The 72,089-nt window shown below is 39.9% G+C and overlaps 4 long non-coding RNA genes across 8 annotated transcripts; 1 reads left to right on the forward strand and 3 right to left on the reverse strand.

Annotated features, from left to right (window-relative positions):
• Positions 1-34,100: 34,100 nt before the first annotated feature.
• On the reverse strand, positions 34,101-41,515 carry LOC126927195 (uncharacterized). The gene is made up of 2 exons (XR_007715276.1): positions 40,739-41,515; positions 34,101-34,727 (listed from the first exon to the last, which is right to left on the reverse strand). It is a non-coding gene; the product is annotated as an uncharacterized LOC126927195 (long non-coding RNA).
• A 9,039-nt stretch (positions 41,516-50,554) lies between these two features.
• On the forward strand, positions 50,555-52,067 carry LOC126927182 (uncharacterized). Its single transcript, XR_007715264.1, has 2 exons — positions 50,555-51,797; positions 51,908-52,067. It is a non-coding gene; the product is annotated as an uncharacterized LOC126927182 (long non-coding RNA).
• On the reverse strand, positions 51,794-52,441 carry LOC126927172 (uncharacterized). Its single transcript, XR_007715250.1, has 2 exons — positions 52,243-52,441; positions 51,794-52,126 (listed from the first exon to the last, which is right to left on the reverse strand). It is a non-coding gene; the product is annotated as an uncharacterized LOC126927172 (long non-coding RNA).
• Positions 52,442-52,501: 60 nt separating this feature from the next.
• LOC126927170 (uncharacterized) lies at positions 52,502-58,558 on the reverse strand. 5 transcript variants are annotated; one of them, XR_007715244.1, is made up of 6 exons: positions 58,337-58,558; positions 57,860-58,181; positions 57,284-57,643; positions 54,637-54,817; positions 53,443-54,534; positions 52,502-52,863 (listed from the first exon to the last, which is right to left on the reverse strand). It is a non-coding gene; the product is annotated as an uncharacterized LOC126927170 (long non-coding RNA). The 5 variants fall into 5 exon arrangements; XR_007715243.1 differs by having other exon boundaries at positions 53,443-54,817; XR_007715245.1 differs by lacking the exon at positions 53,443-54,534 and having other exon boundaries at positions 58,337-58,556.
• Positions 58,559-72,089: the final 13,531 nt, after the last annotated feature.

Here is a 72,089-nt window from a genome sequence, read left to right on the forward strand (position 1 = left end):
GCCACCGTTCGCGCCTATGATCACGTATGTCTATTCTTGCGTGGAAAACGTAACGGACAAAATTCGACGTTTCGAGAACTCGCTGCTTGGCGACAGCTATGCGCTCGTCGATACATTGTATATGATCCGGCGGTCAGATAAAACGATCTGACTGCGACATTGTAGGGCCGTGAGCGACGGTTAGAAAATACAGCCTGTGGTAAGCCTCGTGGCGTAACAGATAGTGAGGAGGAAATAAAATAGCAATGCAGATACCAACTATAAACATAGCAACAAAGGGAGAAACATATTATATAAAAAACAAACAAATTAACATGGAGACAGAAGAAACAAAAGAGCAGCGGAGACAGGAAGAGAGCAATTCAGATTATGAAAGATACTATCAGGACGTGTTGAAGTGGTCACCACTTCTAGGAAAACTCCACATCTGGTCTTTTTAACTTTCTCAAGCGCTGAAGCTATCGACAGCACATAGACAAAAGAATAGCAGGGAGGCAGACCATAAACTCTAGACAGGCGACGTTGGCTTCGGGGTTTTCAGTCATAAAGTAACACTGCTAGCGTGCGGATCTGAACCAGCTCAAATTGTATTCCTGTATTTCATCATTAAGTCAAATATATACTTTGTATCTTACACTTTATCCATGCGTTTTTCTCTCTTTATATACCGAATAACCTCAACAGGGCGAAAGCTGGAAGCTAGCGAAGGCTAGCAAAAAACGCAAAACAACTCCAGACATAAGTGCCATAGAAAACCCAGCTACAGAAAAGCAGCGATGGCTGCAAGAATTACCATTAAGCAACTCCTTCAGCTCACTAACAGAAGAAACAGGCGCTGACCCCATAAATAAAACCACAATCCAAACAAATCATATTACAAAACCACCACCAATTTTTGTTGAGGCCCAAATAATAGACCCGCACATCGATCTACTAAATAATCTAGACGAGAAAAACAACTACACAATAAAGCAAACAAAACTGGAACAAGTAAAAATTCAAACAAACACCCCAGAAACATTTAGGAAAGTTATAAAAGCATTAAAAGAAAAAAAATGCTATTTACCACACGTATCAGCTAAAAACTGAAAGGAGCTATAAAATTCTCATAAGAGGATTGCATCCTAAAACGAACATATATAAACTAAGCGATGAGTTAGCAAAAATTGGTCATCAAACAAGAACAATAAACAATATAACAAGATTCGACACAAAGCAACCATTACCACTATTCTTAATAGAACTGGAACCCGGAAACAACAACAAGGAAATATATGATATCAAACAAATACTAAACACAATAGTAACAGTGGAACCACCACGACACAAAAAAGATATACCTCAATGCATGCGGTGTCAACAATACGGACACACTAAAAATTATTGCAACAGAAGCCCAGCTTGCGTCAAGTGCGCAAAAAACCACTTAACTATACACTGCCCATCTTCTGGAAAAATAGAAGAAGTTAAATGCTATAACTGTAACGGAAACCACCCAGCCAGCTATAAAGGATGTGAAGTAAGAAAACAATTACAACGTAAACTGTTCCCGCCCCTACGAAGCAGGACAATCACTAACACACAAGCCCAAGAGGACAGCACAAATCCTGAAATAATACCAAATACAGTGCAAGCAACAAACACCAAACCCATCAGCACCAACACCATTAGTGGTCTAAGCTACGCTCAAGTAACCAGCCAATCGACACATACACACAACCAATACCACAGCAATAGTAACAATGACACTGCAGAAATCAAAGAACTGCTCAAACAATCTATAAAGAACACCGAAATGCTAACCAGAAAGATAAGCGAGCAAAACGCAGTACTCAGACAGCAAACCCAACAAATCACAGTCATGCTACAACTAATTACAAACGTGCTAAGCAAAAAATAAGAAACGGACACTCTAAAAATAGCAGCCTGGAACTCAAACGGCCTACAACAACGGGTCCTCGAAATTAAAACATTCATATACAGTAACAATATAGACATACTACTTGTCTCAGAAACACAATTCACTACAAAAAGCTACATGAAAATACCATACTACACCATATATGATACCAAACACCCCTCAGGAAAAGCTCACGGAGGGACAGCAGTGACAGTCAGAAACGATATCAAACATTATCTACACAGCCAAGTTAACAAAGAATATTTACAAGCAACCACTGTTACAGTTCAAACTAGCAACAACTACTTCCAGTTGTCAGCAGTATATGTGCCTCCGCGACACAGAATAACATCACAAATGTGGGAAGAATACTTCCAGGACCTAGGGGACAAGTACATCGCAGCGGGAGAATACAACTCAAAGCACACGCTATGGGGGTCAAGAAACATTATACCTCGAGGCACAACACTGGAAAAATACATTAGAAATAATAACCTCAATATATTATCCACAGGAACACCGACACATTGGCCGACTGACCTGAACAAAAAACCAGATCTTCTGGACTTTGCAGTTACAAGGGGACTAAACACAAATAAACTAAAAATAACACCCAACCTCGAGCTCAGCTCCGATCATACACCCATAATGATTGAATACAGAAACAAACCAATACACTATAGCAAACCAGAAACACTATGCAATAAAACCACCAAATGGCAAACTTTCACAGAAATAATAGAACGCAAAATAAACTGCAACATCCCGTTGAAAACTCCGGAACACATAGAACAGGCAGTAGCAACATTGACAGCAACTGTTCAAGAAGCAGCAAGGACAACGACTACACCCGAATCAACCAGCAAACAAACAATAGCAATCCCGCAAGAAATACTCGACAAAATCAGAGAAAAAAGAAAAGCAAAAGCAAAATGGCAAAAATACAGAACTCGAGAAAACAAAAAACACTTAAACAAACTTGCAAAGGAAATAAAAAACAAAATAAAGGAGCACAACGATAACGAATTCGCAAAGTTCATAGGGACACTCTCCACACACGAGAACACCAACTATTCACTATGGAAAGCCACGAAATAAATAAGGAAGCAAATAATACCCGTCCCAGCAATCAGAAAAGCAGATAACACATTGGTAAGAAGCAACGAAGAACAAGCTGCAGAATTCTCCAATCACCTCTGCAACACATTCGCACCACACATTATCAACAACAGCAACCTCAAGAGTCATACGGAGGAGGATCCACAAACCACTATTACCACAACCGACAAGGAATACACCATACCTGAAACATCAGCACAAGAAATTAGAAACATAATTGTTGGGAATATGATACATTTACACTGTACATGTGAATGTGTGTGTAAGCGTCAGAGGACGTCCGGGTCTTGGTTGAGACAAAAGACAAGAGCCAGTCGTTAGAAGTATCTAGAAGAGTCGGTTGACAACAAGCGTGCGTGCGAGTAGGATTTTGAGGTCGTAAGAGTATAAGATATATGTGTCGGGTTGGCGTTACGATTAGAGTTAGGGTTAAGGGCGTGAAACGAATCCCTATTGACACTAGACGTGATCATTATGCAATAGAGGAGATATTTACCAGTGCAAACATGACCATGATGGAATTGGACAGGTAATCGCGATAATTTGATACTCGAGAGGCTAATGGCAATGATCCTAGGCTCAATAACGAATCCACGGTCAACGGGATGACGAACTCTACTCTTCTTTAGCGCCTAAGTTGTACTCAATGTTAATGCATGGGGCAATCACTACGTATCCGAGAGTTACTCGAATCGTCATCGAGATCGTACCGGAGAGTAACTCTCCGTCTCGACGATGCCGTCGAGGAAAACTATAATGGGTGGGTCTAAGGACATGAGATCCTCGGATTCGTCAAAGAAAGCTTTCGTTCCAAAGGTGAGGGAAATTAGCGCTGTTGCTAATTGGTCGATCTCCATATCGGCGTTTTGAAAGAGATGCTGGCCGCCCTTGTGGGGAGGTTGTTGACGGGGGGCATCGTTCGTGAAAGATAGGTTTCTCCTATCTTCCCGTAGTTGCAACAAAGACTACTTGTCTATATGAAGGACTTTGCTTGACTAAATCTTAAGATTTATTGCGGGTCCTCACGTTAGCTAAACATATACTGCGGAGGTATGTTGACATCTGGAGATCATCTTACCCGGAGTATAGAATCTGCGTGTGGCGAGCCACGGGACAGAAACCATTGAAATATTTACTGCCGCGTGTCGCTACGACTATTTCTTTTAAGGAGAGGTATAGAATTACTCTGTGCTTTTGTTAGATAAAACGTTCATCCCTTGACCGTGGCTACGTTCGGCGACTGGTTGTCGCCTCGAGCCCAAGCTCACTATCATAAATTTCGAACAATCGGGGTGACATTTGTTTAATCTAAATTACGACATTACGGTTTTCCCGAGAATCCAAGGAGAGGTTCCGGTGTTTTTCCATCTCCGACATATGTATAACAGTTGTGTGCTAAATAAAGGGAATTATTTGTATTTCCGAATCCATTCTATATCTTTTCATGGTAGCAGAGCGTGGTTCATAATTTTGCAAGTTATTTTAGTGCCTGTTTTTCAATATTGCGAGTTAGTTCGAGTGAGTTCTCAGTAAGGAAAGAAACGTTCAAAGGTTACAAAGAGAAAAAATACACTTCGAGCACGTAGGAACGCTTGAGTAAGAGATAAGGAATCATTTAAAATGGAGAGATCGGAAATCATGATACCTATTTTCGATGGTGAGGATTACGGTATGTGGAAGCAAAGAATAACGATGTTTCTCAGATATAAAGAATGCGAGATTGTCACAACTAGGTTGAAGACAGAAACAGACAATGAAGACTGGGACAAAAAGGATTTGAAGGCAATAAATATAATTTATAGTACCGTCACAAATAGACAATTGGAATATATTAGAGAAGAAAAAACGGCGTATGAGATAGTAAAAAAGTTTGATGAAATGTACTCGAAAGAGTCGACGGCACTACAGATCGTATGCAGAAGGAGATTGGAAAAGATAAGACTTGAGAACTACACTGATTCAGCATCGTTTTTTTAGCGATTTCGAAAAATTAATAAACGAATTAAAAGGTGCGGGTGCACAAGTGAGTGAGAGAGAAAAACTAAATTACATGCTGAATACGTTACCCGAAGAATACACCTACATAGCGGATATAGTAGATGTATTGAAAGCAGAAAATCAAACGGTAGCGTATGTAAAAAATAAAACTGAAATAGCGGAGAAGAAAAATAAGTCCAATCGAGGAGAAATGCAAACCAACGCCTTTTCTGCAAAAAAGGAAGGATGCTTCAGATGTGGAAGAGTAGGACATTTTGCGAGAGAGTGTCAAAATGGCGTCGAAGCGGGAAGCAGTAACAGTTTTTGGCGTGGGTCAACACGTGGTCGCAGCAGAGGAAGAGGAAACAAAGGAAATACGAGCAGGGGACGTGGAAATTTCCATCGTCAATCAACAACCGGCACGAGCGAGCATGGTAACTCAAGATCAGGCACATGGATAGTGTCACGACCGGCATACTTCAAATCCGATGGACCGATGATGGAGATAGAGATGTGGCGGCCTTAGCGACAATGTATATCGCCGAAGTGCCTAATGAGTCATCTGTATCCTAACGGTCCTTCCACCGAATGTCCTAGAAGCGTGACATGTCACGTACGCCTACAGGGTAGTGGGGATATTGAGGGATGACAAACAAAGAAGAAACAGATGTTACCGAAAGTCAAATTGTAAGAGCTTCAGTCTTGGAAAGTCACGGCTGGAGCTCAGAACAAAATCGCAGTCAGTGTAAATTCAGAAATAAATTCTCTTGTTTTTTTGTTATCTTAATTTTTTCTTTTCGTTCGAGCCTCCTGCTTTTTTATTTTACGTGACATTTTTGGCGATCCTGCCAGGATAGTGAAAAGTGTTTGTTCGGAAACCAAAAGACATTCATCATCTACGGAAGATAGAATTATTTGGGACTACGGTCATCCGCAACGACGAAGTAACTATCACGAACCGAGTGAAGTGACAAAGGAAGGTAAACTGGATTCCTTCGTACGTTACCGTGAAAGAAAATCTAGCTTCAGTAGCCAAGACTCATCTTCGCCCGAAAGCAGGAAGATATCTAAGACAAACGAATCTCAAACTTCTACCTCAACGGATCCAACGTTGCGAACAATATTGGATAGCATTCAAAAACAGCAAGAGAGTATTGCCCGTTTACAAGAGGATATATTACGTTTGTCTATGCAAAGTGACGAAACAAATAGATGCTGGGTAGCAGAAATCGGAAATATTAGGAGAACCGCCGCAGAGCTACGGACTGGGTTCGGATCCCTTGCGACCGATGATTCTGGTTCCATCATTACTGAAGGCAACGAAAGTGAATCGACGGCGATTAATCGCACCGGGAGTACGGTTAGGGCACGCGAACCGACCGGGTTAACGATTCCAGGCATCCCACCTGCGCACATCGACACCGAACAACCCGAGGTTGAAGAAAGAGGCTATTTTCCACCCGCTCTTTCCACTCTGCGAGTTAAGGATGCAATACGTTGTATTCCAATGCTCAACGGAGACGATGATGTAGGTGTGGAAGAATTTATCAAAGAAGTGAGCAGTATGAAAGACCGTTGCATGGAACAAGATTTATTGCTAAAAGCAATAAAGGTAGAAAAATAGTAGGAAAAGCAGCTCAAAGTATCCGCAACATCCCCATTGAGTGCTACAGTGATCTGTACAACGCACTGAGGAACAATGTGGCAGCTCAAGTGACTTCGGAAGAATATCGGGAACAATTAAAAGAGTTGAGACAGGGACGAGAAGAATCAGTGCAGAGTTTTAATATTCGGTTCAGAAGAACACTCAACCGTTTACTGTACGCAGTAACCAACGAGTACCCACAACCACTTCTACGCAAGCTAATGATCGAAGAAACTACAAAGAAGATTGTCCGTGTGTACCTAAAGGGACTCAGGCGCGACATAGGCCGAACATTATTAATCATTGAACCCGTGAATCTTGAAGAAGCTGAAAAGAAAGCAGCCGACTTAGAACGCTATTCACGAGAAGAACGGCAAGCCAATTAGTCAAGTAGTCGCTTGCCTTCCGCTAGTAATCGTCTCAACAATCAATCAATGCAGGTAAGACGATCTGACACACTATCTAGATCGCCTAACGCACTAGTAGCTCAGAAACCTACCACATTTGACCGAGTAGAGAATAGGCCACCCGCTGAACGCGCGCAAATGAAGTGTTTCAAATGCGGAAAGCTGGGACACATGGCCAACAAATGCCAAAATTTTCTACAACCGAGCCAGTACGACCGACCACCCGCAAGAATTCAAGCAGTCCAAGAAAGGGACGAAACACGAGAAGTAACATCGAACCAGAGTATAGACGAACCGCGCGAAACATACGAGTCAACATCACCACAGGAAGATTACTCACAATACCTTTGTCAACCCGAACCACAGAGCGAGTATTTCTGGTCGACACAGGAGCAGGGATAAACCTAGTGAAACGTAACAAAACTGTCAACGCGATACAAATAGGGCCTAGACAAAAATTTTCTATGGGACGAGACAAATACGAAACGAACGAATACGTAACGAAACGAATTTTTGGACAAGACCACATCTTTCACATAGTACCGGACAACTTCCCAATCATCGAAGACGGAATCATTGGGCTACCATGTTTAGAGAAGTATAACTATTCAATATCCAATGACAGAATCCGACTAAATGACAAAACCATTTTATTTCAGAAACCAATACAATTAACTCCTGGAGAAAACAGAGTTCAAACAATCTATCTGGAAGGCAAACCAACTAAAGTATGTTTTATCAACACTGGTGAGCAAAACATTGAAATTTCTAATAATATTCAAAATTCCCATGATGTTTCCAACGTATCAAAACTAAAAAGCCTAGTGAGAACAGATCACATTGAAAAGCCAATCCGCGAATCCATAGAAAAGATTATTCTCCACTACGTTGACATCTTTAATTTAGAAACCGACCTTTTGCCCTGTACTAATTTAACCCAGCACACAATTTCATTAACCAAAGATAAAATCATTAACACACGATCGTATAGACCACCGGAATGTCATCGAGACGAAATTTCGCGACAAATAGGAGACATGTTAAAGAAAAATATTATAGAAGAATCAGATTCCCCTTATAACTCTCCGGTATGGGTAGTTCCGAAAAAATTAGACGCCTCAGGAAAACAGAAATGGAGGATAGTCATTGATTTTAGGAAACTAAATGAACTCACGGAACAAGACGCTTATCCTTTACCTGACATAGACGACATTTTGACACAACTAGGAAACGCGAAGTTCTTTTCGGCGCTTGATTTATCCTCAGGATTTCATCAAATTCCAATGAACGAGAAATCCAAAAAATATACCGCTTTTTCGACACCGCAAGGCCACTTTCAGTTCAATCGAATGCCATTCGGTCTTAAAAACGCACTCGCTACTTTTCAAAGATTAATGGACAGAGCCTTAACTGGACTTGTAGGAAAATATTGCCTTGTTTATTTGGACGACATAGTGATATTCGGAAAAACGATTCAAGAACATAATGAAAACCTCGCGATAGTATTTCAGAGACTCAGAGAATTAGGACTTAAATTGCAACCGGATAAGTGCGAATTCGTAAAACCGGAACTAGAATACTTAGGCCACGTAGTTTCAGCCGAAGGAGTTAAACCAAACTCCAAGAAATTAGACGCTGTAAAAAACTTTCGATTACCCCGCAATGCCACGGATTAGGTTTAGCAGGTTATTACCGCAAATTTATTCGGAATTTTTCTAAAATCGCGAAAAGCCTTACAAACTTAACAAAAAAGGACACACCATTCCATTGGACTGACAAACACCAGACTAGCTTTGATACTTTAAAGGACAAACTCTGTAATTCCCCAATACTAGCTTATCCGGACTTTAACAAAACCTTTACCCTAACCACCGACGCAAGTAACGAAGGACTAGGAGCAATACTGTCACAAGACGGTCATCCTTGCTGTTACATTTCAAGGACACTAAACCCACCCGAACGAAACTATACCACGACAGAAAAGGAACTCTTGGCCATCGTATGGGCCGTGAAAAGACTTAGGCAATACTTGTTAGGACGACGCTTCATTATTCGAACCGACCACCAAGCCCTTAAGTGGCTACACAATTGCAAAGACCCCTCTAGTTGACTGATTCGTTGGAGACTTAGACTCGAAGAATATAACTATGAAATCGAATACACAAAGGGTAAAGATAATACAGCTGCAGACGCCTTATCTAGGGTTCACGCGGTAACTCGCAACGAAATAGTTAATCTCGACCTATTAATTGACCACACTAATTCATTCAACGAATGGAAAAACAACAACGAAAACCCGAAACTCTTAGAAATTAAACCGAATGATCAAACATTTTACCAATTAACTCGAAACGATTTAGGAGAATACGACGAGACACTTTGGATCAGAAAACTTTACAAAATTCTTAAAAATACAACAAAAATCGGCATAGGAAATAACGATTTCACTGAATTAGAGAAAACACAGATTAAACTCATGCTAATATATTTTAACGACACATACAAGGAAATTACTTATGCGCCCAACCCCATCTTAAAATTAGACGAAAGCGAAATACTATAAGCAATAAAGGAAAACCATAACGACACCGTAGGACATTTAGGGATACAGAAAACGTATCAACGGATTAAGGATAAGTTCAAAATCCCCGGCCTTTTTGAAAGAGTAGAAAACTTCGTGAAGACATGCGACACATGTCAAAAGGAGAAACTAACACGTATCAGACCCAAAGAGTCCCCACAGATCTCAGACACACCACTTCACCCTAACGACAAAATCGCTATGGACATCATAGGACCGATGACGAAAACCAAACGCGGAAATCAATATATACTTTCAATTCACGACGAACTTACGAAATATCTGATCCTTGTTCCCCTTAAAACGCAACGAACTGAATCTATAATTAACGCGCTCATTGAGCACTATATTTACATATTTTCGGCACCAAAGACGATTCTGACAGATCAAGGACAAAATTTTGTTAGCGATTTAATGACGAAATTTGAAGAGGCCTTTAAAATTAAACACGTCAAAACAACTTCATTTCACCCACAGAGTAACGGATCCCTCGAAAGAACACATGCCTCGGTTAAAGATTTAATTCGTACTGCATTACACGACAATGACAAAGAATGGGACGAAGTACATAATTTCATTTGTTTAGGATACAACACTGCAAAACATGAAGGAACAGGATTCTCCCCCTTCGAATTGACTTTTGGGCAAAAAGCGAACTTACCTTCCGCAATATCCAAATTCCCCACATTTACCTATGACGATATGTACTCACTTTGGCAAAAACAGTTAAATAAATATTGGGATACAGCTCACAAAACACTTATTCAAAATAAGCAACGCTACAAGCGAGACCAAGAAAGAAAGATTGTTAAAACTCAGACCGTGTTTAGGAAAGGAGACTTTGTTTTAATTCACAATGACCATAAAAGAGATAAGTTGGACATTGAATGGTTAGGACCCTATAGAATCAACGATGTGAAAACTCCTTACTACATTATATCTATCGACAATATTAAAAAAAAGATACATGGTAACCGATTGAAAACGTACTTTTTCCAGGATAATGCTGACCCTAGCACTAGTAACAATACCCTTGGTTAGTTGTCTTAAATTCACAGGATAGGAATTACGATTTATAAACAAATCCAACCAATTCTACTACGATCTTAGAGGACCAAGATCAATCTAAACTGGGGGGTATGTCACGACCGGCATACTTCAAATCCGATGGACCGATGATGGAGATAGAGATGTGGCGGCCTTGGCGACAATGTATATCGCCGAAGTGCCTAATGAGTCATCTGTATCCTAACGGTCCTTCCACCGAATGTCCTAGAAGCGTGACAGCGGTCACGTACGCCTACAGGGTAGTGGGGATATTGAGGGATGACAAACAAAGATTCGTAAGATTGTAAGAGTTTCAGTCTTGGAAAGTCACGGCTGGAGCTCAGAACAAAATCGCAGTCAGTGTAAATTCAGAAATAAATTCTCTTGTTTTTTTGTTATCTTAATTTTTTCTTTTCGTTCGAGCCTCCTGCTTTTTTATTTTACGTGACAATAGCAACGGCGCACGCAGCACACAGCGGCGAGGCGAACGAGATAAGTAATAATGAAGTAATGTGGCTATTAGATAGCGGTTGCACAGATCACATAATTAACAACGTAAATTATTTCGATAAATCTATTGACCTTAAAGAACCGGTAAATATATATTTAGGCGATAATAGATCGATAAAGGCAACAAAAGTAGGGAATGTTATAAGTTATTTTGAAGCATTTGGAAAGTAAAATGAAATAAATATGAATAATGTTTTTTACGCGAAAGAAATGTCCGCAAACTTGATTAGTTTAGGCAAATTAACAGATAATAAGAACACGGTTATTTCAAAAGGAAATATTGCAAAAGTAATAAATGAGGACAATAAGCTTACAGCGGTAGCGGTTAAAGAAAAGGGAACATATAGAATGAAAAGTATATTGAAAGGGAAGGAGCACTTAGCAAACAGCGCCGAACGTAGTGGTATGAGTAAAAAGGAAGGATGACATATGATGTTAGGACACGTAAATTTTAAATATTTAAATATTTTGGGTAAAGAGCAGCTAGTTACTGGTATACCGAATGAATTTGAGAAGGAATTTTTGAAATGTAGGGTGTGTATAGAAAGTAAAATGCACAATTTACCATTCAAAAATAATCGAACCAAGGCTAGGGAGATAATGGAAATTATTCATACGGACGTGTGCGGTCCCTTTAAGACTACCGGATTCAATGAAGAGAAATATTTCATCTCATTTATCGATGATTATAGCAAAATAGCTAGAATTTATTGTATAAAATCAAAGGGTGAGGTCTTTGATTGTTTCGTACAGTTTGTAAATGAAGCCGAGAATTTAACGGGCAAGAAGTTAAAAATATTGAGATGTGATAATGGAAAAGAGTATTTGAATAATCGAATTTATAAATTTGCTAGGGATAAAGGTATCAGAATAAATAATTGCCCAACCTACGTACATGAATTAAACGGGACAGCGGAAAGGTATAATAGAACAGTTATGGACATGGCGCGTTGCTTGTTAGCGGAAGCGAAAGTACATAAAAGGTACTGGCCGGAAATAGTTTGTACAGCGGTATACTTGAAAAATCGAATACTGGCAAATACTATAGAGAGGAAGACACCTTCTGAAATATTCTTCGGGAGAAAACCAAGTGTTGAAAATCTACATCTATATGGAAGTAAAGTTTTTGTAAGAAGACCAGAACAAAAAAGAGTTTCTAAATGGGATAAGAAGGCAGATATGGGAATTTTGTTAGGATATAGTGAAGTAGGTTACAGAATCTTATTAAGTGGGAAAATAACAATAGCGAGACATGTAGAGGTCATAGGAACAAACACAAAATGTATCGGCTTTGTTGAAAATTCATTCGATAAAGATAACGATGACATTGAGGATAATGATTTATTGGTAAACATGAATAAGGAAGAGTTAGAAAGTAGGGAAGATGAAAATGATAACAGTCTTGAAAGCTTAAACATCCCTAGAAGATCTACACGTAATAAGAGAACTCCAGTAAGATATCCAGAAAAAGAAAACATTAGTGAAATCCATGCAAATTATTGTAGAGTAGATATCCCTTGTACATTTGAGGAGGCGATTTGTTGCGAAGATAGTGAAGATTGGAAACAAGCTATGGATAAGGAAATAGAATGTCTTTGTAAGAATAAAACTTGGAAATTGGTAGAAAGGGTAAAAGGCAAAGACGTATTAGATGTAAAATGGGTTTACACGAGAAAATCAGATGACAGGTATAAGGCTAGATTAGTGGTAAGAGGATTCCAACAAAGAAACGTAGCTGATGACATATACTCCCCAGTAGCGAGTAATCAGACCTTTAAGATATTGCTATCATATTGTTGTCAAAATGGATTAATTATTGAGCAAATGGATGTAGAAACTGCCTTTTTAAATGGTGAAGTAACCTCGGAGGTATATGTAAATCAACCAAAGGGATATGCGGACGGAACGAATAGAGTTTGTAAACTATCGAAAGCGCTGTATGGGTTAAAAGAAAGTCCAAGGGACTGGTATGAGTGTTTTGATAAGTATGTGACGAGATTAGGTTTTAAAAAGAATAACATAGAGTTGTGCCTATATACACATGGAGAGGGAGAAAATGTTGCTTATTTGTTAATATATGTAGACGATTTGCTAATTTGTAGTAAAAACAAAAGGAAGATACAAAATGTAAAGAAGCTATTAACTAATAGATTTGAAATGAAAGATTTAGGTGAAGTCAAAGAATATCTTGGAATAAATATAGAGTATGATTATTTCAAAAATGAAATGAGATTAAGCCAAAAGAAATACATTGAATCATTAGCAAACAAATATAAGTTACAAAATAGCAAATTGTACTGGACACCTATGGAGACCAACTTAAAAATTGAAAAAGCTGAGATAAATAGAGAGGATATTGGATACAAAAATTTAATTGGCGCATTGTTGTATATTAGTGTAAATACCAGACCCGATATAAGTTATAGTGTGAATTATTTGAGTAGATTTCAAGATTGTTGTAATGAGACACATTTTAAATATGCTTTGCGAATATTGAAATATCTGTACCGGACTAGAGATTTAAGATTAGATTATAAAAGGAATGAAAAATGTGAAACGATAGATTGTTATGTGGACGCTGATTGGGCAGGAGATCATTTAGATAGGAAATCGATTTCTGGATATGTAATTAGATTGTATGGAAATGTAATTGGTTGGAAGTCTAAAAAACAAAGGTGTGTGACAAAAGCCTCGACGTATGCAGAGTATGTAGCTTTATCGGAAGCCGTGAGTGAATTAATGTCTATTAGGGAAATTATGAAAATCTTCAATGTAGATCTAGACGATAACCCTGTAAAAATTTATGAGGATAACTCTGGAGTGATAAGTATAGCAAAGCACGGAAATTTTACAAAAAATTCTAAACACATTGAAGTTCATTACCACTACGTTCACGAGTGCTTAAAGGAGAACAAGATAAACATACTTAAAGTAAGTACAGACGAAAATACTGCGGATATTTTTACGAAGGCACTGTGTAGAGAGAAATTCGAAAGGTTTAGGTCATGGATGAATGTAAACTAAGAGAAATGTAAATAAATAAGTGTTAAAGTTTCTGTTACGTAATTCGTCAAAGCATGTAAATACGATTAAGTGTACAGTATAAATGTAAGGAGGCGTGTTGGGAATATGATACATTTACACTGTACATGTGAATGTGTGTGTAAGCGTCAGAGGACGTCCGGGTCTTGGTTGAGACAAAAGACAAGAGCCAGTCGTTAGAAGTATCTGGAAGAGTCGGTTGACAACAAGCGTGCGTGCGAGTAGGATTTTGAGGTCTTAAGAGTATAAGATATATGTATAACAGTTGTGTGCTAAATAAAGGGAATTATTTGTATTTCCGCATCCATTCTATATATTTTCAATAATTGATAAAACAAAAAACAACAAAGCACCAGGAATCGACCTGATCAATGGTAAAATCTTGAAAAACCTTCCGCCAAAAGCAATAAGACTAATGACAATAATATTCAATGAAATTCTAAGAATTCAATACTTCCCCAAACCATGGAAATTAGCACAGATCAAAATGTTACATAAACCAGGCAAAGACCCACACCAAACTGCATCTTACAGACCAATATCACTGCTTCCAGTATTTTCCAAAATACTGGAAGAAATAATATATGGCCGGATAAAAACAATAATAGAGACAAAAAATCTAATACCGGATCACCAATTTGGTTTCAGAAACAAACACTCCACGATAGAGCAAATGCACAGGCTTATAAACGAAATAATAGTTTTTTTTTTATTTTTTTATTTATTTATTGAAATTCACAATTTGTCCAATTTTGACATTTGGTGGAAATTTTTAACAGTTAAATTAGCATGTTGGTGGATATGACAATGACATGGATTATAATAGTTTTTTATTGTTGGTTCTAGTAGAAACTAAGGATTTAATCTAGAGGGTATTTTCTTTTTAGTCTGCGGATCTGGTCCGTCGTGTCCAGTAGTTGGATGACTAGTGGGTTGTGGTGGTTGTTGACTCTTGCGTTATATCGGCTTCTGGACTTGTGTATTTCATCTTTGACTGTAGGTATCTTGAGGTCACGGTGGATTGTTTCGTTGGTAACATACCAGGGTGCATTTAATAGGGATCTTAGCGTTTTCGATTGGAAGCGTTGGAGTATTTCAATGTTGGAATTACTTGCTGTTCCCCATAGTTGGATTCCGTAGGTCCAGACAGGTTTTATTACGGCCTTGTAGAGGGTTATTTTGTTCTGTATGTTTAGCTTGGAGCGTCGGCCCGTGAGCCAATAGAATTTTCTTAGTTTTTCCTTTAGTTGCTTTGTTTTTTCTGAGATATGTTTTTTCCAAGCTAGCCTCCTGTCCAGGGTCATGGCCAGGTATCTTACGGAGTCCTTGCTTGGGATTATTGTGTTGTTAATGGTGACCTGGGGGCAGGTTTGTTTTCGGAGCGTGAAGGTTACATGAGAGGATTTTTTTTCGTTTATTTTGAATCCCCATTTTTGGAACCACTTTTCCATGGAGTCGAGACTTCGCTGGAGAGTGGATGAGGCAATTGCCGGGTCTGCGTGGGTAGCTAATAGTGCTGCGTCGTCGGCAAATGTTGCTATTGTTACCTCGTTTGATATAGATAAGTCGGCAGTGTAGATGGAGAACAGTAGGAGTCCGAGGACACTACCTTGGGGTATGCCGGATTCTATTGGGAATGTTGCGGAAGTGGCGCCTAGACATTTAACTATGAATTGTCTGTTGGTTAGGTAGGATTTTAAGATGGAGTAGTATGGATGGGGTAGGATCTTTTTGAGCTTGTAGAGTAGCCCTTTATGCCATACTTTGTGTGTTATGCCTGTTGGATGTCTAGGAATACCGCTGAGCAGTATTTTTTCTTTTCAAGGGTTTGGCTGATCATGTGGGTTATGCGGTGGATTTGCTCTACTGTTGAGTGTTGTTTTCGGAAGCCGAATTGGTGGTCTGGGAGCGTTTTCAATTCTTCTAGGAGTGGAAGGAGACGATTCGTGAGCATCCTCTCGAATAGTTTAGACAGGGTAGGTAAAAGACTGATTGGGCGATAGGAGCTGGTTTCATATATTGGTTTACCGGGTTTAGGGATGAGGGTGATCAGTGAGATTTTCCAAGCCTTGGGAAAGTGTTGAAGGCGGAGGATAGCGTTAAAGATTGATGCGATGAGTGCAATCCCTTTTATCGGAAGTTCCTTGATTGCTTTATTTCCTATTAGGTCGTGACCTGCTGCTTTCTTGGGGTTTAGGCGACTGATTGCTTCTATGATCTCTAAAGAAGTGAAGGGTTCAATAGGAGGGGACATTTGGAAGGGAGTGTGCAGATATTCGGTAACGTCCGCTGCAGCTATGGAGGAATGGAGTTGGAATACTTCAGTCAAGTGTTTGGCAAATAGGTTGGCTTTTTCTATAGGGCTACGCGCCCATCCACCCTGCGGACGGCGGATTGGAGGTATTATTTGTGGGAGGCGCGTGAGTTTCCTGGAGGCCTTCCATAGTGAGTAGTTGGAGTCGGCTGTGGGGGACAAGCTGGCGAGATATTTGTGAAAACGGTCATTATTGTAGTTTTTTATAGTTTAGGATAGTTCTCTAGTTGCGTTGTTTAGTTTGCGTTTGTCCTCCGGTGTTCTATGGGTCTGCCATATGCTTCTTAGTCTACGTTTTTCTGCTATTTTTTTTAATATGTACTGGGGGTATTCGTGATTGCTGATGGACGTTTTTGCCGGTGTGGAGAAGCGGATAGCGTTTATTATGCTCGTGTTTTGGTATTCCGTGGCTGCTTCGATTTCTTCATTGGTTTTTAGTGAAGTTGAGGCTGAAGTTGTGTGTGTAAAGACTTCTCTAAAGAGCTGCCAGTTGGTGTGTTGGTTATGTATGGAGCCATTACGTGTATTCTCGATGATAGTTGAACTGACTGTTACTATCACGGGGGAATGATCAGAGGAGAGATCAGCCGAGGAATTGATTTGGACGTGTCTTGACGAGATATTTTTAGTTATGAGGAAATCAAGGAGATCGGGTATTTTGTTTGTGTCGGTGGGCCAGTGTGTGGGTTCGTATGTGGTAAGGTAGTTGAGCTTGTTGGTTATTATGCTGTTGAGGAGGTTTTTGCCTCTTACTGTAACCAGTCTGCTGCCCCATTGGGTGTGTTTGGCGTTGTAGTCTCCTCCAGCTATGAATCTATTGCCCAGGGTGTCCAGGAAGTCGCCAAAGTCTTCTTTGGCGATGGAGTGTCTTGGAGGGCAGTATACAGCTGAAGTGGTGATTGTACCATGACAGTCTTCTATTGCTACGTTTGTTGTTTGGTGGTAGTCTTTCTGGAATGGTGGAAGTTCGTAGTGCTTAATGTTTGATTTGACTATGATTCCGGTGCCCCCGGGTGCCTTTCCGCTGGGGTGTTGTGTGTGGTAGAAGTTGTAGCCGTGTATTTTGAGGTAGTTTTTGTCGGTGAAGTGGGTTTCGGATATGTGCATCACATCGATTTGCTGTTGTTTTAAGAATAGTTCTAGTTCAAATTTGTGCTGAGCTAGACCGTTGGCGTTCCACAGAGCTATTCGCATTGGTTTTATTTTGCTTCTGTGCGTATTAATTTGTCCATGAAGAGTGTGAGTAGTGACAGCAAGTTGTTAATTTGCTTTGTTTGCTTCTCGATAAGTTTTTCGAGTCTGGCGAAGTTGTCTGTGTTTTGTGGAGTGGGAATTCTATTTTCTGTGTGTACACTGTGTGTTTTCGAGTTGTTTACGTTTCCTTGCGTTGCCTGCGCACAGGATACTGTTGGTGAGGTGAGTTTTTGGGGTTTAGGTTCTTGTATGGTTATGTCCTTGGGTCTCAGTTTTGGATACTTTATATTATGTAGTGTTTTGTAGGCTGAGCATCCTTTGTAGTTCGCAGAATGCTCTCCTTGACAATGGATACACTTGGCGGGGGTTTCCGGGGATTTAGTGCATTGGTCAGTGGGATGATTACCTGCACATTTTACGCATCGGAAGTTATGATTGCAGTATTTCTGCGTGTGGCCGTACCTTTGGCACCTTTTGCATTGTATTATTTTTTTCTTTACAAGAGGTGGCTCGAACTTAACTATGGAGTTCATCAGCCGATTGATGTTGTAGATTTCTTTATTGTTTGTTTTTTGTTTTAAGTCTATGAAAAATAAGGATAGTGGGTTTTTTGTGATTCTATGCCTAATGTTGCTGATGTTAGTTACTTCGTGGCCGTGATTTAACAGTACGCACTTTAGTTCGTCTAGATCGACTGAGTGGTGGATGTTGCTTAGCACCACTCGAAATGGTCTTTCTTGTTTGAGCTGATATGTGTGGAATTTAGCGTTTAACGTTTTTAATAGCTTGGTTAACTTTCTATAGGCATCTGGGTGGGTCGGCAGAATTTTCACGTGGTTGTTGTTAATCTTTAACTTGTAGTCCTCTTTGCTGATGTCTTTTTCGATAGTCCTTATCATTGACTGTATGTCGATTACGTCGTCAATGAATTTTGGTGGGGGAGGGGGAATTCTTTGAGTATGGAGATTATTTACCTTTTCGGTTGTAATCATGGAGTCTTCCGTGGACTCCAGTATTGAGAATCTATTGAAGGTGGTCACCTGGCTGGCTGGTGGTTTAGTTTGACTCTTGTTCACATTTGTCTTGGTTGGTTCGAGCTTTCGTTTTTTCGTGTGATGGTCGTTTACCAGGATAGATGTGTTGCCCCCTTGCCACGGGGGAGGCAAAATGGCGGTGTTATAATTTAGCTCCGGAGAGCCTGTTGGGAATGATAGAGCCATCATCGAGCTAGTTAATTCAGTGTGAAAGAACTAGTCGAGAGGCTGTTAACCCCTGGCTAGGTTAGTTGGATTCGCTTTCGACAGATGGGCGTCACGTGGAGTTTTGTGAACTTTACAGGGCACTGGACACACGTCTGCACGTCTGGGCACTCAGCAGCAACTGGATGGTCACGTGCTGTTTTGTGGACTTTACAGGGCACTGGACACACGTCTGCACGCCTCGACACTCACCAGCGAACTGTGTTGCTATAAATGAAACTTAATAGTTGTTGAAACCGCTCGAAAGTCGTGTTTCTAAATCATTCCCTCGTCTCGTATCGTGTTCATCAAATGGAAAAGGAGATTGTGTTTTAATGAAATCGCTTGTTACTATCAATCTTGCTGTGTCACTCGCATAGGAGAAGAAAGTGAGGAAGGAGAAAAAAATTAAGGTAAGGTCATCAATGAGCAAAATGTTTAATGTAATTAAAATTGTAATTAAAATTGAGTCCGCTGCAACCCTCATGACATTTAAAATTCCATACGTATATTGTTATACGTAACATTGCGATATTAAATATATTCGATCAAATAGGTTGTGTTCAATCAACATTCAATCTCGTTCCCTGAAAGCTGTTCATGGATATCTGGTTGGATACCTTACGCACGGAAATAGAGAGTGTTAACAGTAACAAACCCTCTATGTAGTGTTTTTGCTTTGCTCTTTTGAACAGGTAGATGACATTTTGCTTCGAAAAACGGATATATATACCACGGATATGCACATACAGAGTATGTGTATCGATATACACATTGATATACACCTTTGTACAAAGTGTCAAAAAAGTATTTATCGCGGTATTTTTTTCAAGCCATTCTACACCTTCGATTTGATGAAAATTGGTTAAATAAGTGTAGCGCAAAATTGATCTTGACCACAATTTTCAGTGTCAAATTGTTTTTCTATTGCATCATATAGTGCTCATTAGAAAGGAAAGTTCCGTTGTTTTAGAAAAAATGTTTGAAATTTCATTAATACTTAGACTGATTTTATTCATATTTTAAGGTCAAATATGGAATACAATAACATCAATACTAATATCTACTTTTTTGTGCGAATTACTTTATATTTCAATCTTCCTTGATACGCCGTGACAAGCAAAAGTGTAAACACAGCCCGTTGATTTTATGTAGAAAGCGAATGTCGAAGGTATAATGAGAAAAGAGCATTATTTGACCATTCCACAAAATAATTTACCTAAATAGTAGTTAATTCTATTGGATGTAATAAACGTGAAGTAGTACTAGTGGACGAAATATCTATGTTGAAACCTTGATTCGACGAGTATAATTAATGTGCAAAACTGTAATCATGGTTTGAGATGTCCATTTTTGTAAAATGTTTTGTACATTATTAATGTTAATGAAAATTAACTATTACATTTCGTTAATAATAACTTGTAGTTACTGTTACCTAATCTTTACCGATCACTTGAGAAATTAGTCTTTTACATTTATGTGTTTACTTTTTTCGCTCGTCACTGTACATGTTTAAGTCAGATATGAAATATCTGGCGTATTCCAGCGGCTTTGATTAAATCTAAGATGTTGATATCCTTAATATGGAGAATGTTGTTAGTAAAGTAACTATTTCTATCCAAAAACAAGATATCTTTGAGACAACGTGAATTTTCGTTCCAATTTTCTTAACTTACAAGTATAACATTTTCATCGCATGATACAATCTATCCTACAAAGTTCTTGCACACGACGAAGCTGAGAACATAGATCTTCTTCAAATATTATTTTTCTGACTGCTTCGTGTGGAATTTTTACTCGACGAGATGTTATTAAACGCTTAAAAGCTTATTATTAAACGATAACATACTTTTTCCTACATGGATGAACATGAAAGACGTCGAGTGAGGAATTAGAACAATAGTGGATGGTTGGAAACTATTATGCTGCGGTCTACCATTCGTTTGTGCCTATATATACCACGGAACAAAGGATAATTTTCACCGAATTCATGCAGAGCACATTTTCTAAGTTTTACTGTATATGATTACACCCATTATATTATATTTTTTTTTTTTGCGTGGGGAGGGGAAAATGCTATTACGCATGCCCAGTGACCCGCATCACTGGGTTATGTGGGAGTCGGTCGGATGTCGTTGCCATACCCACTAAAAACCCCTCCTTCTTCTTCCTCCGCTTGGGGGGCAGACAACCCCGGTAAAACCTGTCGGCAGTCATCAGGGTTGTCCTTTCGTGCCCCGTGGTATCTACTTCTTCGGGCAGTTACTGCTCATGTCGTCCTCTCAGCCAGTTCAGAATACTGGGCTGGTCTCCTCCTGCGGTTTTTCGTTGCTTCATGTTCTTGCCCTCATTGCTCCGCGTAGTTGTTGTTTCGCTCGTTCTCCTCCTTGCCTCTACCCAGGCTCTCGCTGTCACCCTCCTGTGACACATGACGGTCTTGCAGAATTGCCTGAATTTATTCCAGCTCTCGTCCTTGGTGGTCACCGTGGCGATCAGATTGCCCACGTCTATCTTCCCGCCCAGAGCGTTCTCCAGCTCGATCCTTCTGTCCGTCCACTTCGGGCACGCGAAGAGGGCGTGCTCTGCATCGTCGTTCGGGTCTCCACAGTCGAGACAGTTGCTGTCGCTGTCCCTGCCAATCCTTTTCCTATAGACACCGAAGCTCCCATGCCCGGTTAGCAGCTGCATGGTGTGGTGATCGATGTCCATCTTCTTTTTGGTAAACAGCAGCGCACTCGGTATTACCTTCTTTGTGATATTTTCTTTTTTGTAGTTGTTCCACTCCTTCTGCCAGGCCTCTTGGGCCTTCTTGCGAATCGCCTCCAGTTCCTCCTTCAGCTTGCAGCCGTCATCCGTGCCAATCCTGGACCCATGGATCTTGTTCCTCTCGTAGGTCTCTCCGAGCATCTTTATCTTTATGTAAATCGGGAGATTCCGGGTCAACACGCAAAGTGCCGCGTGGGAGACGGTACGGTATGCCGTCGTTGTTATGCACAGGGCCGTCCGTTGTGCTCGTTTCAGCTTTTTCCTGTTCTTATCGGTATTCGCTGCTCTAGCCCACACCGGTGCTCCGTAAGTTACGATGGACTCCAACACATTGTAGTAGAGCCTACGATCCAAGCTGGGCGGCCCGTTGATGTTGGGTAGAATTCCCCTAAGGGCTCCTATTAACTTGTCGGCTCTGTTACACACCATCTCGATATGCGCACCGAACCTCCGACTGGAGTCAATGGCGACTCCGAGATACCTGATGCGATCGACCGTTTCGATGTCCGAGGAGCCCAACCTGAGTTTCACCACTCTCGGCACTCGCAAGCTTGTGATGAACATGACCTCCGTCTTTTCTCTCGCCAGGGTGAGCCCGACACTCGTGCACCAATCGTTGGCGATCCTTAGCATCGTGTTGACCTTGGCGGAGGCCTCTTCGTTCCTCCCGACGGAGCATGTGATGGCCAGATCATCCGCGAAGGCGGTTGCTCTGACCATTGGCATGTTGTCGAGTCTCTCGAGCAACCGGTCGTATACCAAGTTCCACAGGAATGGTCCGAGGATGGATCCCTGCGGGACTCCCGCCGCCACCTCGTGCTCCACCGTGCCGTGCTGGTTGCTCACGATGATCCTCCTTCCGGATAGGTAACTGCCGATTAGACTTTTGACCTTCCATGGCAGCTTCCTCTTGTCAAATTCCTCGTATATGCTCTTCCAGCTGAGCGAATTGAAGGCATTGCTAATATCTAGGGTGATCATCACGCATACTACCTTCTTCTGTTTGCAGATGTTGGCAAACTTCATCACCTGCGTGATGGCGTCTACCGTACTCCTCTTCTTTCTGAAGCCATATTGCCTCCGATGGAACGGGTCCATTCCAATGCATCTCTCGATGATCTCCTTAAAGCATTTTTCCCAGATCTTGCTCATGGTTGGGAGTATGCTTATCGGCCGGTACGCGTTAGGGAGACTGGGATCCTTACCCGGTTTCCTTAGCAGTATTACTCTGGCCGTCTTCCAGCAGACTGGGATCCTTCCTGATTCAGTGATGCCGTTGAACGCCCTTGTCACGAGCTCGCTCCTGCGACTCGCTACCAGCTTCGCGATCTCGCCCGGCACGCCATCGACTCCTGCAGCCTTCTTGGTGTTCATTCTTCCGGCGGCATCGACGACATCGCCTTCGTCGATGGCGACGCTGAGGCTAATATCTCCTTCTTCTTCGGTCTCTGCCTCTTCGCGGCCCTCATAATGGGGGGGTCCGTGTCCTAAGGTGAATAGCCTCTGTAGGACTGCCTTCACCATGTCAATCGGCATGTCGTTGGTTGGTCCCTTGCTTTTACATTTCTTCATGACCGTGCGATAGGGTTTGCCCCAAGGGTCGCTCTCCAGTATCTTGCAGTATTCTGCCCAGGCTGTTTTTTTGCTGCGGGCGATCTCCTTTTTTAATTGCCTTCGGATCTCCTTGTAGGCGTTGACGAGGGGCTCGGTGTTGCCGGCATTCTTCTTCCTTTCTCTCGTCACCTTCCTGAGCGCTTTGTGCGCCTGCGCTCTCAGTTCCGCGATCATCGGGTTCCACCAGTAGTTCGCGTACTTGCGGCTCTCCGCACAGTTCGACTTCCTTAGCATCCCTTCGCACGTACCTTCGATGCTCTTTTGCAAGGGCTCGGCCCCATCCTCTCCGATAGCCGCGTTGAGGTCCTCCTTCTTCAGTGTGTCGTCGAATCTGCTCAGGAACTCCTCCGGCGACATGTCCTTGGTCACGTACCTGTAGAACTTCGATACGGTTCGGGTCTTCCTCGCCTTAAACCTGTGGAGCACGTACAGATGGTCCGAGGCCGAGTATTTGTCCAAGACCGCGCTTCCGGCGTGTATCTCGCTGACCTTATTGGATACGCTTATTATGTCGGGGAAGCTCGTCTTCCCGTTCATGAAGAAGGTGTACTTTTCCATGAGCCTCAATGGAAACACCCGGTGGCCGCTTAGTGCCTCCATTAAGACTCTCCCTCTCTTGTCTGTGGTCGATCCTCCCCAACAGGTTGACTTTGCGTTGAAGTCTCCGGCCACGACGACCTTGTCGTGTCCTCTAGCAGCGCTCTTCGTCATAGTCGACAGCGTGTCTATGTATTCGGAATATGCTAGCTTATTTATGTTGGGCGAACAGTATCCGCTGAAGCAGAAGACGTCGCCGACGCGAACGCCCACTATCCCGTCGCTCTTGACCTCTGTTGTTTCATCAGGCAGTTTGCCATTGAGGAGTGTGACCCATATCGAGGCGTCTCCTTTGGTGTCATTAAACCAGTGCGGTAGCTGCCTGTTCGGCTCGGAAATTATTATTATATCCGGCCTAAGTTCGATCGCGCATTGGTGCATCATGTCCTGTGCCAGCTTGCATCTGTTGAGGTTTATCTGCAGTATCCTCATTTATTCGCTTTCAAGCGGCTTCTATATTCTGGACAAGCCAGGGATCCGGTTACGTGGTCAAATTTCACTCCTTTCTCCTTGCTGCAGATGGAGCAGCAGGGTGCGTTGGCGCAGGCAGCTATCGTGTGGTCTTTGGCTCCGCACTTCCTGCAAATCTCCTTTCCAGGGCTTATCGCCGTGCATTTGTTCGCGATATGACCGAACATGTGACATCTGTAGCACTTTACCACATTGGGTAGTGCCTTTATCGAGGCTATCGTCAAGCCGGTTCTGATCTTCCGGCTCGCCCCCTCTTTGGCCAGATAGGCTTTCGGCATCGTCACTATTGCCGATTGGGTGCCCCACGGCGCCATTTTTAGGGTCTTTACTTCGACCTCAGTGATGTCGCTTATGCCCAGTTGCATTCCTATCTCCCTGACTAGTTCTTCCTTGCCTACGAGCGGGTCTATATCCCTGATCTCTACGGAGGTCTTGTCGCGCATTGGTAGCGCTCTCACCTTGCCTCTTAGCGCCGTGTTCATATCCGCCGCGGTCTTTTTGGCGTTGCTACCTGCTTTCAGCTCGATCAGAATGTCACCTGTTCTGGTCCTCCTAATTCCACAGCTCTCTTTTAGGGTCTCCCTTGCCCCCGTCAAGTCTTTGTAGACCTGGATCCACTCCTTGTCTTGCCCTACTTTGACGAGGATGGCTTCGGGTCTGTTACGTATCCTCTTCGGTCCCTCCGGCCTCTTTGGCTTGTCCAATGCCGCCCTTCCTGCGTTCGCCTTACTGACCACCGTCGGGGTGTCCGTTCTTTTTCCTTTCCTTCCGCGGACAGGGATCCAGTCATCCTTTACATCGCTGTTCGTGCAGTCCGTAGTCGCTTTTGCCGAGCTGTTGCCGGCACAGGCTCCTGCGTAGGAGGCCTCCACGGTCGTTGGTCTCTTTCTCTTGGTGTCGCCCTTCCCCTCGACGGGCGATCTCTCCTTCCTTTTTCCTTCCTTCTCCTCACTCCTCCCCGGAGGGGTGGTCATCCTGGTGGCCGTGACTGTCCTAGCGTTCCTCTTGAGCCTCATCTCGTCCAACATCGAGTGGAGCTTGATCGCTTTTTTACTGATAGCGTCCCTCCTTTTCTTGATGTCGGTATCCTTTTTGCTCATGAGGTAGAGTCTGCTACCTATGCATTGGATTTCGCGGAAGACTTCTGTGATGATTTCCGTCATCGCCTTCCATTCGCTCATTTTGATGACGATACTGTCCTCGTCATTGCTTTTGGTCTCGGCCGTTGCTCTGTTCGCCATGGCCTTCCTCCTGAGACATTCCCTTGGTGCCGCCGCTTCGCTGCCGCTGTCCGACATTTCCGCCGGTGTGTCTAGCTCCGAGGTGCTGGCCGCTTCGTCCCTCGTTGCCATCGGCTGGCTCCTGGCCAGGCTTCTCGTTGTCTTGCACGCACTCCCATCCACTGGGGACTTTCTCATATATCTGGTGATCTTGTCATCTTTCGGGATTTGTTCCTTGGCGAATCGGGTCGCCTTTTCGGTGGGTGGTGTCTTATCCTTGAGTGCCTGCATTGGCATCTCGACATCCTCGATGATTCCCGCGATGTCTTCATCAAATTCGAGGTATCTTCTTGTGCTTCTCTTGCACATCTTTTCCTCTGTGACAACTGCGGGTGTTTCTTGGTCCCCGGTCGTGTTTACCGAACGAGGGGAGGCCCTGGGATCGACCTTCCCCTCGCCGTTCGTCCGTCGGGTGACCGTCGGGTCGAGCCTGGGACGCTACTCGAATCCCCGACGGGGCCTGGAAGCTCCGAAACCCCCTGAGCCGTAAGTTTACTTACCTTACAGTACTTGTCCATATTGTATTTGTATCTTTAATATACATATATATATATATATATATATATATATATGTATGTTTGAAATGGATGTCCTTCGACGTAACCGGTCGTCGTATGCTCCCACTGTATCCTTCCGCGTGTATGCGATTCGTGTCCTAAATAACTTGCCGATGTCGTCGTAAAGTCGCCAGTCGTATGAGTGATGACCGGATACTAAAACTCGCAGTGTCACTATCACTGTTCGACGCGGGGAGTTTAGACTGGCCCTCCACGGGGGCGCTCTCCACCACTCCTTGGTTACCCAGGTAGCCCGCACGGTGGCGCTTCGGTATCGCGACCCAAGATGGCCTCCGCTCTGCCCCTAACCTCACTTTTCACACACAGCACTTTCAATCGTTTCTCTCGCTTTTATACCAGCGAGCTCCCCTATTTCTTGTATTCCCACTCATTCCGGAGCACTAGAAACTTCACTTTCGCGCACTTTTCCGCCCGAGTTCTTTAATTTACCCAGATATTTCGGTTATGCCTACGGAGCGACGTGCACGTGTCCGTTCTGCTTGCCGCCATCATGATGATCCCCATTATATTATATTATGTTATTACGATGTTTTTTTTTTATTTATTTATTGAAATTCACAATTTGTCCAATTTGGACATTTGGTGGAATTTTTTAACAGTTAAATTAGCATGTTGGTGGCTACCCCCAGAGTGGTACCATCCTCGTGTTTGTTAGGTTATGTCCTTTATAAGGTCTGCTGGGTGCTTCGTTTTTAGTCTTCTGTCCATGTTTATGGTTTTGTATGTTTCCGCAGCTAACCGGTTTGGGCGTGTTGCTATTCTTGATTTGTATTTCTCGGAGTATCTGCTAATTTCTTCCTTGACCGTTGGGATTCCCAGGTCCCTCCGTATATCTTCGTTTCTGACGTACCAAGGTCCGTTTACTATTGTTCTGAGGATTTTAGACTGTATTACCTCTATTTTGTTTATATGGCTCATTGCTGCCGTCCCCCATAATGGTATTCCGTACGTCCAGATTGGTTTTATGATCGTTTTATATATTTTTAATTTATTTTCTATGCTTAATTTGGATTTTCGGCTTGTTAGCCAATGCATTTGTCTCCTTGTTTTCTGTATTTTTTCTACTATTGATTTGATGTGTAGTTTCCATGTGGGTTGTGTATCTAAGTGGAGTCCTAGGTATTTGACATGCTTTGTTTGCGTTATATGCGTGCCGTTCAATAAAATGTTTGGTGGTATCTTTTTTCGTAGTGTGAATGTAATATGGTTGCATTTATTGGGGTTTGCTTTTATTTGTTTTTCTTGTAGCCAATTTTCTATTTTTATGACATGTTCTTGTAGTATTTTGACTGCCGTTTCTGGGTTAGTATGCCTGACTAGTATAGCTGTGTCGTCCGCGAATGTCAATACTGTGCTGTTGGTAGTTGTTGGTATGTTCGCCGTGTATAATGTGTATAGTATTGGGCCTAGGACGCTTCTTTGTGGTACCCCGGCCTTGATGTCTTTAACTTGAGAATGTGTGTCCTTGATTTTTATTACGAAGGTTCTGCTGCTTAGGTAAGATTTTATTAATTGGTGTATTTGCTCCGGGAATTGTTTCCTAATTGTTTGTAGTAGACTTTCATGGTTAATTTTATCGAATGCTTTCTCTACGTCTATAAAGAGGGCTGTGCAGTATTCCTTGTTTTCTAGTGCTACTATTATTTCGTTTATAAGCCTGTGCATTTGATCTATCGTGGAGTGTTTGTTTCTGAAACCAAATTGGTGATCCGGTATTAGTTTTTTTGTCTCCATTATTGTTTTTATCCGGCAATATATTATTTTTACCAGTATTTCGGAAAATACTGGAAGCAGTGATATTGGTCTGTAAGATGCAGTTTGGTGCGGGTCTTTGCCTCATTTATGTAACATTTTGATCTGTGCTAATTTCCATGGTTTGGGGAAGCATTGAATTCTTAGAATTGCATTGAATATTATTGTCATTAGTCTTATTGCTTTTGGCGGAAGGTTTTTCAAGATTTTACCATTGATTAGTGTATTTTCGAGCTATCGCGGGGAGACGCGATCGTTAGAATACGCGTCAACGGGAGTCGTAAATTCCCGTTACGATTAGAATAATCGACACCACGAATAGTTCGATCCTCGTATTTCGGTTAGGATAATCGGGGTGGTTGATGCGGTATAACACTGGTAGTCACTGAGTTATAATAATGTATATTTCCAACACTTTATACAATCACACAAAGTAGTAACGCCGTTGATTAAGATACAGATAACGAGAGAAGGGTTAGTCTTGGATGAGAAAAGGAGAGCTTTAGGCGCTCTAAGCCCTTGAGAGTTATAGGAACTGTCGGAGTTCTGGATAATGTGAGAGCCTTAGGAGACTCTAGGCCGTGTAGGCACCTTGAGAGTTGTAGGAAACTCTGAGAGATATAGGAACGGTGAGAGTTATAGGGAATGCAGGAACTCTCGGCACCGTGAGAAATGATGAAGGAACTCTGAGAGATGCAGGAATGGTGAGAGCTATACGGATTATAGGAACTCTAAGCACCGTGAGAGACGATCAAACTCAGGAGAGATAGGAACGGTGAGAGTTATAGGAAATGCAGGAACTCTAGGCACTGTGAGAGACGATCAAACTCTGAAGTTTTATTCTAATGTGAATGCGGAGGAAAGCTCGGTATGGGTGTGCCCTTTGAACGAAGAACGCGGATTCGTTGCTTACATTTTCAGTTAGGAAAGTGAGGGCAATGATCCGCGATGCTGATTGGTTATGAGCAATGTTGGGAAGGAAGATAGGAGGAAGAAGCCTCCTACTAACTTGGGTCCTAGGCGACATCGTTTATGGGGAGACTCGGATTTTCCGTTAGGGAGATCTCCGCTTTTTTCGTTAGGCCACTACCTGCTTTCTCCGCAATTCTTAAGAGCACGTAATAAACCCAAGGACTCTTCTAAAAAACCAGCTGAAAACACTTCTGGAATTAGAAAGTCCTTTCTGGCAAACAGATTGACTTAAACCATGTGTGCGAACAATGCAGTTAGAATTTCGACTTTATGGTGGGTCCTTAGGCCTATAGAGGGTTCGAAGGACGGCACGTCGACCGTTGGCTGTCACGCCGCGCGGGATGGAGTGCAGATGTGTTGCGCGGCGTAACAATTAGGTCGATTCCTGGCGCTTTATTGTTTTTTGTTTTATCAATTATGTTTCTAATTTCTTGTGCTGATGTTTTAGGTATAGTGTATTCTTTGTCGGTTGTGGTAATAGTGGTTTGTGGATCCTCCTCCGTATGACTTTTGAGGTTGCTGTTGTTGATAATGTGTGGTGTGAATGTGTTGCAGAGGTGGTTGGAGAATTCTTCAGCTTGTTCTTCGTTGCTTCTTACCCATGTGTTATCTGCTTTTCTGATTGCTGGGACGGGTATTATTTGCTTCCTTATTTATTTCGTGGCTTTCCATAGTGAATAGTTGGTGTTCTCGTGTGTGGAGAGTGTCCCTATGAACTTTGCGAATTCGTTATCGTTGTGCTCCTTTATTTTGTTTTTTATTTCCTTTGCAAGTTTGTTTAAGTGTTTTTTGTTTTCTCGAGTTCTGTATTTTTGCCATTTTGCTTTTGCTTTTCTTTTTTCTCTGATTTTGTCGAGTATTTCTTGCGGGATTGCTATTGTTTGTCTGCTGGTTGATTCGGGTGTAGTCGTTGTCCTTGCTGCTTCTTGAACAGTTGCTGTCAATGTTGCTACTGCCTGTTCTATGTATTCCGGAGTTTTCAACGGGATGTTGCAGTTTATTTTGCGTTCTATTATTTCTTTGAAAGTTTGCCATTTGGTGGTTTTATTGCATAGTGTTTCTGGTTTGCTATAGTGTATTGGTTTGTTTCTGTATTCAATTATTATGGGTGTATGATCGGAGCTGAGCTCGAGGTTGGGTGTTATTTTTAGTTTATTTGTGTTTAGTCCCCTTGTAACTGCAAAGTCCAGAAGATCTGGTTTTTTGTTCAGGTCAGTCGGCCAATGTGTCGGTGTTCCTGTGGATAATATATTGAGGTTATTATTTCTAATGTATTTTTCCAGTGTTGTGCCTCGAGGTATAATGTTTCTTGACCCCCATAGCGTGTGCTTTGAGTTGTAGTCTCCCGCTGCGATGTACTTGTCCCCTAGGTCCTGGAAGTATTCTTCCCACATTTGTGATGTTATTTTGTGTCGCGGAGGCACTGCTGACAACTGGAAGTAGTTGCTGCTAGTTTGAACTGTAACAGTGGTTCCTTGTAAATATTCTTTGTTAACTTGGCTGTGTAGATAATGTTTGATATCGTTTCTGACTATCACTGCTGTCCCTCCGTGAGCTTTTCCTGAGGGGTGTTTGGTATCATATATGGTGTAGTATAGTATTTTCAAGTAGCTTTTTGTAGTGAAGTGTGTTTCTGAGACAAGTAGTTTGTCTATATTGTTACTGTATATGAATGTTTTAATTTCGAGGACCCGTTGTTGTAGGCCGTTTGAGTTCCAGGCTGCTATTTGTAGAGTGTCCGTTTTTTATTCTTTGCTTAGCACGTTTGTAATTAGTTGTAGCATGACTGTGATTTGTTGGGTTTGCTGTCTGAGTACTGCGTTTTGTTCGCTTATCATTCTGGATTACGATGTTATCTAATTAATTGTTGTCTATTTGTTTTGATACTTATATTAACCATTATTTATAACATAATATACTAAATACAATTAGTATACACAATTAGTATAAGGATTAGTATAAGAAATTTTAAACAGCTTTTTTCAAAAGAACGAATCATTTACGATCCAGGGGTTTTCTGAAACTTTCGTTTCTCGTGATAAGTACTTTATGATGCAATAAAAAATTTTGTCTGAAAATTATACTCAAGATCAATTTCATGATCCATTTTCTCTAACAGATCTCCATCTTCCACAGCTACAACAAATAATTTTTTGACACTCTATACATTTAACATCGATTATAATTCTGATAATTGAAACACCGAACATCAATGTGTTTATTCACTACGCCAACACAGATAACAATTAACATTGATATATAATATATGTCGGAGATGAAAGAACACCGGAACCCCTCCTTGGATTCGCGGGAATACCGTAACGTTGTAACTTAGATTAAACAAATGCCGCTCCGATTATTCGAGATTTATGATCATGAGCTTGGGCTCGAGGCGACAATCAATCGCCGAACGTAGCCGCGGTCAAAGGGATGAACGTTTTATCTAACAAAGGCACAGAGTAACTCTATACCTCTCCTTAAAAGAAATAGTCGTAGCGACACGTGGCAGTAAATACTTCAATAGTTTCTATCCCGCGGCCCGCCACACGCAGATTTTGTCCTCCGGGTAAGATGATCGCCGGATGTCGGCATGCCTTTGTAGTGTATGTTTCGCTAACGTGAGGACCCGTTATAGATCTTAAGATTTAGTCAAGCGAAGTCCTTCAAATAGACTTTGTTGCAACTATGGGAAGATAGGAGAAACCTATCTTCCACGATGCCCCCCGTCAACAACCTCCCCTCAAGGGCGGCCAGCATCTCTTTCAAAACGCCGATATGGAGATCGACAAATTAGCAACAGCGCTAATTTCCCTCACCTTTGGAACGAAAGCTTTCGTTGACGAATCCGGGGATCTCATGTCCTTAGACACACCCATTATAGTTTTCCTGGACGGCATCATCGAGACGGAGATTCTTTCTTTCGTACGATCTCATCGACGAGTGACAGTACCACCTTACAACCAGTGAATACCTCACATCTAGTTAACAAAGAGTTAGACTTGAACTGTGCGAGAACATACGTTTATCATCCCGTGACCGCGGATTCGTTTCGAACCTAAGATCATTATCACTAGTGCTACGAGTGCCTAATCTTGTTGATAAGCCTGTGCTAGTAAACTCTTTATTGTATCACGGCAATGGCTAATTGTAATGAGAATTCATCAAACGCCCCTCTCCATAATCCTGACCCTAATCCGACATATATATTTGACGATATATATCTGAAAGAATAGAAATTTCATTTAATCGACTATATGACCATACTCGGTTAAGTACCAACAACGACTATCTATCAACCTTATCTTACTTCCTCAAAGGTATAGAAAGACTTTAAAAATATCAGCCATGTGATTTGGTCCTTTAAAATTTGGAAGTAATATAACGATAAAATACCATCAAAACCTTTAAATTTCCAATATTCAAGAGAAACTTGAAATCTCGTTTATTTACTCAGCAACAAAATCTTATTTACCTTCAGAGAACCTATACAATTTTTTCACAGCTCAATATCTCTCCTTTAAACAAAACATCAAAGTATGTTATTCCTAACTTCAATGGGCTCAACTCAATTTTTTGATCAATTTCTCTCGTCCTATACGCTCGTTTCAAAGCTTATAATACCATCTACACCTTTGTCTTGTGTTCCATCCATGGTTCCTATGCATGCAATTTTATTATTATCGTTCCAAAGGATCTTCGCATTTCTGTTTCGCTCGTGATAGGTATTCACATCTGTTTTATCGTGCTGTTTCATCTTCTGGGAACGATATGGTCGGAAATGTTATGATGTTGAATACGCACAGGTCGTTAAACGAGAATTAATTCAAGATAGATTCAAACGGAGTTAATTAAGTGATCCCAATTCCACCGCCTTGGAGGCTGAACGCGTTTTCCTTCCGAACGGTTCGCTCGTGTCGAGTGATGCAAATTTCAGCAAGTGTTTCACCTACGTGTTTACTATTAAATTTATTTCTTATCTATCTATATCTTATCTTATGAGAGTTTCGCCTGGTCTTAATTGGTTCTGTTGATTCTTATCGTTGTGAAAAGTCGATTCGCTATATATCTTTTGTATAGAGAACTATTATGTGATGTAAGAGTGTAATGTTGTAATATTTGTGATCCTTACTGTATTAATTTTGTCACTGAGCCGTTCTTTGGTTCGTTGAGCAGTTCATGTTCCCTACTTGTTTCGCTTGGGACTTTCATAATTTTCGTAATTACAATAAAAGGTTTAATTTGTAATAAGTTAAAGATTTGGTCCCTTGCTTTATGATGTACGAGAACCTTTGAACTAACAACTTTGAAGTGACAATTGAACGAGAACTGACAAGCTTTCATTTCAATCTATATTTAAGATATTTAATATTTAATCGGTTTTCGTGACACCGAATAAATAATAAATAATAAATTTGAAGGGAAAAAAACAAGAGATTAAGAAAAAATTCTGAAAGAGACACAAATCGGTAGTATTATATTATATTACTTTGCGAATTACTTTTCAAGCATAAAAATAGTTTGACGGTCACTTGTAGTTCCTTCCTTGCCATTTCATTTATTAAATTCGTTTAATTTCGTAAACAAAATAGCCACTCGTGGCGAGTTTCGTGTTTAAAATAGAATTTTGTCATACAGGCTGGTTGGTAATTGATAGTATAGGCGGAAAATTGGTGATTCTACTCGAAAAAAGAAGTCGAAAATATAGAATAAAAATTTTTCGTTTGAGACTTTATTTTCGAGAAAATCGACTTTGAATTTTTGATCGGTATGCCTGCAACGCGTTGCAACATATTGGAACGGTTTATCAACATAACGTCAATCGAAACACAATCTACAATAAAATCCGTTATAACGAAACGTGATAAAGTGCACGCGTACCGAGCGAAAATTCAAAGTCGATTTTCTCGAAAACAAAGCCTCAAATGAAAAATTTGTATATTTTCGACTTCTTTTTTTTACCAGTTACCAACCACCCTGTATATCCAACAGCTCACTTTTTCTTTGTAAATATTATTAATAATTTTATCAATTTTTTATATTTCCATCTTTCATACAAGTGACAATGAATCATAAAAGTTTCATAGAAATCACAAAGATTAGGGGATAAGTATACCACTATATTTTCATATATGTATATGTATGTATATTCCCAAATTACATGATAGAATATGAATAATATTGAACAAAATATAATCAAGTATACAGTACCATGGAAATACAACAGATTACAATTTTCTACCTGTCACCGATTCATCGTCATCTCCTTTCATTCTTTTGACATATATAAAAACAAATTAACCCGTCTGAAATAATCATACCTCGCTCTTTGAATACAAAAATCTATTCAAATGAAATAAAGGGGAAGAAAATAAGAATAAATATAATTACTCAGGTATAATCTTCTCAAGGTATAATTATTCAGTTACAAATGATTCTTCGTTAACACACTACATTGTACACTACTTCTTTTCCCGGTGGCTGAAACTAATCGTCGACGTTTATAAGGTACGAATTTTGTCAACGGCGCCATCGGAATCTTTATTGAGAAATTAAAATATTACAATTGCCATCACTAAGCTCAGCGTCCACAATACACTATGTTTTTCAAGTTTAGGTGAACCATCGACGATAACCACATCAGATCCGGACCAATACTCAGTGCCAACCTCATCCAGGCATTCGAACTCGCAACATCGGCGTCCAACGCGGAATCTCTTGCAGCTCTGTAATAAGAAGAAATCGATTAATTGTACGGATCAATCGACACTAGACTACTCGAAAATCCAGGTCATTCAAAGAATAAAAGAAGAAAGAATTGCTCCAATTCCACCATTGCTTCAGCAAAACTAGTATTTGAGAACCATTGGTCAAATATATTATAACACTAAACGTACATTTCGGGAAGAATAATTTGTGCTATGAAACAGAATACGATAAAGTTCAAAGGTTACATCGATTTTCAAAATTTTATAAATTCAGGTGTATGACAGTATCAGTCAGCTCTTTTTCTGTCCCCAAGCGCCAAAATTCATTCCGACTACCATTTTATGTATTTTACAGAAGTAAGCCTTCATTCATCTCCCATTCCATCCACCAACATGCTCTCGACGTATTCTCTTCTAAGTAAAATATTGATGTTGAGCCAGACATCCTACTGAATAATCTTTTCAGTGTTACTATAAGGTATTTAAAACCAGGGTTAGTGCTTATACGTTAGATGTAATACTTGGCATGAAACCTGCTTATATTGATATTAAACTTATGCATAGTAGGATGTTGGACCATTGTCAAAATGAAATTACAATACACACAGTTTCACCGTGGAAAATTGGATCTTTCTAGCATGTCTACGCAAATGATGGTTGGAGGGGCGAGGGGGAGGGGGAACTGTACATGCGCCAAACACCGTTACGTTCGTAATTTTTCACACAAATTTACAACTGTAGGGAAAAAATTATCTCTGATGTTTCAGATGTTAGAAATTGACAATATCGCAGAACGGAATGCTGTGTTCTAGATATTCTATTTTTGTTACGAAAGTGGTACAAACGAAGTCCACTTAAGAATAGTACAACAAAATCGGTTGAGGTTAGGTTATCATGCAGATATCGCGGCTTTTGCTTTGGAAAGCACGCAACTGCTAGTCTCGTCGTCCCTTGTAAACGAGAGAAAGATATTGTAATTGGTCGGGATTAACATAAAACTCGTCGCATGCGATCAGATGGCCTGAATGTTTAATAAACGAGAGTAGAGTGCGTGCTACGTGGTTCTAGCAGTTTAGGCGGAAACTAATTATTGTAACCGGAGCCGAGATATGTAGCGATATTACTTTCCTCGACAAAGCGTATAAGGTGAGGAGAGAATCGCGATAAAATAGAACAAGAGACAGGAATTCTTTACGTAAAGCAGATCTGTCAACTAGATAGAGATCCTACAGCTATAACTACAGTGAATCCGTACTCTGGCGAATTGTCGTTTCACAAATAAAGCTTCTGAAAAACGGAATTCCTACAATATAACTGCTGTTGTAAGAATCTACATATCTGATTTTGCTGCCGTATTTGTCAGAACGTTTGTTTATCAAAAAAACGCATCCTCTGTAATCCTCAGTAGCTTAACAAGGCACAGTTAATAAAAGAGATAGAGCGTTAAACGGTGACGATTTAATCACTGTTAAATAGATATTGGTCTCTTTAGTTAAAATGCCCTATGATTTATTTGCATCATTTTTTTTCATGCAATTTAAAATATTTAAATAAACAATATTTATCAAATATTTAAATATTTAAAGAAGCAGTAGTCCATACAATATAATTTTATTTGATGGTTATTTGATATTTAATATTTTGGTTTACATACAAAATTGAAATTATACTTTGCTTGAGGACAAAAATTCTAATTGCATTCCTAACATATACCAATAATTATTGATCAAAATAGAAAGAACTGCAAGACTAGGAAGATTACTTAGCATCTTATATACCCTGGCAAGGCTCGAACGTTTTATCTTCCTGTAGATTTTCTTTGCTTTTAGACTTTCCTTCCATTTCTCTGAATTGGTGTCTTCTGTACACTATTTATAAAAGAAGAATAAATTACATGTTACATCCAAGTTACCAATCCAAATAATTTTAAGTAAGGAAAGAGATCTAATGCAGCAGTTTCCACTTAAATATAGATCCGACGATTATTTACGAACAAATAGTATAAATCTTTTAGCAATATGAAATTCGCAATATTTATTCAAATATTTATGTAGTACCGGGGCCAGAAGGCCTAAGGTATCGGCCGAACTGTAAACAATGTACCGTTGGGTCCTTTAAGTGGACAGTTTACGTGAAAAGGCTGCGTGACCTTGATCACGGGGATTTCGGGATACCTGTTCCGAAGAACGGGAAAAGGTAGAGTGGGCAGAGCGTGTGGAGCGTGCGGAGTGGACAGAGTTTTTGATTGGGAAGCAGAAAGCTGTATGCGAGAATAGAACGACCCATTTGGATACTACATTTATATTTATAGTACGCCATTAGCAAAGAAGACATGTTTGCGTGCGTTATCGATTTTACGCTTTTGCCACGCAAACATGGAAATTGCGATTCAAAATTGAATTTGCACTGGAAACGGTTGACGTTCTCGACTTCACGTGCCCGAAGTGAACGGACAGAAGGATTGAGCTGGAGAACGCTCTTGGCGAGAACATAGAGGTGGACAATCTGATCGCCACGGTGACCGCCAAGAACGAGAGCTGAGATAAATTCAGGCAATTTCGCAAGACCGTCATGTCTCACAGGAGGGTGACAGCGAAGGCCTTGATGGAAGCAAGGAGGAGAACGAGAGCAACAACAACTACGCGGAGCAGTGAAGGCAGAGATACAAGACAACAAAGAACCACAGAAGGAGATCAGCCCAGTATTCTGAACTAGCTGAGAAGATGACGAGAGCAATACAGAATATACAGAATAACTGCCTGAAGAAGAAGATACAACGGGGCATGAAAGGACAACCCTGATGACTGCCGACAGGTTTTACCGGGGTTGTCTGTCCTCGAAGCAAAGGAAAAAGGAGGAGGGGTTTTTAGTGGGTATGGCAACAACATCCGCCCGAGTCCCACATAACCCAGTGATGCGGATCACTGGGTATGCGTAACAGCATTTTTCCCTTCTCACGCAAAAAAGAAAAAAAAACTATACACTCTATCAATTTTAAGTTGATAATTTCGTTATTATATAATTTTTCTTAGTCTAAACTGAATCCAGGGAGAAGAACTTTCATCCAATTACATACTTCATTAATTCATGAATTATATTCGTTACCGTACGTACAAAAAGAAAGTTGACTGATATAAAAATTCAAAGGATAGAATTTCTAAGCTCGCGATTGGAAACAGATTCAGTTCAATGGTTTAATTTGCCATTTAATTGAATTCTCTGGCAATTTCAGCGAACTGTGGGCTTTAAAAGTGTCCCGCATTCAAACGCAAGACTTCTCCTCCACCTTTCCCTTTCTTTCAATTCCAACCTCAAGTAATTGACCAATTAATTCGAAGATATATTTACATGCTTGCAAGGGATTCAAACAACTTCGTTGCGTTAAATTCGCAATTATAACCAACACGAATGTCTCAATCAATGTGCAGCTCGAAACAAATAAAAGATAATTAACTTTTCAATATAACGATTGATATGTTTGATGAAGAAAAATGTATGAATTTTTAAAAACGTCTCCTAGTACATTTAGCATTTTTATAGTAAAAACTTAGAACACACACGCACACATATACTATTCCATGAAATGATTTACACAGCTATGAGTCTAATCCTATCATATTATAAAGGGATGGACGAACTTTTCCTAATAAATATATCTTTATACAAAATCTTGTTTAAAAAAATTAGTTTTTTATTCTCATTAAATTAATTTAATATCAGAATATATAATTTTAGTCGTTATCAAAATTTTATGTCAAATGCGTTCATAGATACATATATAAATATGTCGGGTTGACGTTAAGATTTGAGTTAGGGTTAAGGGCGTGAAACGAATCCCTATTGGCGCTAGACGTGATCATTATGCAATAGAGGAGATATTTACTAGTGCAAATATGACTATGATGAAATTGGACAAGTAATCGCGATAATTAGATACTCGAGAAGCTAATGACAATGATCCTAGGCTCACTAACGAATCCGCGGTCAAGGGGATGACGAACTCTACTTTTCTTCAACGTCTAAGTTGTACTCAATGTTAATGCATGGGGCAATCACTACGTATCTGAGAGTTACTTGAATCGTCTTTGAGATCGTACGGGAGAGTGGTTCTCCATCACGGTAACGCTGTCGAGGAAAACCATGATGGGTGTGCCTAAGGGCACGAAATCATCGGATTCGTGGAGAAAAGCCTTCATTCGGAAAGTGAGGGAAATTGGCGTTACTGTTAATTGGCCAATTTCCATGTTGGTGGTTAGGGAAGCGTGCTAACCGCCCTTAAGAGAGAGTTCGAGAAGAGGAAGCGTCGTTCGTGAGAAAAATAGATTTCTCCTATTTTCTCGTAGTTGGGACGAGGACTGTTTGTCGGTTTGAAGGACTTTAGTTAAACAAATCTTAAGATTTAAAGCGGGTCCTCGGGCTAGCTGAACATGTACTGTGGAGACGCGTCGACATCTGGTAATCATCTTACTCAAAGAATAGAGTCTGCGTGTGGCGAGCCACGGGACAGAAATCGTTGAAATGCTTACCGTCGTGCCCCGTCCTAAGTATTTCTTTTAAGGAGAGCTATAGAGTTACTTCATGCCTTTGTTAGACAAAACGTTCATCCCTTGACCGCGACTACGTTCGGCGACTGGTTGTCGCCTCGAGCCCGAGCTCACTATCATAAATCTCAAATAAGTACAGTCGAATTGAATGACAACAGTTTCTTAATTCGGCTATGGTGAAATCTAAATTACAGTACTAGGGGTCTTCCCAAAGTTCCGAAGGGAAGGTTCCGGTGTTCTTTCATCTCCGACAAATAAATGTCTAATCCTATGTATTTATTTCAACTGAAATCTTAACTTAAATATTTATTAACAATATTCTGACGAATATGCAATGAAAGATAAAAACAAGTTTATTTTTCCTATAGAATGTCTCATGCTTCTTACTCATTTTATGTTTCTCGTTGTCAGTGCGTAACTACTTATCAGCCGCATGAATGCTAAGTTTTACTACTGAGAAACGAAGAGACATATAGATGCAAATATACGCTACCTCGCGTGAAAAAACATCAGATACATTAACCAGAAGGAATATCCGATACATATAAAATTCATAGCGTAGTTATTTATACATACGGAATATTTCTTTCTGTATGAAATATTCTTTCTTCTGAATTCTTATTATAAATGTATGTCCATTTCCTACCTTAAAATGTCTCTCCTTTGAAAAACTCCATTTAAATATAACGATCAACAAAATATTACCAATAAAAATATTAAAACGAGATGCTGAAAGAACCTTTTAATGAAGTACAAATGATTATTTCAACTTTAATTCTGTTAAATTTGAATTGAATCATTTATAAACCGAACAGGTGTATAAAATTTTATTGCGTAAAAATCATGAAGCTGAAAATTAGGAACGAATAACGAATGGGTAACCTAGTTTCATTAAAAGGTACGTGTACGCCGATCCGCGTAACAACTTCGACACTCCAATTATTATAAAGCATGTATCCTTCAGAGATTTTTTGCGCGAACGCAAGATACCTTTTACACGTGCAACTGAATAAGTGGAACGTGATTTTCAATATTTCTTCTTGTAGAACTTGTAACAACGTAACTGTTTCACGAATATTTTCCCTGACACTTTTACAACGATGCGTAGAAATCTCCTTTTCTAATTAATAATTTCAGCATTTCTCTGAACAGTTTCGTTGCGATTAAAAAATATACAAAGCTTACGACGTGCTTGTTTAAAAATATTTATATGGAACAAGATTTCGAATTTGTCGCATCAATCGCGATCTCAGCAGGTGTAAATTAATTCGTTCTAATGAACGAATAAATTAAACGGCTCGTGACAAAAATTATCCCTGTCCATGTTTGTCTTTCTAAAACTAATTCAAGGCGAGTTAAATGAATCGCTGTGTACCCTATTCGCGCAGCATGTGTTTTAACGACCAGCATGCAAGCGTTAACGGTGTACTTTAGTTTCGCATGGTTGTGCTAAGCTGGTTGCTTTTAGAATGAGCATATACTTACAAAAGGAGGTGAACAGAAGATAGCCTTGCACCATTTTGGCTCCGAATGGTAGCAGACGCAAAGGCTGCAAACCGAAGGTCCCGGCACATACAGCAGCCCATTTGAGATAACTTGTCCTTCGAAATCAGTACAGTTTTCTTCTAAAGCCACTGAAAACGATTACCAACGTCAATATCTTTGCCCCTCGACAATCGTACGCGCAGTTACGCTAACCGTTTTAACACCACGCAGCGTGATCGCTCAATTCGCGTACCGTGGTAAATTGTGCCACGACGTATGGTCACGATCATTAATTCGCAACGCGCTCAAGCGTGCTCGTCGTGAGTCATATCAGAGTTTCCTCTCGTAATTACTTGTTTTTCAAATAATCATAAACCAAATAAAAAAAACCAATATAAAAAATTACCTCTTGAATCGGAAAACCAAATACTGCATTATAGAATGTTATCGCGCAAACGAAACGCAGAGCATAAATATTTCGCAAACTTTTGAGTGTTTGTTGTAACGCTTCCAGTATAACCGATGAAATGAAGCGCGAGCACGTCGAACGGTATATTTCGATGAAAAAAAACAGGATGAAAAAGGGCAGCGCGATCGCGTCGATCGGTACTCCTCGCAAATAAATAAACGAAGCTCTATCGCGCTGCATAGCACAAACCGATACGGAGTCTTGAAACATCCGACACTAAAACGGTTAATAACATTACGAAAACGACCGTACCAGGAAATTTTTGTCGAACGGATCCGCATTGCGGCTATCACGATGCTTCTTCGTTGCATCGATGCTTCGTCGATGAGATTAAAGCACCGTTGAATTAAAGCACCGAGAAGCGACACGCGTCCTCAAGAACTACGAAGGTTCTACTCGAACGAATGAAAACTTTTCTCGAGCCCGGTGTGTATATACAAGACGTGCGAATTTAAAGTTCAGATTGTATTAATTGAAATAATTGGTTGGTTTGATCAAATTAATCGTTTTAAGCAAATCGTTTTGAGTCCAATTACCGGATGTCATCGATGCTACGCTGAAATGACGAAGGTCATCCAAGTAATTGATGTCCACTGTAATTATTTGTTAATCGCGCGTGGAATCGGAACGATTCGACCTCGTTCCAACGCGAATCGTTACTAAGGCAGAGACGGCAATTAATAATTGTCGCGTCATTTGTTCGATCGTGTTCACAAATTGAAATACAGCTGAGTGGCGGAAACCATTTATAACACGTCCCGTACCGCGTAGGTCGTATACATATCTCAGGATGAATTTTTCGTACTTCGCCGCATATATTCTCCATGTCAGACATACCATAAAATATTTCGTGCAATCGCGTATTCCTGTCTAATGTCAGGAATTCTCTTTCCATAGGTCTGCGTTTTCCATATTATCTATTTTGCTTATCAGTAAACATTCTTACAATTTGTGATTAATACTGTACGTACAAGAACGTTAAGTTTTTGACGTTGTAATATTTCACATGAAATAATAATGGCTGTATATCGACTAACTTATTAATTAATTAAATTCGTGTATATCAAGTTTCCTATCATTTAATACTTTCGTGTAACTACAGAGATTTGATACTATGAAATGAAATATAAAACTTGGTAAAAAACGCGCTTCGTTAGGAAATGAGGGTAATGATGCAAATATTTTTTGTAGCCATTATATAGAATTTCGATGGTATAATTAATCAGTATCAGCTTACCAGCCCCTGACGGGACGAAAGTGACGAAAATAATTTGCAAACAGATGAGGATTGCAAGTATTTTCGAGTCCTTCATGGTTGTAAAAAATCAGGTAATGTTGTCGCTGTAGAATATGGGAAAATCAGGCGTTTCAATATCAGTTGTGCGGGCACTGGAGTGCGTAGACCAGAAATATCTGCGACAAAAATCAGAATACATTTGTTTTCACATGATTCGATCAATTTTGTGTAGGACTAAGCTGATTGAACCTAACACGGGATAATTGTCCAACTTACGACCTTAACAAGCCCGCTTGATTCTCTATAAGTGCTTGAAATTGATGCTTGTATTCTTTCCAGATTAACAAGCTTTGCCCCCCCTCCCTCTCTATTTCCTTAGATCGAGTTAGACTGCCACAACATATTATCTTTCTTCTTTTCTTTTCTTTTTTTTCGACCTTTTAAAGCCTTAAATCGCTGGTTATTATAGTGTATACATTCAATTACTCTGTAAGTCGTAAGTACATGTTTTACGTTATTTTTTATTTTCCAGCTAAATTCCACAAAAACAAGAAATATACTTCCAACGTGTTTTCACGTGTCTCTAGCAAAGATCTCGAAAACAAGTTGCGGCGCAATTTAAAACGACAAATAGCACCGTGTGTCTCGTTGTGGCAACGCACGCTTCGTCAGCTTTTTAAAAGCGCTCTCTGTCTGCTTTTTTCTCCCTTCACCGCCTATTCGTTTTTTCTTAACGAGTGAAACCGTTTTTACGAGGACGGGAGCACAGAAATGACGTACTGGCAATTCTGTATCGTGATGACACAACCAGCCCGGTTTCAGTGAATTAAACCTGGCCCCAAGCTTCCAATTATCTCTCCCTTCCTTTCCTTTATTTTTCCCTTCTATATCGAGTTTCAGGTTTTCTAAATTTCCATTAAAATCAACTATGGCTTTTCTCTATTTTATATGTTAGCCGATGATTCATGGCAAAAGCGTCGGCTGTAAAAATATTTGGAGTTGCAACAGCAGCAAGTGTGTTTTCTCAAACAGAAAATATTGGAAGCGTACTCGTTGGCAAAACAGTTCACGGATAGTTCGTCCTCTGCTTGTTATTTGTTTCAATACCGTTAGCAAATAAATTCATGAAACATAGTGGTATCGCATAAATTGAAAATAAAAGCTTTGCGTATACTTGGGAGTTGAACTTTGGCTATTATACGCATGTTATATATATATATAGAAGATTGCTTAGAATTTGGAGCTTAATAACATATCTCAAAGTCATTGACATTAAAGAAGGTGAACCTTACTTACCAAATTTCCTTCCGTCAAATGATACATAAAAATTGAAAAAAATAATATACATAGTTTTGACTTTCTTCCGCATTATAATTTGAATCACTCGATTTATTCGACTAAAGATAATCAAGCAATAACCTCACTTTACACGTATTCTCATCACGTGAAATAGATCACATCAGGGATTTTCAAAAGTCGATGGAATATTAATAGCGATTAATTATTTATGGACGTATTCTGCACGGTTAAAGCAATCGCCTAGTGAATTATCGAGTTCCAGGAATATGAGCGGTAAACAGGATTGCAGCTATAAATGACTCTCTAACGTGTATATTAGAGATGAATTTGATCATTTATCCTCATAATATGAAATACGCTTTTAAGTGGAAATCATAATTAACAATTTCTGGCAGCGAAAAGTAAATAAATCGATACGTTTAAATCAATATTAGAATTTCTTAATATTTTTATCAAATTTTTTTATCAAGTATTTTAACATCGTAGAAGTGTCGTTGGAGAGAAATATTAGGTTGTTCCAAAAGTTTCTTTCGGTTTATAAAGAAATGATAGATGTACGATATTTTTTGCATTATATTATTTTATTCAATTATGTGCGATCCACCTTTCTCCAATTTAATATAAAATAACATAAAACAAAAAGTGCTGTGTATCTATCATTTCTCTATAAAACGAAAGAAAATTTTGCGAAAATATAATAGAAATTTAGCTTTAACACAATATAAAAATGGATTGTTATGCCCCTAGGAGATAAGAACAATATGATTAATATTAATAATGAATACGTTAACGTAACGAAAAGCAGCTTTTGCAGAAGGCTATAACCTGAAAATGTTTACTAAAGAATGATAACATGAATTTTCTTAAGTACCCCATTTGATACTTAATCTGCTTTGTAAATACTGTACGTCCTAACTTTGAAAGAATGCAATTTTAGCCAGAATGTTTCAAATTACCTAGCCGTATTGTTTCCTTGTAATGTAATTTATATTTACATTATCTCGCGTAATTCTTTCCACTTTATTGACTTCTAAACGTTAATGTAATATAATTTTTATAATATAATTTTAATCGAAGTTATTTAAAATTTGTAGTATCTCATCCCTACTAGAATAATATTAACAAATGTGCAGAGCTCAAGTCGAATAACACCGGCTCAGATAAATGATCATCAAACTTACTTTTGTTATCGTCGATGTCAGTGATTTTGAACCAGCCAACGTCCATGGCAATCAATATTATTTAGCCGGTCTTAACGCAATGTAAAAAGCAAAAAAAAAGAGAAAGGAAGGAACAGGGAAGCAAAGAGATAAAACGAATTTTTCATTTTCTCGAAACTAGATCGAGTTTCAAGCTGCTCGTAAAAGAGTCTGTAGTCAATCCGACTAAATTCGACGAACCGCGCTTCAAAATTCCCAGAGAACTGTGATAACCATCGAAATTTGTACAATTTGTCGATTCATCGCTTGACTAAAAAATGGAACAAAATGAGGCTGATCAGCCGGCCTTTGAACTTCTAATGATCCCTATCGTTATACCCTAGGTTGAATGCTACGATATAAGCCGAAACAGCTATAAGTAGGGTTCACGTGATTGCCGCCATCTATTATTCACGCGTTACACATTCGCCAGACGCGTCTAACGGTTGACATTGTTTTCTATCCTCAGTTCCAACGCAATTACGTTGCTACGTGCAATCAAGTCTCGAGTGAAGCTAATGATAAGTTGTTGTTCGATCCTACACAATTACTAAAATTATTCAAATTAAACTAATTTAGTCTAAAAAAACAAGTAATTTCGTTATATATTTCCTTTCATAATAAGCCATGGTTGGAATATAGTAGCTGACGAAAATATTCGTATATTTGTAGAAACATTTTAGGGCTGTATTATGCATAACGGCACTATAGAATTAATACTGTAACAGAATTCTACTATCATGGTTATGCTGGTAATATTCGAAACAAATCTGAAAATCTATGTAGATGTTGTAAGATATTCAGTACGAGTACTGTGCATTACTGGTATGTACATAATCACGACGAGATAAGGAAGGTACTGTTCTCTATTGCTCATCGCTACCCGTTGCTAGTAGCAACGTACTATGCATATATATCTCGTAAAGATTTTAAATGTAGCCAACGAGACCATTTTTAATATTTGACTATCGTGACCCATTACAGTTTCATCACTTTCGATTAATTGAACACGACCCGCACCTTAAGACTAAAATACACAATATAAGTATGGCACAGAAAATTTTTTAAAATTTACGGACGACTATTTATGGTATTTAAAGGCAGCAAAGATAATAATTAGCTGCGGATTTTCCTCGAATCGTAGCATACAATATGGAATCTGATTATTAAAAATTACAGTGGAAATACAGTGGATTTCCATAAGATATTCGTGCTTGTGGCATTTTGGAAATAAATTCTTAACCCAAATGGACGACCTCGATACTCGAGAAATTTTGTGAAGCTGACGTCAATGGCGATATGTACTGTTGTTGTGCTATCATTTCATAGTAAGCTGTATTGATTGCACTTCTATTCACGGAATTGATTTATTCCACACAAAAGTTGACAACAATAATCGAAAAAAGAAAAATATATTACCGCCTTTCACATCAGCATACACAAGCACATAGGATTTCACACGAATATACACACTTGTAAATTCGACGAAACGATCAAATTTAATTATTTTTCGATTTTTCGGGCATCAAGTACTACATCAAACGTTACACATCAAACGTTAAAATACGGCGAGCATACAAAATGTACAAACCACTCTAAATTAATTAACTTTGAACGTTATTGATTAATTAAAACAAACCACTGTTGCGTTGAGTTTTACATTTTAAAAAGTTGTTATCCGTTTTTGCTTTGTTTAAAACTAAAAACAGGACTACGTTCATTGTAAGTCGTAAATATCCCTTTTATTTATTTAAACAAACAGATATTTAAACAAACAATTTATAAATATATAATTTATTTACGTATATTTGTAATATCTGTTTTATAAATTTGTACAACCATTTATCCATTTATCTATTTTATTTGCATATAATTTTTATAGACTTTTTTTTCTTTTTTTCTTTTTTTTTTTTTGAGAACGAAAAATTGTGATTCTATTTTAAGACATGTCAGGCTGAAGCGATACGCGATATATATTTCTATTCGGATTTCACCGTCGTCGTAATCGATGCTATTGGAAACGTTTCACGATAGACGTCTTACAAGCGCTTGCAATGTCCGTCATGTGTAAGGCTCTACCACTGAATCGCGGCTGCCATTTAGTGATTAAGGTCGATCACTTAGAGACGTTAATCCGCCATAATGGTGAGCAATACATCGAAGCCATTATTGAAAGCATAGTTACGCTTTAATTTCATCGATCTTATTCACAAATAGAAGTGTACAAATTATAGGATTTCCAAATATTTAGTTTAGTTAAAAGGAGATATGAAAATGACAGGTATATTCAAAGGATAAAACAGAACCGTACGATTGTAAAGTTTCAAATCATTATAACTATTTAAATTTGAAAAATCCTACTATATTTATACAATATATTTTTATTAAGAATGGAAGAAATTTCGAAAAATACGACAAAACTTTTTACTGTCGTCTTGAAGCACACCATATGTTAAGCTTCTTCGTCGTTACAAATTTTATCGCGGATGTAACGAACGTTTCGAACATGTAGCACGCACGCGTCAACGCCTACATTTGGATTTTAAATATATGTTTTATGCATTAAGTGTATTAACTTTCTTGCGCAATTTCTTTCAATTTGTTACGATATGGAGGGTTTAATTACGTTTAAGATATCTATCTGAATCCTTTAAATTCGAAGTTCTTTAAAAAATTACGTTACGTAAAATAATCTTTTTTCCTCTTTATTGTATCATAAAATAGTTACTTAAATTCATATTACTTAAAGAATCTTCCTACAGAAAGAATAAAAAAGAATAAAATCCTATATGTTAAATTTTACGTGATTGATGGAATACATAGCGATGACGAGAACTAACTACAGACAACAAGAAACTATTAGCGAAGGCAACTGGTGACTATGAATGTCGTCTCTATAATATGTGGCGACTAAGGAGAACAACTACCAACTACGGATAACAAGTAACAACCAACTGTCTCGTTTCTAAGAGGCAACTAACTTGCAATTATCCTCCTTTGATGGTTTCTGTAGCGTGATATACGTCTTGAACGTAGTTAAAGAATATGGTCGCTGCTGAATGGCGATTTGACAGCAAGGCGATCCCGCCAGTTCAAAGCTTGACATTACAAGCTACCGAAAACCATTAATCTTGTTATTGAATATCTAGCTTTCAGAAGAACCCTTGTGATATGATATGACGTCATGACATTTTTATGACGAAGACGAACAAACACCGACCTCTAACGAAACAAATTTTTATTAAGTGCCGTATGTGGGTTGCAGGCCGGCCAACCAAGGAAATTTATCGAATGTATAAAGTAAAATATATACGAATATATTCGATATATCATAAAATGCCCGCGCTACATCATCTAACAGCATAAAGAAAGCTAAATTTAAGGAATTAAAAAATTGAAATACCAATTATAAGAGAGTTAATTAAATTCAAACCTATCCTATGGTCCTAACCTAACCTATGGTCTCATAAAGACCTATATTTCCTGGAAATTGATATCGTTCGAATTCTAAATTCTCCTTAGAAAGTATCATAGAGAAAATATGAAACTTGAAAAGTACATCACGCTGATGCCTCGATAAACCGTCGTGTCGATAAATCCATGTGTCCGAGCGATGAATTTTCCCCAAACAACAAAAAACTGAAGGAAAATCTTCTTTGAAGGACGTGACAAAGTAGGGGAAGCGGTAACAATGATCACGCGATAAACTGATGGTGTACGTATAGAACGAGTGTTGCGAGAGAATTATCGAGAAACAAAAAAAGAAAAAATAATCGTCGGCCGGCGCGACTATACGCTATCGACGGCCAAACAGCGACTGAGACTAACTGAAACGAACTCTGTCGCAGTATGAGCACGGGCTGCGTTCGCGGATCGATCGAACACGTTCTGCGCCTCTCCGCGGCACCGGCGTCAAAGCCACGCCCGATGGCTGCAACGCACTGGTGCACTTGCAACATTAACCACTGGTCCTTCCTTTTTCGTGTGATATTATACCAGCATCTGCGATGCCATTTCAAAGACCGCAATCAAAGCATTAAATGCCAGATTAGAGCGACGCGATAATATTACCCGAATATTCGTCCGTAAATGTTACCGTATAGATGTTTAATTAAGCATTATTATGCTTCGAATAATTTACTATCACATGTTCCACAAGAAAACATATGTTTCACTTTTCCCCGTAGTATGATTGTAATTTATAACAAATATTTATAATTTATAATTTGAAATATTTATAATTCACTGAAAGTATCTTCCTGTCACGATCATAGACGTAAAATTTCAAATTAAAAGTACCAAATTAAAAACATATGTTATCCCGAAACCAAACGTACGACATGGCGAATCACGATGATACGATAAAAATTGATCTATGTCTTGATTTATTCAAACAGAACGAACTTACTCGAACTTTTCCAGAATAAACGATTTATTCGATAATATCCGTCACCAGCTTCTCTTCCTTCAACGGTAACAACTGACACCGAAAGCTCGAGAGACCCGAACGGTGAGACGTACCCAGAAGCAATGCAGTTACCTGGGCAAAGAGTCCCAAAGACCAAGGACGTAGAAAATTTCGAGAAACGGAAATGGAAACTGGAGTGGCGCGTCAATCAGCATTGACGGAAACTAATAAAAATGGAAAAAACCAAACTAATTCGTTTCACAAATTATTAAAACGATATTATTCAAAATTTCACTGGATCTTCTCACTGCACACGTCAATATTTGTCGAAATATCAATATTAAAAAGTTAATAAAAAAAATATCTTCTTTCTTCATACCTGTCTTTCTCCCGGGCGGCGAAGGAATACTAGAATGTTCGAGAACAACGGATACTTTTTGATTTTATCTCAATATCAATTTCAATCTTTTTAAACGAAATACAATCTGAACGATGAAACGTTTGATCAAATAATGTTCTTCGTTCGATACTAAAGGAAATTGAGAAGAAACATCGAAAATTCGTTAATAAAACGAATTTCTTTGTTTCTGTGAGATAATAAACTTGATATACGTATTGGTTTTTAAAATCAATATATCTAACCAATGGGCACACTTTTAACAAGGGTGATGGAACATACCAAAAATCTTTCAAGATGGTCTTGGCAACGGAAGAGTCGAAAATATGACAATTATAAATGAAAAATTCTAATATTTTACAGCTGACAACGATAAAGAACTCCAGATATTCTCCTAATTAATTTACAACAAATTCGCGTATATGATCGATAGCTGACGTCACTGTGTCCCACAGCCCTTGTAAAACGATAAGAATTTCCTGGAAAAACTTGTAGCCACGAAATGAAAAAGATGATAAAACTTCTAACAAGAGTACTGAGACGAGCAACTTTGTACTTACCCCTTCGGAGTAGGGAACGTGATTAAACGTCCGCGAGTTCGAAACTTTTGTAAGTCACTGCACGGCCGCTGCTTATGGTGGAAATGTAATAGATATAAGTACAGAGCGCGTGAGCGAACTAAAAACGCGATATAGGGGTAAAGAGAGAGACCGTTCCGTCCTTCTCTAATGCCCGCGTACTTGTACCGGAAATGTGTAACAACGGTAAACAAGCGCCGTCAGTGTCCACTAGTGTGCATGCCTGATTAAACAAGGACAGAAAATGCTTATATACAGCCTTCTCTTTCTATTTCCATGTCGCATCCATCTTACTATACAGTAGACAGGATTCGACTATTCCATCATTATATTCGCACCCTGCTTACGTGTGAACTAACATTGCCATGACAACAAATCGTTCGTCTCCTGTTTGATGCTCAGTTTTCAACGGAGTTGAAGGGAAACTTTATAAGAGAAAGGAAGTGACGGATTGTCTCAAAGTAATAAACGAAAATTCTCGTAACTATCGAGAAACGATAGTCAATACAAGGATATCATTATCACATTTAAAACTATTACAATAAACGGTGATTTATCGCTGCAAGGTACCACAAATAAGATATCTCATAATTTGCGAAAAGAGGTAAGGAATATTCTAGATTTTAGACTTTGGAACTTCCATGACAGTCATGAGTGTGTTTTGTCATTGATTTGCCATATTGCGTTTTTCACAATTGTTGTTCATTTTTTGCGATATTTTACACTCGCACATAGTATCTATGATTTTTTCTTTCGATAATTCTTATAATTATTGTCAATAATTAATTATTTATAACCATTTACGCTGTATTATATATCATTAAGATTTATCTTTGCACGTATCAAGATAGTAGATAACAAAATTATGTTTATATATTTATATTATGTGTATATATTTAGATATCTTCTTAGTTGCAATTTTTTCGAATAGTATCGGTGACCAATCGAAATAGAAATTAGTGCGGAAAGAGGGGAAGGAACCAAAATTTGAAAATCGACATCGGTAACTCAGTAGTTATAGAATAACTCAATCGATAACGTAGATTAACTAGTTATAAATGAAAATATATATAAATTCAAACTTTAAAAATTAGAAATTAAAAAGCAGAAGGCAAAAAATTATCGCCGAGGATTTATATAATAATAAATAGACAGTACATTCTTTTTGTCTGTCTTACCGAGAAATAAAACAGTTAATTGATGATTATCGTATAGTGTGTACTCATAGCATAAAATTTGTTCAATGAATTAAAAATTATATTTTTTAGATATGTAGACATTAGCGATGTATTAATCCGGGAAGCTCGTCTACCTCGGAAATATCGAGTCTGCGACAACGTCGATTTGGAAATTATTCTTACAGAATATGAAAATTATTATTACAAGATGAAATTCCAAAAATATCCTATATTGTGCAAGAAAATAACTGAAAAGGAAATAAAGACGAGGGAAATGACAAATGCGAACAAAGTGTAAGAATTTAAATTATTTAACACTATTCAACGTTCTCAACGTATTCAACGTATCGATTACAATATCATTCAATCTTCGAAGAAGTAGTAAAACGTGTCAAATCTGTTAGCAAAGAAACGAGAAGTGAGTCTGTGAAAGGGAGGAATGTACAACAGAAGATGACGGGTGACGCTACGGATGATATTAATCTCGCAATGACATTGACACCAATTTTCGCCAATGAAAGCGATGAATCTTCATCAGAAGAGGAGAGCTATTTAACATCTTAATGGAACAATCCACGCAATCAAAGATATCAAAATAGGCTCAGAAGCTTTATATAGACAATCTGGAATTATGGAAGATTATTGAAGACATTTCATGCGTAAGTTATTTTCGATTAATATACGTATTGTAAATACTGATTTCAGTAAAGCTTTAAATAACGAATTACATAACATTTACGGAAATTAATACGGAGATTATGCGCCATTTCATCTTTGTATTGTCGCAGGAAATCATACTGACAAAATTAAATGTATATTGGGACAACATCGTAGGCCTAGAGGAATGTAAATCTGCTATTAAGGAGGCCATTGTGTATCTCCTCAAGTACCTTATCTTTTTTAAAGGCCCATTTTCTCCCTGGAAAGGTATTCTGCTATACAAGCAATTACGAAATAGGGAAGACGATGTTGGCGAAGGCAGTCGCAACAGAATGCCACTGTACCTTTTTTAACATAACGGCCAGCTCATTGGTGAGCAAATGGAGAGGTGATTCCGAGAAGTATATCCGTGTAAGTTGATTTCCTTTGTCTATGAAGAAGAGATTCTGGAATATATCATATATAATAATAATCATATATAAATAGAATAGTTGTTTGGAAAACGAAATGATATTACGTTCGTGATGAAACAATGAATTTAAGGAATTTTGAATATAATATTTAATAAATAATAAATACATTTGTTAAATTGAACAGGTTTTATTTGAACTTGCCTAAAATTATTCGCCTACAATTATTTTGATCGACGAGATTGACTGGATAGGCACAAATAAAGGAGTAAACTGTACATTGTCTGAACCTTCAAAGAGATTCAGATCAGAACTTCTTTCTAGATTGGATGGATTAGTATCTAACGAAAATTCTAATGTAGTTCTTTTGGCTGCAACTAATTGCCCTTGCTATGTATATCACGCTATTTCAATGTTTTCTAAGTAGAAAATATCTTAATATCATAATTATTCATTATCTTAATCTTAATTATTGTGTTGTTCGGAATATTCCTTCGTTATTATTAATATAACAGAACAATAATATTTATTGTAAATATATTATTAGGGACATTGATGCAGCTTTACGCAGATGCCTCGAAAAGAAAATATACGTATCATTACCAAATGAAGTTACTCGACTCGATATGTTCAAATAATACCTTAGCAACCAGTTATTAGAGAATATGGATATTGTAAACCACATAATAAAATCTACTGAAAAATATTCTTGCGCGGATATAAAATTGCTTTGTAAGCAAGCATGGCTGCTAGAAATAAGTCCAATGTGGGAAAAACTTGAAAAAAAAGAAACATCTGTTACGACTTTGAAATATGAATTAAAGAATTATGAAATAATAGCAAAATTGTTAAAAAACAATGTCACCTACAGTTACGGATGTGGATAGATATGAAGCGTGGAATAAATATGTATGCCATAAGAACATATTTTAAAAAATATAAATGGTTATCATAATATATATCATTAATATAATTATCGTTCGAAAAATTGTTCGTGTGCGTGCATGTATGTGTGCGCACGCGTTATAAACAAGTTTGAAATGTTCGTTCTACATATATGTATACGTGGTATACATCTTCCCTTATAATATATAATATGTGTAATCTGAGTGGTAATATCTCCACGTATTACATATGTGTTAGTGTATTTTATCGATAATCTGTCTTTTATTTCCTCTTATCTTATTAACGCATGTATGGGCGCGTATATGCGCTGGCGAAAGCTATGGGTGTAGACTCAGAACACATATATGCGTTTTTTGCAAGTATTCCGCATGGCCTAAGGACAGATATACGCGTTTGTCGATTTTTCCGATCAAGTAGAAGTAATACTATTACATTTATGTGAGATAAATATGAATGTATTCCTTAGTAACGGCAGTAAGCAAATGCCAATAATGTCTCGTTATAATTGTTTACCTGTTTCGAGGACAGTCGCATCTAATTATCGAGAAGAAAATGTGTTGTTTGTGTGAAAAATAAGAGAATGCAGAAAATGCGATGTCGGATTATGTATCGATAATTGTCTTGAAATTTTTCTCATACAACTGAATTATTAGCCAAATTCTGTTGTAAATTCTAAATGTTTATTGTAAATTTCAATGTTTAAAATAAATAATCAATACTAAAAAATAACGCTCTTGAATTATTTAATCTCGTGCAAAAGAATTACTATAACTTATTACGCTTTGCGCTTTCAATAGTCAATCAACAGAGTTCAGTCTAACGAAGAAGTTCCCTCCTACGCTAACGAACTGTCCTGTTTTTGCGTCCAGGCTTTCACGACATAAATTAAAATATCGCACATAAGCACAGCGTAATAGCGGCTTAAATTTAAGTTACAATAATAATCTTAAAAAAAAAAAAAAAAAAAAAAAATGTAATAATGCATGGCTATGTCGTACCGTCGCGTATCGGTACTTTTGCCTGTACCACCCTACAATCAGAATTCAGCGTTTATTCTGGAAAAAAATCATGTAAAAAAAAAATATGTAAAAAACCTGGAATTAATAAACAAAGATTTTAAAAAATCAACAATTAAACAAGGGATTGAGATGACCAACCCCGCTCACGCTGCGAACTTCGAACGCGGAAGAGTCGAGCCGTGGCCATGATGGGTGATTCCAGGAATCGGTCGCGTATGGCAGGATCTGCCATGCTTTACCGATCCCAGCCGCGCCGATTTCCGTCAACAGACACAGTAACGGAGATATTTGGAACAGAAGCAGCCGCATATTCGTCTATCTGAAATTAAAGAGATGATTTCATGTAGAAGATACAAATTTGTTCCCTGATATTGAAATGCCGAACACGAGGAAAATGAGACATGCAAATGACAAAGTCGATGATCAATAGGAAGATAACATAAACAATTGTAGATTGCAAGGAAAATTTTGAAAAATGATACGTGTTCTAATAATAGAATATAAATAATAAAAAGGAGAATGTAATTGCCATTCTTCTATGTATTTTAATTTATGAGACGTAACTTCTGAATGACCTGTAATGCCCGTTTCCGCGGCATTATGCGCCGAGTTCCGGACTACGCGTAGATCCGGTAGCGCGATTGTTCACTCGACTACATTTACCATAGCGAAATCGAACCTCCCGCGAAATCGAACTAGAATTCGACCCGACACGCGTACGCGCCCAACCACTGAAAGTTCAACGCACCAGTACCGTCAGACGATTCGAAACTTGTGAATCATCTGCTAACGATACGTATCCACCGTCAAAATTTTTCATTGCAATAATTTTTCATAACGTTGCAACGATCGCTATATTTTCAATATACATGTATGATCGTAATAAAGAGTGTCTACTCTTCTTAGACTGTTATTTGTACAACATTATACGGAAATGTATGTTTTACGTGATATGGCTTCTCTCGACGCGTGGATCCATTGGGAAAACTGCTATATTTATGGTAACTTAATCGTTACAATAACATAAGAACACGTAGAACCGACTCAAAGTTGTAAAAACATGCTTGATACAACTCAAGTGTATTATATACGTTTGAAGCATCACCGCCCATTACTACACCATCAACATCAATCATGTTCTACACCACGGTCATTCTTCTGCAAAAGCGATAATTAAAAGAGAAAGAGAAAGAAGAATTACTGCACAAACTTCGACAACCATGGGACTTCCGTATACATATACAACAATAAGATCACCGTGAAATTGTCTTATCTTGTTCTTTTAATCGCGAAAAATCTGTCCGTAAGTTCGTGGACCGTGTCGAACAGAACGCTATATACGAGATAGAACGGGTTTTTGTCCGACTGTTGCACGGTTAAGAGCACGACGAGCAACATTGTTCGTGGCGATAAAATGAAGGTAAAAAAATGCAACGAGGAAACAAAGGATAGAACGTCTAGACATAGCGGAACAAATCTTCGGCAGGAAGATCTTCTCCGTTAACATCGACTCCGCACAGTTACGCTCGCTCTTTTACAGTTAGCCTCGCGGACCTGTCTTAATTTGTAACTACGTTTCGGGACATCCTCAACACGTTCCCCAACGCGTAGGTTTCATACGACAAATTCAATGTCATAGTGGTTTAAGTCGTAATTCCGAATGTTTGAATTCATTTTTACTCTCAAACATATCTTCCCTTTGGTTTCAGAACCGATTAAGTCGTAACTTTATTCTCTACCATTTCTGTTTCCACGGTTTGAACAGATGTAATCTATTTTTACGGTAATAAACACAGAAGATTATTTGATGAAAACTGGCAATGGCCTAACTTACACCACTATGATTCTCAACCCTGTTTTCCAAATTGTGTTATATAATATTTTATGAAATGTTGGTGCCATACAGGATGAAACGATCTTAGGCGAATCAAACATCTTATTTTCCCTTACGCCATTCAAATTATAAAATATGCAAACTTTTTAACATTTAACTCCGCTGTCTCATTATGTCGATTCCGTCAACTGTACGTATGCTGATGAACAGTAGTTAATTGTCGGTTTCACGATGGGATTTCGAAGAGGAAATTGGATAACGGATAGGTGAGGGGTTCTGAAGTAGGATAAGAACGTAATTGTAACTCGACTTTTGATGATTTATTGCCTAGCTAGCGGGATCGAGAGCGTGACTGGTGATGTAAGATACTGAGGAAAGTTAATTAAACTTAGCTTCATTACGTAGAGTAAATAAGATGTTTGATTGCAGTAGAAATTGTCACATATTTGATAAATGTTAGATTTCTATATATAAGAAAAATGTATAAAAGATATATAAGAGTATAAGACTATTTCTAAGAAAGGTAAATTATGGGTTTTTCATCAAATGTTTGAATCAACTTTGTTAAAGCATTCCCTAATTTAACCATTTAGACGTTAACTATCGAGAAACCGGTCCAGTGTGTCGTATATCTCATCATTTACATAGGAACAAAATCTCCACGTTCAGGCTGTACAGTTAATTGAAATTAAAGGCAAACACTGTAACTCTGGCACAACTGTCCTTATTTTCGCAACTAATTACCATTTGTCCCATTTCATTAAAACTTTTTAACAGCCGGTAAATAAATCGATGGAATTTCCTCGGTTCAATTTATGAGTGATGAAAATCAAAATTACTTAAAAGTACCATTCCTCGATATCTCCAAAAACATGTCATTTCTAACCGTATAATAATCTATAAGCAGAGAAATGTCAATGAAAATTTAAGACGAAAAAGAGGTAAATTTACCTGAATTCCAGAGCGCGGCCGGCTTTCAAATGTCGTTGACTGTTTAGAGTTACCACGCTTACTACGGTCCGTGAACTACGGCTTCCCGGTTTACCCCGGCTTCGTATCTGCATACCGTGTGCTGTTGTCGCCGCTAAAACACGCTCACCCCTCTACTCGCGGACTTAACTACTGTTCTCAATTGGTCGCTGTTTTTAACTGTAGTTCTTGTTCCGAAAGATAGGTAAATGGCTTCCTCTATGATCTACGAGCCAACACAATCAAAGATGATCGTTTAAAGTAGCTTATAGGAACAGGCAGACTACGGGCACATTTACGCTCCGATCGTGTGTAGAACGCTAAAAGGTAGAATTCTGAAAACTGTAGAACAAACGAGCGATAGTATTGCTAAAAAGACAAGTTAAGAGTACATAAATATGTAGTAAGAGGAAAGAAAAGATCTTCAACTGACAAACAAGTAATTGTGTCTATCATCATTTCGTCAATGCGATTAAGGATAGTTATATACATTTATACATTACATTCTAAGAGTTACAGTTGCATGAAACAAAGGAGAGAGTGATGGGAGCAACTTACCTGCTCATTTATCCTCTGCACGTTCGGAGATGCGCATTAACATTATCATAATCGCTCAGTTGAATTATGCTTGTATTAGTATGTTTTATCTTCTTCGTTAATACATAAGAAGTACTTCAATATCGAAATAATCTGTGAAATCTAAGTTATATATAAATATATATACTTTCAATGTGATTATCAATAGTTTAGTTTATTTAATTCAACATATGTATATTTTCATGAAAACAAAAGTACGTCAAATTTTAACGAGCAATAGCTTTCGTTTTACATCTCTATACGGTAATTTGCAGGATGCAAAAAGAAAAATAGAGAGTCTGATCTGAAAATAGAATGATCTTGAATAAATTGTAAAGGACATAATAGCGCTGTCATGCGCTATGGTGCATAAACTAGGGTAGAATTAAAAGCGTAGTAGAATGTAGATCGTTAACAAATAAAAATTAATCTAGGTGTTATTAAAGAAATTTGTTTCACCTTTTAAACTTTTTGATGATTGGTTTACTTTGAATATTTTGCATATTTTTGCATATCATGAGCATTTTGTACATTTCCATACATTCAAATTTTCTATGAATATAAAATGATCCGCACTCTACTTCATAGTATACTCTATACGTTTAAAATGCTCCATTAGAAGCTTAAATCTATCAAAATACAGCTCCTAAGGAAATGTGAACTTGCACATGAACACATAATATGGATTTTCTGATTGAAACGTATAGACAGGTATATACTAGCATAAGCCACCTTCGGCATTTGACTGCATGGTGCAGCACTACTCTCTCTGGGATATCCTAGCCACTTTCGGCATTTGGCCGTATGGTGCAGCACTAGCTCTGTAACATAGAAAACCATAGGCGTCAGTTCTTCTTATTTCCTCTCTCATATATGTTTACTTTAATGTCACTTATTCAGGCGCTTGATATATTGTCGGAATGAAATTTTAGTAATGTGCAAGTAATTGTGAGTAGATTAATAAAGTATAATAAGATATTAGATTCATGTACATAGTTTCAAGTGACATCAATCTTTATGTCTAGTATATACATGTGTATTGATCTATAAGTCAGTGTTAAAATAACAAACAAATGGCAGAAGAAGGAAAGAAGATTTCCTTCGGTTTTGCAAAATCTATTAAGAAATCTATTAAGAAAAAATGCTATTCCACAAGAAAAAAAGAAAGTTGATTACATTGAATGCCTTGATGAGAAAGGTATTAAAGTAATAGGGTGAGTTCAAAAAGTAAAATTTATAATCAAGAAACATATAACCTCAACCTAACCTATAAAAATCACCAATAGCGGAATATATATATTTGAAAACAATTTTTTTATTTCAGTGAGGAAGAAAAAAAGGATGAACCTCTAATTATTCCATTACTAGGTTCAAAAACCTGGCATGATAGAATTCTTAATAAAATAGATGCAGACATTTTCCTTCCGAAGGCAGATAAGGAAAAGGTAGGAGACGCTAGTGTTAACGAGGCAAAATCAAAGCTATCTAATGGAAAAGCATCGCCAATAATATCAGTAAAGAAAGAGCCAGTTGAAGATAGTGAAAATAAAGTTGTTACTTTAGAAGAGCAAGCGGCGGAAGAAATCATTGAGGAACTTAAGTCAAAGAATGAACATGAAACTAAAACAAATGATTTAACTTTACCTTTAGTAGAAGATGAATCATTAAGAGGCAAAGAACAGGTACGTTATCAACATATTGATGTGCAATGCACAGATGTATTACATTTGCATATTATAAATATTGTTTTTTATTTTTCAGTCTACGTTAGAAGGTTATGAAAAAATTCCTATTGATGCTTTTGGTGTAGCAATGTTACGGGGAATGGGATGGCAACCAGGAAAGGGAAGTGGTGGAAATGAAAAGTATGAATTTTACTCTAGATTAAATTAATTATATGTGTTTAATACATCACTTATTGGAAAGTAAACAGAGAACATCATTTTTTATTTCACAATCGTTTATTCTAACTATTACAGATTAGTAGCAGCTGTCATACCAGAATTACGACCAAAAGGTATGAAACTACAGATACCAAAAATACAGATTCCAAAAAAGAAGAGGAAGAAGTTAAAATCGAGAAAGGAACATTTGTGAAAATTATAGCTGGAAAACAAAGTAATAATTATGGTCAAATAGAAGGATTCGATGATGATGCAGGAAGGCTCATAATAAAACTAGCTCTTGGTGGAAATATAATATCTGTAAATGAATTTATTGTACAGCCAGTGACTAAATCAGAATATTCTAAGAACTCAAAAGTTCTAAGTTAGTATGAAGTGTTAGTTTTTCATTAAGGGACTTTTTAAAAAATAAATTTGAATTGACATATACATATAAAGACATAATCTGGCATGTAGAAAAACTAATTCAAGAGTTCCTGTAAGTGTGTTGTTGCATGCAATTTTTTAAAGGTCCCTTCTAATTTGATATAAAATATGATAACTGTAGATCGGTCCGTCGTGTCCAGTAGTTGGGTGACTAGTGGGTTGTGGTGGTTGTTGACTCTTGTGTTATATCTGCTTCTGGACTTGTGTATTTCATCTTTGACTGTAGGTATCTTGAGGTCACGGTGGATTGTTTCGTTGGTAACATACCAGGGTGCACTTGATAGGGATCTTAGCGTTTTCGATTGGAAGCGTTGGAGTATTTCAATGTTGGAATTACTTGCTGTTCCCCATAGTTGGATTCCGTAGGTCCAGACAGGTTTTATTACGGCCTTGTAGAGGATTATTTTGTTCTGTATGTTTAGTTTGGAGCGCCGGCCCGTGAACCAATAGAATTTTCTTAATTTTTCCTTTAGTTGCTTTGTTTTTTCTGAGATATGTTTTTTCCAAGTTAGCCTCCTGTCCAGGGTCATGCCCAGGTATCTTACGGAGTCCTTGCTTGGGATTATTGTGTTGTTAATGGTGACCTGGGGGCAGGTTTGTTTTCGGAGCGTGAAGGTTACATGAGAGGATTTTTTTTCGTTTATTTTGAAACCCCATTTTTGGAACCACTTTTCCATGGAGTCGAGACTTCGCTGGAGAGTGGATGAGGCAATTGCCGGGTCTGCGTGGGTAGCTAATAGTGCTGCGTCGTCGGCAAATGTTGCTATTGTTACCTCGTTTGATATAGATAAGTCGGCAGTGTAGATGGAGAACAGTAGGAGTCCGAGGACACTACCTTGGGGTATGCCGGATTCTATTGGGAATGTTGCGGAAGTGGCGCCTAGACATTTAACTATGAATTGTCTGTTGGTTAGGTAGGATTTTAAGATGGAGTAGTATGGATGGGGTAGGATCTTTTTGAGCTTGTAGAGTAGCCCTTTATGCCATACTTTGTGTGTTATGCCTGTTGGATGTCTAGGAATACCGCTGAGCAGTATTTTTTCTTTTCAAGGGTTTGGCTGATCATGTGGGTTATGCGGTGGATTTGCTCTACTGTTGAGTGTTGTTTTCGGAAGCCGAATTGGTGGTCTGGGAGCGTTTTCAATTCTTCTAGGAGTGGAAGGAGACGATTCGTGAGCATCCTCTCGAATAGTTTAGACAGGGTAGGTAAAAGACTGATTGGGCGATAGGAGCTGGTTTCATATATTGGTTTACCGGGTTTAGGGATGAGGGTGATCAGTGAGATTTTCCAAGCCTTGGGAAAGTGTTGAAGGCGGAGGATAGCGTTAAAGATTGTTGCGATGAGTGCAATCCCTTTTATCGGAAGTTCCTTGATTGCTTTATTTCCTATTAGGTCGTGACCTGCTGCTTTCTTGGGGTTTAGGCGACTGATTGCTTCTATGATCTCTAAAGAAGTGAAGGGTTCAATAGGAGGGGCATTTGGAAGGGAGTGTGCAGATATTCGGTAACGTCCGCTGCAGCTATGGAGGAATGGAGTTGGAATACTTCAGTCAAGTGTTTGGCAAATAGGTTGGCTTTTTCTATAGGGCTACGCGCCCATCCACCCTGCGGACGGCGGATTGGAGGTATTATTTGTGGGAGGCGCGTGAGTTTCCTGGAGGCCTTCCATAGTGAGTAGTTGGAGTCGGCTGTGGGGGACAAGCTGGCGAGATATTTGTGAAAACGGTCATTATTGTAGTTTTTTATAGTTTAGGATAGTTTTCTAGTTGCGTTGTTTAGTTTGCGTTTGTCCTCCGGTGTTCTATGGGTCTGCCATATGCTTCTTAGTCTACGTTTTTCTGCTATTTTTTTTAATATGTACTGGGGGTATTCGTGATTGCGGATGGACGTTTTTGCCGGTGTGGAGAAGCGGATAGCGTTTATTATGCTCGTGTTTTGGTATTCCGTGGCTGCTTCGATTTCTTCATTGGTTTTTAGTGAAGTTGAGGCTGAAGTTGTGTGTGTAAAGACTTCTCTAAAGAGCTGCCAGTTGGTGTGTTGGTTATGTATGGAGCCATTACGTGTATTCTCGATGATAGTTGAACTGACTGTTACTATCACGGGGGAATGATCAGAGGAGAGATCAGCCGAGGAATTGATTTGGACGTGTCTTGACGAGATATTTTTAGTTATGAGGAAATCAAGGAGATCGGGTATTTTGTTTGTGTCGGTGGGCCAGTGTGTGGGTTCGTATGTGGTAAGGTAGTTGAGCTTGTTGGTTATTATGCTGTTGAGGAGGTTTTTGCCTCTTACTGTAACCAGTCTGCTGCCCCATTGGGTGTGTTTGGCGTTGTAGTCTCCTCCAGCTATGAATCTATTGCCCAGGGTGTCCAGGAAGTCGCCAAAGTCTTCTTTGGCGATGGAGTGTCTTGGAGGGCAGTATACAGCTGAAGTGGTGATTGTACCATGACAGTCTTCTATTGCTACGTTTGTTGCTTGGTGGTAGTCTTTCTGGAATGGTGGAAGTTCGTAGTGCTTAATGTTTGATTTGACTATGATTCCGGTGCCCCCGGGTGCCTTTCCGCTGGGGTGTTGTGTGTGGTAGAAGTTGTAGCCGTGTATTTTGAGGTAGTTTTTGTCGGTGAAGTGGGTTTCGGATATGTGCATCACATCGATTTGCTGTTGTTTTAAGAATAGTTCTAGTTCAAATTTGTGCTGAGCTAGACCGTTGGCGTTCCACAGAGCTATTCGCATTGGTTTTATTTTGCTTCTGTGCGTATTAATTTGTCCATGAAGAGTGTGAGTAGTGACAGCAAGTTGTTAATTTGCTTTGTTTGCTTCTCGATAAGTTTTTCGAGTCTGGCGAAGTTGTCTGTGTTTTGTGGAGTGGGAATTCTATTTTCTGTGTGTACACTGTGTGTTTTCGAGTTGTTTACGTTTCCTTGCGTTGCCTGCGCACAGGATACTGCTGGTGAGGTGAGTTTTTGGGGTTTAGGTTCTTGTATGATTATGTCCTTGGGTCTCATTTTTTTATACTTTATATTATGTAGTGTTTTGTAGGCTGAGCATCCTTTGTAGTTCGCAGAATGCTCTCCTTGACAATGGATACACTTGGCGGGGGTTTCCGGGGATTTAGTGCATTGGTCAGTGGGATGATTACCTGCACATTTTACGCATCGGAAGTTATGATTGCAGTATTTCTGCGTGTGGCCGTACCTTTGGCACCTTTTGCATTGTATTATTTTTTTCTTTACAAGAGGTGGCTCGAACTTAACTATGGAGTTCATCAGCCGATTGATGTTGTAGATTTCTTTATTGTTTGTTTTTTGTTTTAAGTCTATGAAAAATAAGGATAGTGGGTTTTTTGTGATTCTATGCCTAATGTTGCTGATGTTAGCTACTTCGTGGCCGTGATTTAACAGTACGCACTTTAGTTCGTCTAGATCGACTGAGTGGTGGATGTTGCGTAGCACCACTCGAAATGGTCTTTCTTGTTTGAGCTGATATGTGTGGAATTTAGCGTTTAACGTTTTTAATAGCTTGGTTAACTTTCTATAGGCATCTGGGTGGGTCGGCAGAATTTTCACGTGGTTGTTGTTAATCTTTAACTTGTAGTCCTCTTTGCTGATGTCTTTTTCGATAGTCCTTATCATTGACTGTATGTCGATTACGTCGTCAATGAATATTGGTGGGGGAGGGGGAATTCTTTGAGTATGGAGATTATTTACCTTTTCGGTTGTAATCATGGAGTCTTCCGTGGACTCCAGTATTGAGAATCTATTGAAGGTGGTCACCTGGCTGGCTGGTGGTTTAGTTTGACTCTTGTTCACATTTGTCTTGGTTGGTTCGAGCTTTCGTTTTTTCGTGTGATGGTCGTTTACCAGGATAGATGTGTTGCCCCCTTGCCACGGGGGAGGCAAAATGGCGGTGTTATAATTTAGCTCCGGAGAGCCTGTTGGGAATGATAGAGCCATCATCGAGCTAGTTAATTCAGTGTGAAAGAACTAGTCGAGAGGCTGTTAACCCCTGGCTAGGTTAGTTGGATTCGCTTTCGACAGATGGGCGTCACGTGGAGTTTTGTGAACTTCACAGGGCACTGGACACACGTCTGCACGTCTGGGCACTCAGCAGCAACTGGATGGTCACGTGCTGTTTTGTGGACTTTGCAGGGCACTGGACACACGTCTGCACGCCTCGACACTCACCAGCGAACTGTGTTGCTATAAATGAAACTTAATAGTTGTTGAAACCGCTCGAAAGTCTTGTTTCTAAATCATTCCCTCGTCTCGTATCGTGTTCATCAAATGGAAAAGGAGATTGTGTTTTAATGAAATCGCTTGTTACTATCAATCTTGCTGTGTCACTCGCATAGGAGAAGAAAGTGAGGAAGGAGAAAAAAATTAAGGTAAGGTCATCAATGAGCAAAATGTTTAATGTAATTAAAATTGTAATTAAAATTGAGTCCGCTGCAACCCTCATGACATTTAAAATTCCATACGTATATTGTTATACGTAACATTGCGATATTAAATATATTCGATCAAATAGGTTGTGTTCAATCAACATTCAATCTCGTTCCCTGAAAGCTGTTCATGGATATCTGGTTGGATACCTTACGCACGGAAATAGAGAGTGTTAACAGTAACAAACCCTCTATGTAGTGTTTTTGCTTTGCTCTTTTGAACAGGTAGATGACATTTTGCTTCGAAAAACGGATATATATACCACGGATATGCACATACAGAGTATGTGTATCGATATACACATTGATATACACCTTTGTACAAAGTGTCAAAAAAGTATTTATCGCGGTATTTTTTTCAAGCCATTCTACACCTTCGATTTGATGAAAATTGGTTAAATAAGTGTAGCGCAAAATTGATCTTGACCACAATTTTCAGTGTCAAATTGTTTTTCTATTGCATCATATAGTGCTCATTAGAAAGGAAAGTTCCGTTGTTTTAGAAAAAATGTTTGAAATTTCATTAATACTTAGACTGATTTTATTCATATTTTAAGGTCAAATATGGAATACAATAACATCAATACTAATATCTACTTTTTTGTGCGAATTACTTTATATTTCAATCTTCCTTGATACGCCGTGACAAGCAAAAGTGTAAACACAGCCCGTTGATTTTATGTAGAAAGCGAATGTCGAAGGTATAATGAGAAAAGAGCATTATTTGACCATTCCACAAAATAATTTACCTAAATAGTAGTTAATTCTATTGGATGTAATAAACGTGAAGTAGTACTAGTGGACGAAATATCTATGTTGAAACCTTGATTCGACGAGTATAATTAATGTGCAAAACTGTAATCATGGTTTGAGATGTCCATTTTTGTAAAATGTTTTGTACATTATTAATGTTAATGAAAATTAACTATTACATTTCGTTAATAATAACTTGTAGTTACTGTTACCTAATCTTTACCGATCACTTGAGAAATTAGTCTTTTACATTTATGTGTTTACTTTTTTCGCTCGTCACTGTACATGTTTAAGTCAGATATGAAATATCTGGCGTATTCCAGCGGCTTTGATTAAATCTAAGATGTTGATATCCTTAATATGGAGAATGTTGTTAGTAAAGTAACTATTTCTATCCAAAAACAAGATATCTTTGAGACAACGTGAATTTTCGTTCCAATTTTCTTAACTTACAAGTATAACATTTTCATCGCATGATACAATCTATCCTACAAAGTTCTTGCACACGACGAAGCTGAGAACATAGATCTTCTTCAAATATTATTTTTCTGACTGCTTCGTGTGGAATTTTTACTCGACGAGATGTTATTAAACGCTTAAAAGCTTATTATTAAACGATAACATACTTTTTCCTACATGGATGAACATGAAAGACGTCGAGTGAGGAATTAGAACAATAGTGGATGGTTGGAAACTATTATGCTGCGGTCTACCATTCGTTTGTGCCTATATATACCACGGAACAAAGGATAATTTTCACCGAATTCATGCAGAGCACATTTTCTAAGTTTTACTGTATATGATTACACCCATTATATTATATTTTTTTTTTTTTGCGTGGGGAGGGGAAAATGCTATTACGCATGCCCAGTGACCCGCATCACTGGGTTATGTGGGAGTCGGTCGGATGTCGTTGCCATACCCACTAAAAACCCCTCCTTCTTCTTCCTCCGCTTGGGGGGGCAGACAACCCCGGTAAAACCTGTCGGCAGTCATCAGGGTTGTCCTTTCGTGCCCCGTGGTATCTACTTCTTCGGGCAGTTACTGCTCATGTCGTCCTCTCAGCCAGTTCAGAATACTGGGCTGGTCTCCTCCTGCGGTTTTTCGTTGCTTCATGTTCTTGCCCTCATTGCTCCGCGTAGTTGTTGTTTCGCTCGTTCTCCTCCTTGCCTCTTCCCAGGCCCTCGCTGTCACCCTCCTGTGACACATGACGGTCTTGCAGAATTGCCTGAATTTATTCCAGCTCTCGTCCTTGGTGGTCACCGTGGCGATCAGATTGCCCACGTCTATCTTCCCGCCCAGAGCGTTCTCCAGCTCGATCCTTCTGTCCGTCCACTTCGGGCACGCGAAGAGGGCGTGCTCTGCATCGTCGTTCGGGTCTCCACAGTCGAGACAGTTGCTGTCGCTGTCCCTGCCAATCCTTTTCCTATAGACACCGAAGCTCCCATGCCCGGTTAGCAGCTGCATGGTGTGGTGATCGATGTCCATCTTCTTTTTGGTAAACAGCAGCGCACTCGGTATTACCTTCTTTGTGATATTTTCTTTTTTGTAGTTGTTCCACTCCTTCTGCCAGGCCTCTTGGGCCTTCTTGCGAATCGCCTCCAGTTCCTCCTTCAGCTTGCAGCCGTCATCCGTGCCAATCCTGGACCCATGGATCTTGTTCCTCTCGTAGGTCTCTCCGAGCATCTTTATCTTTATGTAAATCGGGAGATTCCGGGTCAACACGCAAAGTGCCGCGTGGGAGACGGTACGGTATGCCGTCGTTGTTATGCACAGGGCCGTCCGTTGTGCTCGTTTCAGCTTTTTCCTGTTCTTATCGGTATTCGCTGCTCTAGCCCACACCGGTGCTCCGTAAGTTACGATGGACTCCAACACATTGTAGTAGAGCCTACGATCCAAGCTGGGCGGCCCGTTGATGTTGGGTAGAATTCCCCTAAGGGCTCCTATTAACTTGTCGGCTCTGTTACACACCATCTCGATATGCGCACCGAACCTCCGACTGGAGTCAATGACGACTCCGAGATACCTGATGCGATCGACCGTTTCGATGTCCGAGGAGCCCAACCTGAGTTTCACCACTCTCGGCACTCGCAAGCTTGTGATGAACATGACCTCCGTCTTTTCTCTCGCCAGGGTGAGCCCGACACTCGTGCACCAATCGTTGGCGATCCTTAGCATCGTGTTGACCTTGGCGGAGGCCTCTTCGTTCCTCCCGACGGAGCATGTGATGGCCAGATCATCCGCGAAGGCGGTTGCTCTGACCATTGGCATGTTGTCGAGTCTCTCGAGCAACCGGTCGTATACCAAGTTCCACAGGAATGGTCCGAGGATGGATCCCTGCGGGACTCCCGCCGCCACCTCGTGCTCCACCGTGCCGTGCTGGTTGCTCACGATGATCCTCCTTCCGGATAGGTAACTGCCGATTAGACTTTTGACCTTCCATGGCAGCTTCCTCTTGTCAAATTCCTCGTATATGCTCTTCCAGCTGAGCGAATTGAAGGCATTGCTAATATCTAGGGTGATCATCACGCATACTACCTTCTTCTGTTTGCAGATGTTGGCAAACTTCATCACCTGCGTGATGGCGTCTACCGTACTCCTCTTCTTTCTGAAGCCATATTGCCTCCGATGGAACGGGTCCATTCCAATGCATCTCTCGATGATCTCCTTAAAGCATTTTTCCCAGATCTTGCTCATGGTTGGGAGTATGCTTATCGGCCGGTACGCGTTAGGGAGACTGGGATCCTTACCCGGTTTCCTTAGCAGTATTACTCTGGCCGTCTTCCAGCAGACTGGGATCCATCCTGATTCAGTGATGCCGTTGAACGCCCTTGTCACGAGCTCGCTCCTGCGACTCGCTACCAGCTTCGCGATCTCGCCCGGCACGCCATCGACTCCTGCAGCCTTCTTGGTGTTCATTCTTCCGGCGGCATCGACGACATCGCCTTCGTCGATGGCGACGCTGAGGCTAATATCTCCTTCTTCTTCGGTCTCTGCCTCTTCGCGGCCCTCATAATGGGGGGGTCCGTGTCCTAAGGTGAATAGCCTCTGTAGGACTGCCTTCACCATGTCAATCGGCATGTCGTTGGTTGGTCCCTTGCTTTTACATTTCTTCATGACCGTGCGATAGGGTTTGCCCCAAGGGTCGCTCTCCAGTATCTTGCAGTATTCTGCCCAGGCTGTTTTTTTGCTGCGGGCGATCTCCTTTTTTAATTGCCTTCGGATCTCCTTGTAGGCGTTGACGAGGGGCTCGGTGTTGCCGGCATTCTTCTTCCTTTCTCTCGTCACCTTCCTGAGCGCTTTGTGCGCCTGCGCTCTCAGTTCCGCGATCATCGGGTTCCACCAGTAGTTCGCGTACTTGCGGCTCTCCGCACAGTTCGACTTCCTTAGCATCCCTTCGCACGTACCTTCGATGCTCTTTTGCAAGGGCTCGGCCCCATCCTCTCCGATAGCCGCGTTGAGGTCCTCCTTCTTCAGTGTGTCGTCGAATCTGCTCAGGAACTCCTCCGGCGACATGTCCTTGGTCACGTACCTGTAGAACTTCGATACGGTTCGGGTCTTCCTCGCCTTAAACCTGTGGAGCACGTACAGATGGTCCGAGGCCGAGTATTTGTCCAAGACCGCGCTTCCGGCGTGTATCTCGCTGACCTTATTGGATACGCTTATTATGTCGGGGAAGCTCGTCTTCCCGTTCATGAAGAAGGTGTACTTTTCCATGAGCCGCAATGGAAACACCCGGTGGCCGCTTAGTGCCTCCATTAAGACTCTCCCTCTCTTGTCTGTGGTCGATCCTCCCCAACAGGTTGACTTTGCGTTGAAGTCTCCGGCCACGACGACCTTGTCGTGTCCTCTAGCAGCGCTCTTCGTCATAGTCGACAGCGTGTCTATGTATTCGGAATATGCTAGTTTATTTATGTTGGGCGAACAGTATCCGCTGAAGCAGAAGACGTCGCCGACGCGAACGCCCACTATCCCGTCGCTCTTGACCTCTGTTGTTTCATCAGGCAGTTTGCCATTGAGGAGTGTGACCCATATCGAGGCGTCTCCTTTGGTGTCATTAAACAAGTGCGGTAGCTGCCTGTTCGGCTCGGAAATTATTATTATATCCGGCCTAAGTTCGATCGCGCATTGGTGCATCATGTCCTGTGCCAGCTTGCATCTGTTGAGGTTTATCTGCAGTATCCTCATTTATTCGCTTTCAAGCGGCTTCTATATTCTGGACAAGCCAGGGATCCGGTTACGTGGTCAAATTTCACTCCTTTCTCCTTGCTGCAGATGGAGCAGCAGGGTGCGTTGGCGCAGGCAGCTATCGTGTGGTCTTTGGCTCCGCACTTCCTGCAAATCTCCTTTCCAGGGCTTATCGCCGTGCATTTGTTCGCGATATGACCGAACATGTGACATCTGTAGCACTTTACCACATTGGGTAGTGCCTTTATCGAGGCTATCGTCAAGCCGGTTCTGATCTTCCGGCTCGCCCCCTCTTTGGCCAGATAGGCTTTCGGCATCGTCACTATTGCCGATTGGGTGCCCCACGGCGCCATTTTTAGGGTCTTTACTTCGACCTCAGTGATGTCGCTTATGCCCAGTTGCATTCCTATCTCCCTGACTAGTTCTTCCTTGCCTACGAGCGGGTCTATATCCCTGATCTCTACGGAGGTCTTGTCGCGCATTGGTAGCGCTCTCACCTTGCCTCTTAGCGCCGTGTTCATATCCACCGCGGTCTTTTTGGCGTTGCTACCTGCTTTCAGCTCGATCAGAATGTCACCTGTTCTGGTCCTCCTAATTCCACAGCTCTCTTTTAGGGTCTCCCTTGCCCCCGTCAAGTCTTTGTAGACCTGGATCCACTCCTTGTCTTGCCCTACTTTGACGAGGATGGCTTCGGGTCTGTTACGTATCCTCTTCGGTCCCTCCGGCCTCTTTGGCTTGTCCAATGCCGCCCTTCCTGCGTTCGCCTTACTGACCACCGTCGGGGTGTCCGTTCTTTTTCCTTTCATTCCGCGGACAGGGATCCAGTCATCCTTTACATCGCTGTTCGTGCAGTCCGTAGTCGCTTTTGCCGAGCTGTTGCCGGCACAGGCTCCTGCGTAGGAGGCCTCCACGGTCGTTGGTCTCTTTCTCTTGGTGTCGCCCTTCCCCTCGACGGGCGATCTCTCCTTCCTTTTTCCTTCCTTCTTCTCACTCCTCCCCGGAGGGGTGGTCATCCTGGTGGCCGTGACTGTCCTAGCGTTCCTCTTGAGCCTCATCTCGTCCAACATCGAGTGGAGCTTGATCGCTTTTTTACTGATAGCGTCCCTCCTTTTCTTGATGTCGGTATCCTTTTTGCTCATGAGGTAGAGTCTGCTACCTATGCATTGGATTTCGCGGAAGACTTCTGTGATGATTTCCGTCATCGCCTTCCATTCGCTCATTTTGATGACGATACTGTCCTCGTCATTGCTTTTGGTCTCGGCCGTTGCTCTGTTCGCCATGGCCTTCCTCCTGAGACATTCCCTTGGTGCCGCCGCTTCGCTGCCGCTGTCCGACATTTCCGCCGGTGTGTCTAGCTCCGAGGTGCTGGCCGCTTCGTCCCTCGTTGCCATCGGCTGGCTCCTGGCCAGGCTTCTCGTTGTCTTGCACGCACTCCCATCCACTGGGGACTTTCTCATATATCTGGTGATCTTGTCATCTTTCGGGATTTGTTCCTTGGCGAATCGGGTCGCCTTTTCGGTGGGTGGTGTCTTATCCTTGAGTGCCTGCATTGGCATCTCGACATCCTCGATGATTCCCGCGATGTCTTCATCAAATTCGAGGTATCTTCTTGTGCATCTCTTGCACATCTTTTCCTCTGTGACAACTGCGGGTGTTTCTTGGTCCCCGGTCGTGTTTACCGAACGAGGGGAGGCCCTGGGATCGACCTTCCCCTCGCCGTTCGTCCAGTCGTTGGGTGACCGTCGGGTCGAGCCTGGGACGCTACTCGAATCCCAGACAGGGCCTGGAAGCTCCGAAACCCCCTGAGCCGTAAGTTTACTTACCTTATAGTACTTGTCCATATTGTATTTGTATCTTTAATATACATATATATATATATATATATATATATATATATATATATATGTATGTTTGAAATGGATGTCCTTCGACGTAACCGGTCGTCGTATGCTCACACTGTATCCTTCCGCGTGTATGCGATTCGTGTCCTAAATAACTTGCCGATGTCGTCGTAAAGTCGCCAGTCGTATGACTGATGACCGGATACTAAAACTCGCAGTGTCACTATCACTGTTCGACGCGGGGAGTTTAGACTGGCCCTCCACGGGGGCGCTCTCCACCACTCCTTGGTTACCCAGGTAGCCCGCACGGTGGCGCTTCGGTCTCGCGACCCAAGATGGCCTCCGCTCTGCCCCTAACCTCACTTTTCACACACAGCACTTTCAATCGTTTCTCTCGCTTTTATACCAGCGAGCTCCCCTATTTCTTGTATTCCCACTCATTCCGGAGCACTAGAAACTTCACTTTCGTGCACTTTTCCGCCCGAGTTCTTTAATTTACCCAGATATTTCGGTTATGCCTACGGAGCGACGTGCACGTGTCCGTTCTGCTTGCCGCCATCATGATGATCCCCATTATATTATATTATGTTATTACGATGTTTTTTTTATTTATTTATTGAAATTCACAATTTGTCCAATTTGGACATTTGGTGGAATTT

This window comes from Bombus affinis, unplaced genomic scaffold (genome assembly GCF_024516045.1).
Source record: "Bombus affinis isolate iyBomAffi1 unplaced genomic scaffold, iyBomAffi1.2 ctg00000078.1, whole genome shotgun sequence".
NCBI lineage: Eukaryota > Metazoa > Arthropoda > Insecta > Hymenoptera > Apidae > Bombus > Bombus affinis.